Genomic DNA, 72,089 nt, shown 5'->3' with positions numbered 1-72,089 from the left:
AGGTGCTATATTTAGACAGATCAGTATGGTGATCCCAGTGTTGGTGTCAGTGGGCCACACTAGAAATAGCACTGAAATAACACACTAAATAAAGCAGCACTTACGGGAACAAAAATAGAGAATTTTGTTCAGTTACTTACAATAAAGAGATTAAAACCTCTTTGCATTTCATGTTTTAATACAGAATTAAATTTATTCTATACCACCCTCACCCCATTTTTCAGTCTCTCTCTTTTTTGTCTCCCCATAGATATTAAAATGGAAAATGCTGTAGGTAGAATGGTAAGAGGGAAGCTCCAGTATTTGAAACTGAAACAATAGAGATAATTTTGTATTTGAAAAAGATAAAAATAGCTCTCTGGAAAGGTGTGTCAACCACAGGATTCAGATATTCCTATTAAATGATGAAAAGTGGAAAAACTTTTAGAAGAAATGAAAACATATTCTTTGCAGATTCTCAACCCTACCAAAGTCCAATTTTCTTTTATTATTTTTTTTTCTCTAGAAAACAAGTAGAATGCGGTGTTTTAGTTGATATTTCATTTATATTTCTGACATTTATATACAGCCAGGAATGGTAAAGCAATTAATTAAAAATCATGAGTATCTGTATGACTGGAATCTGTGGCAAACTGCATCCAAAAAAACCCCACAAATCACAAAATATGTAGTCTTTACTGAGTTAGGAAGAAAAAACCCAAAAGCCTATGAAAGATGTTTAAAGTGTCAGTATTTTGGAAAAAAAAAATCTGTCTGGAATGACCTCTTAAAAATATTTTCAGCAAATTTGCAATATGAAAAATGTCTCATCTTTCACATGGGATTGTAAAAATATCAAAGGCTTTTTTTTCCAGTGCAGTTTTCCTCATTTTTAAAAGAGAAATTGCATTTCAAAGCTGAAAGCTATTCCAGACTCAAGACTGAAATGTTTTATGAAAAATGTCATCGCTTTTAAACATTTTTAATGAAAATTTTGCAAAGTTCATGGCTTCACAGAATGTTTTCCTGTATTCAGTTCTTCATTTTCTAGTAAGGCAAGTTAATCGTGAAAAGCTTTTGGAGGAAGGTGCAACAGAGCAGCTTCCCACTCAAAATCTTCCATAACCCAAGATGACAGTCAGTAGTTTTGTGATAATTTTCAACAACAGTTCCTCATATTTGCACACTTAATGAGTTTCCAGCTTAACTTCAGAGATTTCTTTCAACTGTGGATTCGTGGGTAAACTGCAGAATAACCCCGGATCCCAGTTTTGTGCTTGGATAGGACAGAGACAGACTTTTGGGTTCCGAGGGTATGTGTTATTGTGTTTCTCTTTCATTCTCTTGGCAAGGATAGTGAGCATCTCTTGCTCCCCAGGTGGAAAGGGCAGTCACCTTCCTCTGCTGTTGGATCTGCAAGAAACTGGGTAGGTGTTTTTCTGACACTGCTAATATTCCTAGTTCATGAAGAGGGAGGGAGGGAAGGAGGGAAGGGAAGGGAAGGGAAGGGAAGGGAAGGGAAGGGAAGGGAAGGGAAGGGAAGGGAAGGGAAGGGAAGGGAAGGGAAGGGAAGGGAAGGGAAGGGAAGGGAAGGGAAGGGAAGGGAAGGGAAGGGAAGGGAAGGGAAGGGAAGGGAAGGGAAGGGAAGGGAAGGGAAGGGAAGGGAAGGGAAGGGAAGGGAAGGGAAGGGAAGGGAAGAAAGAAAGGCTCTCCCATGAGTTTCACATGGAAAATGCACTGTGTCTTCACCTGCCGAACCTCCTAACCTCTCCAGATGGAGCAGTCTCCATGTGACCACGGCTGCATGTAAAGTAAATCTCCTTTTTCTCCCTTGGCTCTAATCCCTTAATGAAGAGGCTCTTCCCAGTTTGGCTGTGTTGGTGTCTCAAGCCAAGCCCCTGCTGGAAGTTTGAGGACAGCATTTCTAGCAACTCTGACCCTGTGCTCCTTCAGGCCACCTCACACATCCTAAAGAAGGCCCCCTTTAGTCTTAATCCTGGTACCTCCAGGCCCTGGGAGATGAGGACAGAAGCTTCCAGCTTCTGCCAGAGAGACAAGGTCTTGGGTAATGGAGGGTCTGTGAGGCTAATGTGACCTCAGAGCACTTTAAAGGGCTGTATTCTTTCCTTCCAGGCCAAAGGAAGAGCTATTGCAGGCAATTTGGCAGGAACTTGCCAGCAATTAATTGAACAACATTTTCCACCATTGCAAGGCCCTATTGTGAGGGTATTGATGGCAAAGTGACTGATGCTTCCCAGGCTGCAGGTAAATGTGATTCCTGGTGCTGGAGTCAAGCTGACCTAGGGGAGTCAGCAATGACAGACTCCTGCTAAAGAAACAGGCTTTTGTAAGAGTGAGTAACAGCAATATACTATATTCTATGTAATGTTACACATACCTGTATGTTTCTTGATTTTTAATATGAAAGAGTCTTGTTCAAGCCTAGACAGACAGAAACTTGCTGGCTGTGGATTTTGGCTGCTAATGTTGTTAAGGCATTAATGTTGTTAAGGCATTAATGTTGTTAAGGTTGAAAAGGTTTAACTCTTCCCCCTTTTGTGCCTTGAATGATATATCTGGAAGTGGCTATTCATGTGGGTGGTGTGAGAAACAGTGCTTCTAAGGAGAATCAAGGAGAGGAGAATCCCCTTTTTTGCTGTGCTGGGCATCTCTGTGCCTCAGGGGTCCTTTATAATCCTGCTTCTCAAGTGAGGCTGGTTCCTCCATGGCCAGTTTCAGGGATAAAACCCCCCAAACATGGAAAAACAGGCTGCAGTGTTTGAGAAGGCTGCCAGGGTACTCTGCTGAGCCTGTCTTCCGTGATGGTATGGGATTTGTTCAGCTGTCAGTGCTTGTGCCTCTCTAGTCATGCTGCAAGCATGGGCAGTGGAAACAGTTACACTGAAGCAAACGATGAACATTATTCATTATCTTGATTTTGTTGGGAGGGCTCAGCAGTGCAACAGCTCTGAGGGAGTAATTGAAGCACTAAAAACAAAGAGCTGACTTGTTGCGGCACTTGAGAAAGGAATGAAAAAATAAATGGGAGAAGGGAGTTCAGATGTGTGGGAGAATGCTGGTGGCTGAAATTTCAGCCTGCTTGAGAAATCGTCTCTCTTCTTGTATTACTGTCTCAGCTAGAGTTTTTGTGGGGCTGCTGCAGTTATGTTTCAAGCTGGATGTAGTTGACAGAAGAACAAAAGAGAGTGTTCCTTGCTTCTGCCCCAACATAAGAGGGGAGGGAGTGTGGGAGGTGTTGCTCTCACAGGACTTGGTTTCCTGCTGCTTCCAGATACATCTTTAATCCTCAGTGGTCTTTCTCTCAGATTGTAAGGGTGGAATCTGTGCTCAGTGTAGCCTCCTAAACTCTGGGATTCACCTCAGTTCTCTATTCACCAAATCTAGATACAAAGATTTTGAGGTCGTGGTAAAACCCACTTGTTCTACAGACTTTTCTGTGGTGATGGGAGTTCACAAGGCACTCTAGGGCATGGTGCTTTGCTTAACTTATGCACTGGTGGAAGACATGAGGTGGTAAGCTATTAATCTTTCAAATGAGATATAAATCCTAAATCCTTGCTAATCCTTATGTCCATAGCACAAAACCATACAAATGACAAGACGTGCAGAGCCTTGGCTCTTAAGGAAGAGGCAGTTGTGGAGCCAACTGCACAATTGGGCAGTGGTGGGGAAAATTCAGATGTTTAATTTGGTGTGGTTAAAGTGAGGTTCAAAACTTGTGTTGTGTATCTCCCAAATTTATAAGCTGGCCAAATATATCAGGGTACTGATAGAATGAATAACTTCTGGTTTTAGCCAGAATAAATTGTCTCTTTGTTAGGATAGCCCTCTCATTTCCTGTCCTGGTGGGTTTCAAGAGAGACAAAGGAGAATTTTAAGATAAATTGGCAAAATCATATCAGCAAGGTGAGGAAATTTATGATCATTCTGGCTTCATCAAACAACCAGCTCCAGGTACATCTGAGCTATGGTTATATTCTGATTTCTATAGTCTTGTTTCCTCACATGTAATTTTTCCATACCACAAAATACTTCTGTAAGGTGAATGGGTGGGGAAGATTAGGCAGAGTCAAAAAACAAAGAAAAGATTGATACATTCAAACCGTCTTTTATGATTTTAGAAGCCTTTCCCTCTCCCTTCCCTTGGTATTACTGATGGATGCAGCCTATCTGGAAAATGGACATGCATACGCTGCTGTATAGAAGTGAGTTTTGACTGAGACCTAAAAGATTTTAACTCATCCATCAATCGATTATATTGTCATTGCTACATAAGGCTGTTCAGCATAGAGCATCTATTACTGAGGCTCTGATTGAAACATTACCCTTGTTGTGCAGAACTATTTAACTTTGTCTCTTTGAAATGAAATGTGAAATGTTTCTTATCTCGCAAAAAGACAGATTTATTCTCAGCCCTTTGAAAAACAGGTACATGAACCTGAAAACATTTCTTTCAGTGGGAACATGTACAGGTGCAAGTTTTCACCAACGAGGCTTAACTTTCAGCCCTAGTGAAAATAACGCATTGTGAGTAAGTCTGGTCTAACACAAAAATTGAAATGCCCGTGTCCTTCCCCCAGAAACTTCCCATTTTGTGGCTTGCACAAGCACGCTTGAGAGACAGATGGAATATGCTTTGGAATTAGTTGGTTGGCTTGTTGGATTTTTACTTGAAAGAAGGGGTGGCGAAGACGACGACGTAGAGGGGGTGGAGGTGTTTCGGGTTTTTTTCTTCTTAAAAGATAAAATAAATTCACGTCTGCCGTGGTTTTCCGGGGCGGCTGTCCTGCTGCGGGAGCCCAGCCCGGGCTGGCCCCACTGCCGCCGCTGGGTGCCAGTGCAGCCCCGGCGTAGGAGCGGCTCGCTCTTCCCTGCCCGCTGCAGCTTCGCCCTGCTCGCTCTTCCCCCCGTTCCCGCTGCTGCTCCTTCCCCTTCCCCTTTCCCACGACAGGAAAGTCCCCGTGCGGGCCCTGCCCAGCCCTGGTGCCGAGCCGCCCTGGGTGGCAGCGGAGCCGAGGCAGCGCCAACACCGTGGGGGCTGAGCCCCAGCTTCCCCTGCTGAAAGGCTTGGCAGCCTCCGAAGGAGCCTGGCCCTTTGCTTTGGCAGTCTCCAAGCCTGGCTCTTCGCTGTGTCTTTGACCTGAATACCGTGGGGAGGGGAGCGGGGCTGGCAGCACGGAGAGAAGGCTGTGCTCCCGCGGGACTCAGCGGAGCGGCTCCTCTTGTTCACAACGGGGTGTATTTTCCCACCCTTGCAAAGCCGGGTCGGTGCTGACAGGCTGTGATGAGTACTGGATGAACAAGGGAAGGACGGTCTTCCTGCCCAGCTGCTCCTTGCCTTTCTGTGCAGTTCACCTCAGTTGTCCCTCACTGTAAGACTCCTGGGGCTGGAAACATCAGGGGCTGGGGATGTGGTTGATCTAGTCATCACCCGGTTGACTAAAAAAAGATTTAAGCTTTCCAAGTAACCTGGAGCTGTGGGAGCCTGCTACTACCCTTTGGTAATGCTAAGAATTTGTGACTGATTTAGTGCAACACCTTTGGTTTCAGCAGAGGGAGGAATGAGCATCACTTCTTTCTGAAAACCAGCTCTCTTTGTTGTTTCAAGTTGAAGCCTTAAGAAATCAATTATACAATTGATTTCCAAAAGGCAAAATTAGGCTGGGAAGCTGTAGACAAGGATTCTTAGAGAGTGTGCAAATCCAGCTGTGGTAATTTATTACATTTACGGCCCTTTTCAATCAGCAACTTCACAGCTACTGCACCAGTGTTCTACAGGCAGAAAAGTATTGTCTTCACCTCCAAAATAAATGAGCTACATGCAAATAAACTGACCTTCTTAAGTAGATAGGCACAGGGAATCCATAGCAGAATAGGAAAAAGAAGGTAGAACTCCAAAATTCTGCATGGAACTGGCTACATAGAGAATTGCATACATATAACTATCAGCAGGGCTATGTCAAGATATTTAGCCAAAACCCTAATGCTAAGTGATCTTTTGAAAGTTATTGCTTCTAGTTAGTGCTCTGATATCCCTGAAGGTAAAGGGATCATGAAGCTGCTGTTCAAAAGCACTTCTGCAGTCATGGAAAGTTTTCCTCCACCAGCAGGTTTATTTTTTTTCAGTCAAATCACACAGCTTGAAGAGAGAGAGGGTAGTGCCCAATGCCAAGTAGTGTTTCTTTTGCAGATTGAAAACCTGGAGCCTGCCCATCTTTGAAATGGCAGTAAACATCTCCTAATAATATTAAGGATCACAGATGGGCATCAGGAGGAGCCTAGGCTTTAAAAAGAAGCTTGTCACTGGGGCATCATTTCTCTGGGAGCTGTCAGGAGCACTGTCCCTTTTGAATGGCTGCTGTTCACAAAAGTAACAAACATGTCATCATTTTGTATTCCCGGAGAGCCAATAAGGAGGCAGTCCACCCCAAGCTGCCTTAAAAGCAAAGATCCTGCAATCAGAAATGGCAGCTCTGTGAGAACTGAAGGAAGATGGGAGGGAGGAAGCAGAAAGCTGTGAATGATGGATGAAAGTCAGGTGTGGCTTTAAAAAATGCCAGCAGGACTGCCTCTTGGCTGTGCCTGTATGACAGAAGCTTCTGAGACTGGGCACATGTCTGGCAATGTGAGGTTATCACCTCTGTCTCATGGACATCCTGCACTCAAGGATGAAGGTAAGAGGTGGAAAGGGAAAGGGTATATGGCCAAAAATGAAGTTGAAGTACAGCTCCCCACATGGATGTCCTTTCCATGAGGCCACAGTGCTGACTGGGTCTGTTCAGCCTTGAGTTTCATCCCTCTCTGGAATAAACAGACAAAATTCAATCACCTTGGTCTGTAACATATTTTCTGTTTTTTCTTGTTTCTCCTCAAAGTAAAAGCCTTCATGCAGAAAACAATGCTCTTTCTGCGTGTGTTTTCACCTTTCAGCTCTCCCTTTTATTGCTTTGCCCACCCTGCCTCCAGCGTGTCAGCAAGATTATCCTTTTCCAGGAAAAAACACATGTACTCAGTGTTTAAAGCATCACATTTCTTCCAGTTAGTATTGAAATAATGCTAACTCTATTTTCTTGCCTAATTCTATTTCCTCTCCTGGCCCTGCTGATTATGAAGACATTTGTGCTAAATTCAGGTGTTCTTCTCCCTTTATCATCCGGATCCATTTAGCAATGCTGCAATCCAGCGCCTGTGACGTCACGATTCATCACCAGTCACTGCATTACAGATGCAGCCAGCACCAGGCAGCCTTTCAATTGGGTGGTAGTAGTGCCAGGTAAGTGCCTGGTAAGGGAGCAGAAAGTGGAGGCTGGCTTGTAAACAATGTGGTGGCTGTTAATCTGTGACACTGGGAACTTAAAAACTGTGGGGTGCCTGAAATGTAACGCCAGGCCAAGTTTGCCTAAGCAAGATCAAGAGTGTGGTGGAAGGTGAACTTGGTTTCCCCACTTCCTGAAAAGGGAGTTGTGTGCCACCAATCAATTTCCTGCCCTCACAGGCCATCTCTCCTGTCAGGTTTATGGGATTAGGATGAAAGTCCCTGGGAATTCAAGTAGCTTGGGGGATGGGGGAGCTTGGCTCTGCAGCACCCAGATGCTTGTGGTGAATAGCATGGGGCTGCTTGGCTTTGGCAGCTCAGCTGAGAAGCAAGAAGGAAGGATGGGAGAGACCTCTTTGAAGCTGAACTGCATTTCCATCTTCAACTGTCAAATGTGAATGTAAATTGGAAATATCAAACACTATTTCCCAGTAATGAATATGCTTTTCACTTCTGCATCACAGCCTACAAACACCTGAATATTTCCATCCCCTCTTCCACTCTGGTTTTTTGGTTTATTTGGATTGCCTATTTTTAAGTTCCAAACCCCATATCATAGATGTGCCTAAGTAGCTGCAATGAAGGAAAATTCTGCTGCCAAGTAAAAAGGGGAAGAAGGGAATACCCTACACGGTGTACATCAGGGTAGCCTAACAGTGGCTGCCTTGGTTTATACTTGCAGGTCATCATGATCTGAGATGGCAGTGGCCACTTCACACAGAAATGTCCCCAAGTGCTTGTCAGTTTGGAGGGAACTGGAAGCATGGTGCTGACCCAGTGTAATGAGCTGGTGGTTTGCAGTAGCACCAGGTTGCTTGCTAAAGTGTGTGCAAATGCATGTGCATGCTGTGACTGTGATCTGAATGTGCTGGCTGCATAGTAGACTGCCAGGATGCCTCGACCAGATGCCTGTGAGGTGGCCTCAGGGTGGCAATGGCAACAGAGGAGCACCAGCCCCTGTATCTCTCTGAAAGAAAGGGACCCAGATGCCCTTTCTCAATCCTCAGCTTCTCTCATCCTTTTTGCCCCTGGCAGAGGTCAGCTAATTGCAGCCTCAGTGGCTGTTTCAGTGGCTGACTTCCCCATACACTTTTGAGCACAAAGCCCTTGGATGAGGTGAGCCCATGCAGGTACCTCTCTAGAGATGAGCTGAGTTTGCTGCCCACCTTTGGGGAAGCAGCTTTCCCCCCAGCAGTGTGACTGCCCCTTGCTTTGCAGAGGAGAAGGTGGCAGCTCTGGGTGTAACTGCATGGGCCAGGTGCTCTTGCTGGAGGACAGGGACTCTGAAAGCTGTGGGAGACAGGGCTGTTGCTCTCACAGGGGCTCCTGCCCTGATGGGAAGTCTCCCTAGTAGCCAGGGATTGCCTTACCCTTTTATTTTGGTCAAAGTAAACAAGGAGCAAAAGGACAAGAGGTCTTCATGAACACATCTGATGCTACAAGGTCTTTCAGGTGGTACATTTTTACGAGTTTTTCTTTCTGTGTCTTAGGAGTACTCCAGTGACAGAAAATGAACTGCGCATTCCTGTGTATTCTTCTGTTCCTTCACTGTATCCTTCAGAAAAAAAAAATAGTGGTTGAAACGTTTTTTTTTTTTTTTTAAATATGGATCATGTTCTCCAGATTTGTCAGTAGCTAGAGATTTATTTGTCTCTATTGTTAACTGAGTGTGCACCTACAGCTTGTAACTGTGTGGTCCAGGCTACTGGGAATAATGTCGTGACTTGCTGTTGATGAGAATGGCAGAATAAGAGTGGCTGTGGAGTCACTGAGCAAAATTTGAGGCTTTTCCTCAAAACATAAGTGATCTCAACTAGTGAGAGAATTGAAATTTCCCGGGTATGTCAGATACACATGAATTTGGTAGTTTCTCATAAAGCCAGACTTACTCATCATCAGTATTTTACACATGGTGTGGACCCATGTTGTATTTTTTCAGTCTGGGTGGAAGAAGCAGAGCTGGGAATGAGACACCAGTTTGTCTCTGCTGTGGCACTGTGCTGGAAGGGTACATGGGGCACCCTGTGTTGGTGCCTGCTTGCAGTCACACATTTTGGCTTGAGGAATAGACATATCTGCAAAAAGATACGGATTTTTCTCTCCTGTTTGTAGTGGAGTAAACATCAGCACCTACTAAAGTCAATGTTTTTGCATCAGTGTAAAAGTGAAAAAAATACTACCCCCCCAAAAAAAACCAAACCCAAAACCAAACCAAAAACAACCTCCCCCAGCAAAAAACCTGCCAAAAATTGCAAAGAAAAAGGAAGGCAATGGGTTCAGAATTACTTTTTCTGAAAGATAAAATTCTATTATTTTTAATTTTTGAAAATTGCAGTAGTTCTCTTCATAAGCACTCAGTGGCTTTTAGCAAAGCTTAGAGTTAAAATAATTTTTTTAATGGAATTTTGTAGTTAAAAATCCTGCAGGGTGTGCAGAAAGGAAATAACTGAATATTTTTCTTTGCTGGTGGTTTTCCTTGGCTGGTTTTGAGTCAGGTGGTGGTTTGGTCCTTATTTACTGCACCAGAACATGCTCACTTCTTAAAATAGTGCAGGGGGACAGACAACCAGTCAGAGTAAGGGCATTGGTGCTGAGTCAGTTTTCCAATAGAGACGGGAAGGTATTAGCTGTATCTATGGATATGAAAAAAATACATTATCACCTAGTGCCTCTTAAAACTAGCCAATTTATTTATATTCTTCACGGGTTAGGTGTCTATTGCCAGAATTTATGGCAAATATTTGAGATAAAGGCAGTTGTAGGTTTGACAACAAAAGTGATAAAGAAGCTGTGGAGGGCAATGAAAATTGATGGGGAGAGAGAGTGATGAACAGCAAAAGTGCCATTACGGTCAAGTGATGGGGTAGAAGGTGAAAGAGAAAGAGAAATGGGCTGTTTGCAGTAATTTGGATATTTTCAAACCTCCTTGTTCAGCTGCCTGTGAACATCAGCTTACTTTATTTACTGTTGCACTTGTTGGTAATGTCACTGCAGTGGAGTGAGATACCTGAACTGTCTATGCTCATGCCTTTTTGTTTGTGAGCTGCATTTTGTGTATTATTTCTCATTTTTCCTAAGACTAAGAGAAAAATACCCCCAATACAAACAAACCAGAGGTGTAACTTCTAGGACAAAGACCTAAAAATTGCTATCTTTTAACAAAAAAGTAATCTTTCTTTAATGCACTTTCATATGTTCACAAAATGGTCTTGTTTTCATGGACAGAAGAGGGAAAGGGTGGTTTTGAAGGTTTGTTGTCGGACGGATGTGGATTTTTCCTGGGAGCCAGGCTCACAGGGAGGACTTGCAAGTCTATTATTTTAACACTAGAAAGGTGCATGTGAATTGGTTTCTCATGCAGTTTCATAAAAAAACAGTATATGTTATGACCCCTTTACCTACATCATGCTTACACTTTTGGCCACCTCCGATGATAATGCAGTTACTTCTGGAGGCAGCTGGTCCTTGTCAGGCATAATGTAATCAAAATCCAACCGCTAATAAAAATGAAAGAAAAGGGCAAGAGAGGAAAATTTAGCAGCCTGTCATATCACTAGTGAAGTTTTGATGACTTAAAATGTCAAAAAGAGTGGATGCAGCATTTAGGGAGAGTTTTTTTAAAGGTTTTTTCCACCTCTGTAGCTTCTGTGACCCTACTACTTCTGCCTAATGCTGGTAGTTGGAACTTTTCTTTACCAGATTTAAGTATGGAGAGAAAGGGAAAATACATGATTCTGGAAAGCAAACTAGAGAAACTTCAGAACAGGGAAAACTTCCAACTGAAGGAATGCTATTAAGTTTGAGAAATTCTGCTAGCTGAAATTCTGTTCAGCCCAAAGCTCTGGGTAGTGCCATTAGTGAAAATCTTCCTTCAGCTCATTTCACATTTTATTTGTTTTGATTTAAAAATTGCCAGGGAGGTAGAAGGTGGACAGATGTGCTCTGTCAGACGTAGCAGGAGTGGGTTATGAAACTTCCGTGAGTGCTCCTTGTCTGCTTCAGCATAAAGTCAGCCAGCAAATTGAAATCTTCTCCAACAAGGATTTAAATTAAATTGACTGCCTTTGCATTGGGTCAAAGCAGGAGCATTCATATAATCAATTAATGTGGCTCAGCTTTTGGGATGGCAATCTCCAGTTGAGACAATAATGAACAGATGGGGCTTGTAGCTTATTAAATTGCTACCTCCATGGCATCTGTGCCATGGACTAAAAGGCAGGTAGGGTCATGTTTTGCATAAATGTATTGCATGACCTTGGGGGAGTCTTTCAATTGCTTTCTGCCTCGGTTTCTCTTCTTCCAGGAAGCCTTTAAAGCACGAACTCAGTGCCTACTTAGGAAGATGATTCTCTCCCTCTGGCTAAGACCTACATTTGGAGTTGCTGACCGTAAAATAATATTGGTTGAGCTATTTTAATAATGCTGATGTAGACCCTTAGTTTAGATGCAGCTACGTGGGCAAAAATAAAGCATGGCTTTCTGCTGGATATCTACATTCTCTTTGGGAAGTGGTTTGTTGTTATTTTTTTTTCCCACTCTGGAAATGAGGGAGTGGCATTGACTGAATGATGTGCCAAAAGTGGATGTCAGCACACTCTGCCTCAAGCTCAGAAATGGCAAGAAGTGACATGGATAAAGGAGTCCTCACTAAACCTGAGGCAGTAGATATTTCTGAGAGGAAGGGTGCATTAGCTGAAGTTTGGCTCTGTGGCCCCTCAGCTCATAGATGGGCTGGCAGAATGAGCCCCTGTCTTTGCCATGTGCTGTGGGAAGATGTATCACGGATCTCAGTGAGAAGGGTTTGCCCATATAATCACATTTGAAAACCTCTTCTAGCACAAAGCAGGCCTGAGCAGTTCTCTAACCTCGGCTGCAGTATGTTCCCAATCCCACTTGTCTCTTCTAGCTGCAATAATGTAATTGCTGCTATTAATAATAAACTGACAGGCTGTCTTTAAATAACTGTAAGGCTGATAGACTAGTGTCGGTTGGATGCTCCAAAGTTTGACTAACAGCAGGGAGAAATAGAACAGCTCCATTCTCAACTCTTCATGCAGAGAAAGAAGGGCTGGCAGTGGGAAGAGGCAATGGAAGGCTGACACACATGGCACTGCGATGCCTCAGGGACTTTCTGCAGAGCAGTTGCTCTGTGACTTGCCTGGTTTCTCCTGGAAAAGACTAGTTTTCATGCTGACAAGTGAAATTTCTGAGCTTTGGTAGAAGTTCTCTTGTCTCAAAGAAGGATTTTAGCAGGTGTGAGTTTATGTTCTTATGTAAATCTGTGTGCAGCCGGTGGCCAGCAGAATGAGAGTGGAAGAAGAAGCCAAATTCCAAGTTGCCTGTCCATTCACCCTCCTTGGGTGAGCTGGGCTCCAGTGATGAGGCTGACTGCCTGCAGAGACATGCAGTCAGGTCAAACGGATGCTGTAATCTAGCAGGGTGTCTCTGGGAAACTGGAGTTTAGCCCAGGCCCCTCAGCATCTGCTACCAGCATGGTCTGTGTTGGTTTTACCTGTCTTATCTGTAAAGGGAGCATCTTGAAAGGGGTCTTAGGCAGAAGGATGGGACCATAGGATCACTGAAGGCAGTATCAGGGCAAAGACACCAGCAGAGGCAGAGTGGAGGGGTGCCTGGGGGAAGATGATGACCTGTGTTTTGACACTCCACAGGTCTCTGACAGGCAAAATCCACCCACTCAAGAGGGTTACTATGAGGGGAGGGTATCCAAATCTGACACATTTCCAAAGATGGGACCTAATATCTTGCTTTCAAAGGTTCAGTGGGGGATGGTGTACTTCTGCAAACTGGGTTTTGTAATAGAAGGTCTGGCAGCATCAGCATGCTATGCACTGCTCTGCTATTCAGTGGGCTCCCTGTCAAATGAGAGGGGACGAACAAGATAATGAGCCAAGGAGAGAGAAGCCTGGCATGGGTAAAAGCTGTAAAAGGGCTTGAGTGTTATCTGTGTATTTTAACCCTAGTAGCTGAATTATTTTTTGGATGATCTAGCATGCTTATATGAGGACAAAATGGGTTTCTAGCTAGTGTGGACATTTAAAGTCATTTTTGAATCCCTTTCAAAGCTTCATTAATATCTGCAATTATGGGCAGCTACAGTGCACTTGACCCAGCATGCTAGTGTCACCAGGCTCAGCTGAATGAATCAAAAAAAATTATCACACTCTCTGACCCTGCTTTGGCTAAAGACACAGGGGGTGAGTAGAAAAATCTTTTACCTGCACCAGGCAACCAAGTCCATGCATCTATGTAATATGTGTTCCTCTTAAAACCATTTTTGTTTGTTTATAAACGTCTTTAATACTTAAATGAGGTTATAGAATTTCTGTTGTATTTAAACTGTTAAATAAAATGATGGTTTCCAGTGATGAGAACAATTAAGCATGCAGGATATAATGAAACTTGATAGAGACTCAGCTGCTGTCCCCCCTATTAGTGTGCACAGCTGTGCATGTGTGTCAGCATTTGCAGGTTAAAGAAGCAATTAATCTGAGCAGGGTGAACGTGAAACTCTTACTTAAGCACACAGACAGATTGTGAACCTCAGTCCCTGACTTTTTTGTTCAGGTCGCAACTCAAATTGCAACCAGCTAAGTCTGTTCTCAAATCCCACAATTCTGATCAAATATGAGGGGTGATACTGGTGAGTGATGTCCTAGTGGCATAAATCCACATTGCCAGCAATTCATGTACATAGTGATTCTGACACAGTGATTCATATCTGCTATGATTAAGAGCTGTATGGCTTTGTAGCTCTTGGTATAATTTCTGTGGGGTTAGATTACAAAAACAACAAAATGTCAAGGACTAACATTTGATATTTTTGCTCAGGCCTTGTGTGCTTGGGCAAGTTCATAAGGGCTCTCAGGCATTTGGCACAAACAGCACTAATACCTACAGCAGTTGGTGCCCGCTGCACTTTGTCAGGCTGTGAGATTTGCAGGGTGTGCTTGCAGGCACCGTACCTCCTGCTAGGCAAACAGGGCCTTTGAACATCCTTGTGCTCTGCGTGAGGTGAGGAGGAAGAGACACAGGGAGTTGTCTGTTTAATTTCATTTTGAAAATCATACATTAAAGATGCTGCTATTGATAATCTGCTGAATGCACTGACACTCAGAAAGAATGGAGAAAGTAGGTTAATAAATCACCCTATATCCACTTTAGTCTGCATTTCAATTTTCATTTCTCAGAAACACAAATTGCAGCTGTTCTTTAAGTTGTCTGATCTATCCTCTCAAGAAGCCAATTTTGTTTTTAATTTCCTCTGATGAGACTCAGAAGATGCTGGATAAAATATGAGGTGAGTTCTTTTATTTCTTTATTTTTAAGGCAGCCTTCTGTGTGTAACACATCATGGTTTCCTTCTTTGCTGCCAAGGAAAATGCTCATCTCTTAAAGCATTCTTGATGGAAGAGTTGTCAATGAGAAGTGTAAAGCTCCAGCCTCCTCTCTAGCAGGGGTAAAGAAAATATAATCAGTAAAATGGGTGATCAAAGCAGGTGCAAAGCTTGAAATTAGTCAAAACATTTTGAAAGAAAAAGAAATAGTAAAAAGACCTGAGCTGCAAAGGTTTTAGTGGTGTATTTCTTTCTCCCAGCTAAGCTGCAGTTAGAGAAGTTCCAGGTTTAATTCCCAGTGCACTCCATAATAATAAAGGTATTTTATTAAAATATTAGCAGCTGGGAAGGAACTTTGCAAAATGCTGTAAGAAAAACCCTTCTGCATAAATAGGATTATATGGAAGTTTTCAATATGGTAATTTAGTTGGGGATTTTTATTATTTTTTTCAGTTGCTATGGGACTTTAAAGCCAGGGATGTAAACAGGGAAATCAAATTTTTGAAACCAGCTGCTGTATTACACATCACCAGCCATTGCTTTCATACAAAACTGTCCTGTCTGCAGTAATGACAAAGAACTAGAAAAGCAAAATTAAAGTCTCTTTACATGACAAATAAAGACATTAATTATGTATTTATTAATTAATAGCATACTACAGAAACTAAGGAGGAATCAAAGGAATCTGATAGCAGCATATATTATTTCCCCCTTTTCGTGCAGAACCTAATGTATGGTGCAGAGCATAAATGTTTTTTATATAGGTTGGTTATAGAACTGAATTCACAGAAAGCTTGCATTTGACTTTATTTTTAGTTTGTTAATTATCTATGCCAGTAGTTCTTTCTACAAATGTGTTTACTTGAAACTATCTGAGCAAGATTTGAGGATGCATTTCTGTCAATGGGTTGTGCAGGTGCTATTTGTCTAGTCTTTTTCCTGTCCAGGCACCTTCCTGCTTTGCACTGGTGCTTGCCAGTAAAGAGACCTGCTGCTGTTTTCCCTCTCGTATGGAAGGTTTGGCATTTCTGTTAACAAGTGTTGTCTAAAATGGCCACTTAGGCTTCTTTCTGGACAAACCTCCCACAAGATTTTTGGATAAGTCTCTTTTTTGCATTGAAAGAATGTTTAAAGGGCTAAGTCTGACAGTGTAGAAAGCCTGGGGGTTTTGTTTGGTCAAATAGTACTGCAGAGCCTAAATTCTGTCGGTGCCATGTGTCTTGTCCTCTCTGAACACTGGATGGTGGGAAGGTCTGTGCCAGAGCCCAGAAGCAACCTGTTGCTCTATTATGTGCTCTTTGCCTGTTCTTGCCACATTTCCCTTTTACGCTTGTTTTCATATGCAGGGCAGTGAGACCAAAATTTTCAAACTCATTTTCAGAGATGAGAGTGACCAATCTTCTTGTGCTCAGGTTGAAACATAAAATTTGCTGCTTTGACTTAGTTTCCCTGCAGACTGGCACAAATTATAGAGCAGAAGGAGGAGAAAAATGTAAAGGAGGTGAGGAAATGGAAACAAGCAGAGAGGACAGAGAAAGTGTGAAGAGAAAAGGGGAATGAGGAAATAAACTCAACTGTGCAGAGCAGATGAATGCCTTAGGAAGAGAATTAGTGAGGGAAATGAGTCTGTTGTAATTTTTCTGTTACTACTACGGGGAAGGCTCCAGAAACCACCTAACAATGGATGTTGTAAAATTAGCTATTTCTTGAAGGGAAATATGCACTACTTGTTTTAGCATACATTCATGGAGAGCTGCAGATAACCACTGGAAATAAGGTAATGCTTTTCTAGCTGCTGGTGGTACCTAATCGTCCTCTCTCATCAGTCTTGTATCTTTTTTAAACAAATTTGCCCTCTGAAGTGCCTGAAGTGGGGTAATTTAAATTTCCAGGCAAAGTGGTAATTAAATTTCCAGGTAATTAAATTTCCAGGCAAAGTGAAGGCTGCAAGGAAAGGGAGAAAAGTGAGATGCTTACCTCCTTGCAATCAATGGGACTTGCCTGTTTTCCCAGAGGAAAACAGTGCCCTGCTGTGGCACTTACCCTAAACCAGGTTTGCTAGCCTGGCAACTTGACTGCTGGACTACCCACAGCAATATTTACCTGTGCCTACTTTGCCATGAAGTCTTCAGTGTTATGTGTGACAGAAATTTGCACAAAGCTCTTGAGAAAGCCTGGTTAGCTCAAATAATCTGATTTTATTGTCAGGTTATCCAGCCAATCTTCCAGAGCTTAGGGTTTGATTCTGAGATTGTTTCACTGTAATAGGGAGTGATCTGGGAGCAAGTTGTGGGGAGGTAAGGCTTCAGCTGCAGAATTGATGATGTTTGACCCTATAACTCTGTGCTCAATTGAATCATAATCTGTTGATAGCAAAAAGGATAAATATATTTAAATGCAACCATGGCAGTTTCGAGGCCAGGCTGGCCGTGGGCCGTGCATAGGGTCAAGCATTTTACATTGCGTTTAATCAGTCAAGAATATGGATCCAGGGTGTGACTTTTCATGCAGCAACAGCTGTTCACTGGCAGCAAAAGCCAGGAGGGATAAAGAGGCAGAATATGTCAGTGAGGTGTCTGGTTAACCATAATAGAGCATGGGGGGTTTGATGTGGGTGGGAATAAAAAAATGAAACTCAGTGCCCCAAAAGTTGGAACAACTGCTGCAGAAAGTTTTGTAACAAGTACCACAGGAGGTAGGGCATTGTGTCTCACCATTTCTTTCCTTACTTCCCTACTGGGAGTGCCAATTAGATCCAGCTCTGATGGTGGCTTTTTGACACTTTTGCTCACTGGGAAATGGACTCACACTAGTATTTCATTGCATTTAGGCTTTTAAAGGACATCAGAGAGAAATGACTTTCAGCTACTCTGTCTGAACTGGATGTTAGCCAAGACTCCACACAGAAATGGAGAGAAGGTCTTTGTTTGACATGACTATTCCCTAGTGTGTCACAGGCTTTCTGCAAATGTACTGGGTACCCTCAGTTATCTGTATCTAGTAGGAGTGTGTGCACCTCAGATTATTTTAGGTGCCGTCTCTGCACTATTAGCATTCACAGAAAAAAACCTATTAGGGGGAAAAGGAAAATCAGAGGGGGAAATGATTTGAGATTTTATGTGAAAAGAGTTTTGCATCCAAATCCCCCTGAAAATTAACTCAGTTCATCTGAATGCCCTTTGAAGCTTGTAAATTTGACCTCTGGTCCTCCTAAAAACAATGCTGCAAGTGAGACTTCAGGCCAATTGTCTTTTCCGAACATAAGCTGTGGCTTTTCATAACTATCATTAACCTATTTGTATTTGCTGTGTCTGTGTATTTGTGTTTTACATTTTCTGTGCTTGCTGAATGTTGTAATTGCTGAGATATACTACAGATAACCTCAGGATGCAATGTTCTTCATAGAAGCATAGAATGGTTTGGGAAAGGGACTTTAAAGATTGCCTGGTTCCCTCCCCCTGCCCTGGGCAGGGACACCTTTCTCAAGACCAGGTTGCTCAAAGCCTCATCCAATCTGGCCTTGAACTCGGGCTGTTTGTCTTAAAGACATCCCCAAAGATTTTTCTGGTTGCTTATTTAGCTATTTTTCTTGCATAATTTAAATCTGTTTCCTCTTGTTTGATCTCCTGCAGACATGGAGAACCACCTGTTCACTTTATTTTTCACATTCATGAACTCGAGGCTGCTGTTACTTCTCCTTCCTCTACCAGTAAGTGTTTTCTTTCTCAGGGGAAACAGCCTGTGACCTGCAGTTGGAGGATGTTTTTGAGGCCACTTGTGGTGCTCCTGTGTTGTGCCCAGTTGGTCTCTGTTTACCTTCAAACCAATGCTTTCCAGCAGTACATAACAGCAGTCTGACAGGAGCTGAAGAAGGAAAAAATTGTGTGATTGTGCTTATGTACCTTTCTATAATGTTCACCTTTGTTGTGCCAGCCAGTCATCATGGGCTCGTGCTGTCCTTGTGAGTGGCACATGCCCCAGCCCACCCTGTGCCAAAATGCCACCCAGCAGCTCCTCCCCAGCTGACGTGCTCCTGCCTGCATCTCACGCTTCCTGTGTTTGACCCCACTTTATCCTTCACCCCTTTGGAGCATTTTTCCCATTCGCCAGGACAAGACTGGACTTTCTTCTGCCACACTGCTGCCCTGCTTGAGGGATGGTGTGTGGTGGCCCCTTGTGGTGGCCATGCACTAAGGGCCAACTCTGCTTTGGGGCAGCAGGGAGGCACAGCTGAATTCTTTCAGCTGATATACACGTGTGTATACACACACTGGGCTGGTCTCAGAAATCCTGCATTTATATGCAGACTCACTTCTGCCAAACTAAGAGCCTCTTCTATTTACAGTTTTAGGATATGTGTGGGGGAATTTCCCTCATTGCTTGGCTTTCCTCTATTGACTGAGGAAAGTATATTAGTGATTTTTTTTTTTTTTTAATTCTAGTCTTTTTCAAGCTTTCCTTTTGAAAAATTTCCAACAGATATAATGGACCAGGCATAACAAGTGATGCCAAGAGCAGAAGAGAAAAGAGTTGATGGTATGTGTGTGAAGAGAAAGGACTTAGATACAGCTGTCTGTGTGCCGATTACCAAGGGTTTGGGGACACAATAAATAACACTGCTATTTGTTTGGCTTATAAACACACAGAGCTTAAATTTAAATTTCTCACCCTGTTACATCATTTTTAAGTTATGCAGCTGTAGCAAATGAGTTTAAATGTTTCCCATTGCAAAAGGGATATAGATCCAGCCTTGGCTGAAGGAAGGAGAGCTGTCCTTGGCAGTGGTTGTTTACACCAGTGCCTCCACACACAGAGTGGGGCAATATGCACCAAATTAAAAAAAAAAAAAATCTGTTCATGGGTTTAGATGACATCCTTCTGACTAGCTTTTGAGGCCTCCAGCAGCCATGGTACCCAAGCACCCAGTGGAGCATATCTGTATCAGCTCAAGCAAGAACAGATTTGGGGTGCAAGCAGGAGTAGATGTTCAGCCCCCACTCCCTTTTATCATCCTCTAGTGGGAAAGACACAGGCTTTGTCCATGGGTTTGCCAATGGCTGTGGGAACATTACACTCCATGCCTGTCAAATAAATCCTCTCTATCCTCTCTGGAACTGCTCATTTGGGTGTCTGTGTAGGAGGTGGGGTGTTCTTGATGACCAGGACTCCATGCACAGTTATGTGCCATCCAAACCTTCCCACAGCTCTATGGTTCTGGATCTGGGTTGGATTTCAGGTCTGGTCTGAGAAATAACATGAAATCACTAAGGATGATTCATCCATAGGAAAAATTGTTCAAATTCTTTGGGCTCTTTGATGTCTTTAGAGCAGCCAAGTCTGAAAATTAGACATGAACTTTCCTAAAGCTTATTTTGGCACTCATGAGGGCTGCAATAGAATGACAAGCAGCATGCTGCTTTCTTTATTGTTTCAGTTCAAGGACTATCTACAAAGAGTCACAGTCTTGTGCTTAGCATTACACAAAATTATTCATTTCCTAGCTACACAGAAAAGTGATTGAATTGCAGATGATTAACATATGTTATGTTTTCTCTTCTAATGCCTTCCTGCCTTTTTGTGGTGCACCTTCATAAATGGCATCAGAGCACTTGGCTTCCAAGGAGCTGTCTCCCTCAGAAACCTATTATCAAGGCTATTACAGAAAAGTTGCTTTTCCTTGGTACATCTGGTAGACTGGCTCCAGAATCCTAAGACATAATTGCTGCAGCAACCCGACCTACACCAGTCAATGTGCTCCAACTCCTTGCTATGTTCAAGGACTGTTTTTTAAAGGACTCCTCTCCAGGGCAAATGCAGGCTTTTCTACTCTGACCTGTTTTGCTAGGAGAATGAACCCCTTAACAGCTTTCTTTTAGAGATGCTTCAGTCTTTTATAAACAAATCTGGCTGCCATGCTTGATCACGAGCAGTATGGAGATTTTATCAGCCTGTGTCTGGCATGCAGGTGCTACTGCTGATTAGCACACAGCTGAGATAGGCTGGGTACACCAAACTGGCATTTAACCTACCAAATTCTTCTCTGTCTTGTTTCTGGCTTGTTTTAGAGACAAGTACAGCCATGTTTTGTGTTCAGAGTTTTGTTCTGAGACTGAGGCAAATAATAACTCAAGGCACTCAGCCTTGCTGAATTTTAGGAATTTTCTGTGGTTCTGCAATGTTAATTGCCTAATCATCAGAACAGCAAATGTCAGCTCATATAAAAGAGTAGATGATAGAGCCAGAAGGGACTGTTGTGATCATTTTTTGTCTGACTTATTGCATCACACAGGCCAGAGGAATTTTTATATGAACTGGGACAAGACTTCAAAGGAGACAAAAAATCTGATCTTGATTTAATCACCAGATACAGAGAATCAGCCAGAATACTTGGTAAATTTTCCAGCAGCTAATTGCTGCCATTGTTAAACAACTAATTACTCTGCACTTCATTTCTCTTCAGTCCCCTTTCAAATTGGGTCATTTGGCCTTGTTACACTCTTGTCTGATGAACTGACAATTACTTAAATTACGTTGTGTTCCATGTCTTGGTCCCTAAAAACTGTGATCAAGCTTCTCCCTTAACTTTCTCCTTGGTAAACTAACCAGTAGACTCCTGAAGTCTCTAACTCTAAGGTAAGTTATTTTGCTTTTTGCAATTATTATATCTTTTTTTTCTCAGCTACTCATAGATGTTCATCCAGTTCTGGGGTGCCCAGCACAAGAGAGAGATGGAGCTACTGGAACAAGTGCTGCCTGGAGCTGCAAAAATGAGTAAGATGCTGGACCACCTTCCCTATGAAGAAAGGCTGAGAGAGCTCGGCTTAGAGAAATGAAGGCTTAGAGAAATGAAGGCTCAGGGGTAACTTAACAATGCATACAAATACATGAAGGGAGGGTGCAAAAGGCTAGAACCGGGATCCTCTCCATGGTGCCCAGTGACAAGACAGGAGGTGATGGGCACAACTGGAAACACAGCAGGTTCCTTCTAAACATCAGAAAACACATTTTTGGGTGACCAGACCTTGGCACAGTTTGCCAAGAGAGGTGGTGGAGTCTCCTTCCTTGAGAATATTCAGAACCTATCTGAACATGGTCCTGAGCAACTGCTGTAGGTGGCCCTACTTGGGTGGGGCAGGGGGGGACCGGATGAGTTCCAGAGGTCTCTTTGAGTCTCAACCCTTCTATTATTCAGTGATTCGGAGTCTTTCTTACATGGCAAACAGCAAGATTTAGCACAGGATTCTGGAGGAGGTGCATGGGAATGAATACCACACCAGATATAAAAAATGAAGACAAGGTGAAGTGAGTTGAGCCACAGAGGAAGGCAGTGTTATAGCCAGGGTGTGTCCTGCTTCGCTAATCCTTGCTCTGGCCACATTGAAAATGCACAGAGTTTTGTTTCTTCTTAGAATAATAAGACCCACCTGTTTCAAGGATTTTGCTAGAGTATTTCCGTGTGTTTTATCTATTTATTTCCAAGTGGATGGAAATCTGAAGCAAAGAAAGATGACATGGCTTACATGATGTCATCCAGCAGCCTAGCCACACACCTGGCTACACACCTTGGCTTTTTAAAAAAGCAGAAGCAAAGATCCATCCATCCCCTCTTGGTATCATGGAGGAACAGGCTTACTGAATAGCAAACTCCATTTGCACAAGTACTTTTGAGCTGGGTTAAAACCAAGCTGGATGTGTAAAATTTCCTCCCAACTCAAAAAACATTGGTAGAAAATATGAAAAAAACAACCTTAAAGGAATTCAGGGTTCATATGTAACTGAGATACTTTTCTGTGTCTATCAATTTATGGTGCTGCAGGTTGCTTTTTAGCTAGGTCAATGGTTTGTGGGTATCTAGTCAGATGAGTGGCAAAAGTTTGCCCTGAATGCAATGCTTCAACAAAACTCCATAGATTTATGCTGATGTAAACCTCTTGGAAATTGTGCTTTCTTGGCAGACCTAACAGAGGTTATGAACAGTACTTCTGAAATCAGCATTTAAATAACATTTCTAAACCACTAGAAACCTCATTATCCTGAATATATTGTTTTAGTGGTCATGAAAGTAGTGAAAACACTGTGAAACAAATGTGCAGGGGAAAAAGCAACAGTACTGCCTAAATACTGTGTTGATAAACATCCAATTAGCCACTAGGTATCTTTACAGATCAGTACATTCCCTGAAACTTGGTAAGGTATGAGTAATCCAGAGGTAAATATCCATCCTGTTTTATGGGAATTTTTTTCTGAACTTGCCACAGGTCATGATAAATACAGCTTTAAGCAATACAAGTGATGTCATGCTGTTAGCCAGGTTTATCTAGGAAAGCATAACTAAACCTGTAATCATCGTTAAACAGAATTGCATTTTCCATTTTAAATCTGGAAGTGTAATTCTCAGTCCCTAAAGGAGTGCATGTCCTCATGTACATGTGCATATGTTGCTTTCCTAAATTCCCCCTGACCATAGCTATGCCAATCTACTGGAAAACAGTTCTCTTAGTGAGTGTTTTAAATGACTGCTGTCTGCATATTCTTCACGAAGAAGAGCAAAGTGTGAGGGGCTGTAGCCTGTCCTGGGGCAGAGAATGGACCTGTAGCCTCTCTTCCTCATGAACCCTGTCCATCCTGGTGAGTGGTCATCCTGAACTCCATGGTAGGGATGTGGCCATGTCCCTGGAGAGCCTCCAACATCTTCCTGTCTTTTCCTTGTGATGACATTATATCAGTGCAGCTGCCACCTCTGTCCTGGAAACACAGGATCACACAGGGCCTGGTGGAACTAATGATGCTACTTAATGGTGTGCACCCCCACATCTGCTAGCTACAGATGCTTGTTGGGTAGCACTGTGCTGGTGGCAACATAAGCAGGGCGGAAATCTTGCCTCCACATTGCCAATGATTAGAGCAATGTGGTCCTTTAAACAAGTGAAAATGTGGACCTAAGGTAGGAAGGGGGGTGGGAATTGCACTGAGGTTGCTGAAGCATAGGTATAATTTCTAATCTCCCAGTGTGCCTTGGGTAGATGCCAAGGGGCTGGCAGGGGTGATGGGCTTTGCAGTGCTCTTGGTCAGTGAAATACTTCACCTCTGGAGAATCCCTCCCAGTGAGGCAGGGCTCCTTTCCCTGGGAAACCATGCCTGCCCCAGGACATCGTACAGCCTGGGTTTTGGGGAGGTGTCTCCCATTTGTCCTCCTCACTTCTTTGAAAAGACATTTCCATATTTTGTAATTGACATTTTCTGTGCCATTTTCTTCTTTGTTGGGGTCAGATGGTGACCCCTAGCCTATCCCCTCTTACCTACCCCAGTGAATCTGTGGCATCAAAGAGCTCCTGTGAGAAGTTATTCTGTAAAGTCAGTGAACTCCCACAGACTTGGCAAAAATGTTTAGATCTTGTTTTTTCCCTTTTTTATTTCTTTACCCTCACTCATAGGTGTTTTATTAATTCTTTGTTTTTCCTGTCTCCTTTGCCAGCAATTTCTGTAGGCTGCATTTTTGTTGTTTTTTAGGGTTTTTTTCCCCTTCAGAGTAAAACAGCATGATTCATTGTATTTCCTTCTTAGTGATCTCTCCTGGTTCCTCACCCCATGTTCTCCACTGATCAGACCCATTGGTGATTAGATGCTCAGCAGAAGTGATTTTGCAGCCTTTGACACTTGCCATCCCCTGCTGCCTGGATTTCAAAGAGGTAATCAGTCCCAGGGACCTGCCACTGACCCTTTGCTCAAGCTTTTGTCATTCACCTTTTACTGTCTCTTTTCTTAAAGAGCTTGAAGTATCTTGATTCTTCTGTGAGGGAAAAAAAGGACACATGCACTGAAACCATAATGATTTTACCACACTTTCATAGTACTTTCACCTGAAATGGTATCAGATAGTGCCTCTGTATCACATCCCTAATACCTTTTGAAATGAAATCTTCAGCTCCTATTCAGAGATCCCCTTTTGTTCACTCAAAGCCAAGGGGACAGTCAGTGAGCTGGAGAGGTGGTTCAGTTCACACTGTCCCTTTTAACTCCTTGGGCACTGGCAGCAGCGAGAACAGGGCGCCTCTGCCAGACAACGTAACTCCTTTGGAAACCTCAGCGGGATTTCCAAAGGACTTGGGTGCAGACAGTGAGGCTGTTCCCAGTGTTAGCTGTGAACAACTGAACACTAAAGATCTGAGCTCTCAGCCAAGCCCTGACTTGGACATTAGGAGGAAACCTTTTTTTCCCCTGAGTCTTACTGTTTGGTTTCTTGAACTGAAATGTCTGACCATGACCAAGTCTGGTCCTGGAGTCAGTCTAGCAGCCTTTGTTGTCTAACTTATTAGTGTCATAAAGACTGAGAAGGTATTTCTACATATTTTGCACATTATGTTTGAATTGTTACGAACATTAATAAAGCAGCTAAGACTAAGGAAACATATTAGTGCTATTTAGATTATTTAAGTGGCCATGATTTCTCCAGAGATTTAAAATTCTGCATCAAAAATCCTAAAGGCTACATTAAATCAATTGCAAACACAGAGAAAATTGACTTTGAAAAGTATGAAACCAAGAAGTCCTACAGCTCATCCCAAAGCCCCTTGATAAGTCTTTGATGAATACATCAGAAAAAAAAGGAGCTGGAAATTTATTTACAAAAGCATAATGTGCTTATTTTAATTTTTTTCTTCTTCAGTAAATGATAAATTTGAAATATTTCCTTTGGGTTTCACTGTAAATAGATGAAGTAATAATGTTGTATTTATTTTTATTATTAAATGTCTCAGAGAGAAGCAACTTCTGGATTACCTCAAGTGCACTGGCAATATAATTAGCAACAGACTTCCAGATGAAGAAGCCTATGTGGAACATGTTAAATCGTAAGCAAAACTTGTGTGCTGAGTCTTATGAAAAGTGTAAGAAAAGGAAATCCTGCAGCTTGGGTTCCAATATGCATGTTTACTTTTTAAATCTAAATGTGGCCAGACTATTTTTAATGAATGTAGGCTCTTATTTTTTTTTCCTTCTTCTTCAAAATGCTTCATAAATTGTGGTATTTGTGCCTTCATTATTTGTAACTGTGCTGGGAACAATTTGTTTAAAAATCTACAGACGTTGGATTTGCTGTAAATCAAACACTGTCAGGTTTTTCTGCCTGGTCACCTGGGTAGTAGTGCTATTCATATTCTTTAGTTGGATGAAAAACTTTATGAACTGGTGACTAGCTAACTGTAAGCTTCAGATAAATTCTCATGTTTGAGATGTAAATAAAAAAGTTCAGAAGAATAGGTATGGGGCAGCTGTACAAGTGCAGCAGTCTTTGTCTGCTGAATAAAATGGGAGTCAAGATCTAATGCATTTATATAGATGTGATTTTATTTAAGACTCCTTTACCTTCATTGAGAGTTTCTTGCAATAGGCTTCTTGGCCTTTTCTGGTCATCTAGTGGTTTCATCAGATGTGTATGTAGAGGGTTTTTTACAGTTGGCGTTGCTAGATAACTATATACCTAGTAATTATCCATATACCTCCTTAGCCACCTGCTCTTCTTTATTTGGATTTGTTTGTTTTGTTATTATGAGTTTTTTGTTCAGTTGTTTGTTTTCTAAAATGCAGATTTTCCTTACTCTAGAAATCCTCAGAAATGCAGAAGAAAGGCAGCCCAGGTTGTGTTGCTCAGAGGTCAGCAAAGGCAAAGCTGTGCTGTTGCCCTGCCTCACAGGGAGACAAGGGATAGAGTGGCATTCCCGTGGCCTTATCTGTCCTGACTCTGACTGAGGTGATGGCTGGAATGTGGATTAGTGCACCTACTGCAATGCTGTGCCCAGCCTTGGAAGAAACACTGCCATGAAATCTCTCTCCTGCAATATCTTGGCTCCATGAGTCCGTGGTGAAAAATCAAATGGATTTTGTTCAAGTCTAATAGTAGGTAAGCAGGGCTGGTAATCTTAGCTCAGTTCAGCTATCACAGAGTTATATGCATGCACCTTCTGTAAATCAGGCAGTGGTTTGTCTGGGATTTCTTCTACCCTTTTTGTAGGGGTAGAGGGAAGCTTACTGGAGAGTGTCTCCACACAGGCACAGCTGTGCTCACAGAGCTTCTGTTAACTCAGCTGCAGTTGAGAGAAAGATGACCTCAATCAATTGGACTGTAGTCTAGTCATTTAGGTACCTAAACTCCCTACCTTTCTCCTATGAACACTGGGTACATATTTATTAGCAAGTTTTTTAATCTTTCCATCTGCAGATGAAGTGTGTTAATGTTTATGTTCCTGTCGGTGTTCACCAAAAACCAAGTGAAGTCTTTGAGTTGATGAGTATGTGGAGATGGTACAGCCTGCAGCCAAGCAGCAGCAAAGGAACATAGGAAAAAAACAAAGGATTTAATTCTGAGGTTTTTAAACATGGGAAATTTGGTCTACAAAATGAGAATGGCTTCTACTTCTTGTGACCTGGGGTTCATGCCATTCTGAAGTCATATCAGGGGTCTTGACAGAAAGGATAAAATTATGTACTTGGTTTTGGGGGAAGCGATGTAATGTTTTATTCCTTTTTGGATTCATCAGTATTTATTTACATACAACCAGTCTGCTTGCCCTTCAACATCGCACTGGTGCAGTGGCATGGTGGTCTCAAGATGCACCAGGCTTTTATAACTAGTGGTGCAGCAAGCAGTGAAATTGTGAGCCACAAAGTATTTCCCGAGAAGCTCAGGAGGGTCCAGGCTCTTGTCCTGCAATTTTAACGTGATACACACAGAGCTGGACCCACAGGACCCTCTGGGAACTTCACAGTCTCATCCATCACCCTATGACACAACCTGGGCAACATGGATGTCTGGTTTGACAGCTGTCCTCGGAGGAGGAAAAGCCATGTGCTTCCCCTAGGGAGCAGGAGCAAATTTTGACCCAAGAGCAGAGCAAAGACTCATACCCACACCTCTAAAGCCAAGGGTGGTTTAATTGCCGTGTCTCATGTTATTACACAACATCTGGTTTGTGCTTGTTAAAGATGTGGCAGAGAAATGAAGAGGCAGGAGAACAGAAAGGAAATATGTGGAGATATTTCTCAGAGTGTTTGAAGACCTGTGAAGGGACTTGAAATACACAGCTTCTGTGCTTACACACAGGCACAAATCCTGATGTTGCCTCAGGCTGAGCAGGAGGTGAGAACCGAGCTGTGTAAGCCTGGTGGAGGGCAGAGCCCACACACAGCTGAAAGTCCCTAAGCACTGGGTGGTTCTGGGACAGGCACACAGTAATATGTTGAAATATAAGCTGGATAATACAATCATTTGAGTTTGACAGAGTTCAGATGGAAATAGAGAGAGAATTAGAAAAATCATATAATCCCTTCCCCATACACAGCTTGACTCAAGGTAGATTTGGTGGAGCCCTCTAGCCAACTTCAATTAGTTGTTCCTGTGCCGTCCCTTACTTCCAAATCATGTAATACTGTAATAACTGTCTGCTATTTAAAGTCAGAGAAAGAATATTAAACTGCTGCTGTCTTTGAAGTTCACAGGCAGGGAATCATGCTTACTAAAGACTATTAATTATCTCAGCAGTGAAACTACGCCGGGCAAAATTCCAGTATAAATGCCAGACAGAGAATCTGATGTTATATTGCAAGATTTCCTCAGATTAATGTCTACAAACCAAGAACAAAAGCCATGTGCAAACTCTAATCTCATTGAAACAGCCTGCAGAGGTACATATATAAATCATAGGTTAAGCAGGAATGTTTTTTTTCTGAGGAAATAAAGGCACTTTCTATGTTTAATTAACAGAATGCTAATTGGCCAAATTAGGGAGAATTAAAAGTGACTCCCTGAGTGTCTGTAAGATATTGGTGGTGAAGCTGCTAGAGCTGACTACTTGACCTGTGCATGGAAATTGTGAGTCAAGAGCAAATCCTAAATCTGAGAGTTACAACGAACACTAAGGTGTTCAGAAAAATCTAAATTCCTGAGAGTGACCATGTTCAGAGAAAAAAAATCACACAGCTATTTTAGCCAGGAATGTGTGAATGCTTTGTATGGGCTGACCTCCTTGCACTGACGGCAGTTTTATACCTCATGACCCTGTGAGCAATATTGGAGGTTTTTCCAATGTGGAAAAATTTTGATGCATCTTTTGTATTCATCAGAGCTGAGAGCAGGGAGGAAAGGATGTCAGAGAATAAGTTTTTGCTCATGGGCAGTCACATTAGAAGATATTTGGGAAAGCTTTTATTCATAAGAAATGAGACTATGCATTTCACCATGGTTACCAAAAGTGTAATTTAAAGCACATGGTCCTTGAGCAGCACAGGCAGGGATGTGATAAGTCTCAGAGTCCAGCCTATGGTGAGGGAAAAAGCAAAAATCTCTGAGCCTATGTTCATATTTGGCAGACTGCTCAGGAGGAGCTGCTCTTTTGTGGCTAAGCCCACTGTTAAGGCAGCAATGAAAGCTTCCACTCCTTTCTGTGGCTCTCTGGGCACTGTGTGTGAGCTGCTTGGAGCAAGCTCCACTGGGAATTGACGGTGCTGGGCTGATGGAGGGAGATTTTCAGGCTGAAAAGTCTGTCCTGCAGTTTTCTTTTGACAAACCTTACTCAATGGCCATAAAGTCCAGAAGACCACATTGCTTTTTGTGACTGTACCGAGGGAAAATGCCTGAGGCAGTGAAAGCAGCAGCCCAGCAGAGAAAAACAGTCAGTGTTACAACAGGTCTTCCAAAACACTTGCACAATTAAATAAACAGCAAATGATTCCAATCATGTGCAAAAATAATTTAAGTTGTTGCTGGGAACAAGGGCTGTGTGAAGCACTTCATTCAGTCTCCTCTTATATGCATGCTATTTTAAGGACTGGAAAGAGGCAAAGTGATGAACATGGAACATAAGGTCCTCTGGCTGTTAGAAGAGGAAAACAAACCACGCATTTTAGTTGTCCTTCATCCTAAGATATTGACAGCAGGCTTGAGATGTATTTGTAGCAGTGGCCTGTGTCTGATATATACATATATATAAAAGAACATATGTATCATCTTTAAAAAGGCATTTTTCAAAATTAATCTCTCAGCCTATAATTTAGTTCTGGACTGCAGATATTTTATTTCTTGGTGTATGCCAGACACTTCTCTGGCATGTTCTGATTCAGTGCCCCTCCCACATCAGCTCTGGGAAACGTAGTGGCTGAGCCAATGCCTCTGAAATTAATGGGCATCATTCCATCAGCCCAGGGTGGCCCTGGCAGCAGTATGTGCATCGTGAGGGCCAGCAGGCTGAGAAGTGCTGGGCTGTAGCCCACATTTATCCATCTGAGCTTCATTGCTTCAGCCAGTCCCGTGACAAAATCAGGATCTATTGGATTTGTGTAATAACATATTTTTTCTTCTCCTACTACTAGTGACAGCATTTATTTTTTCTTCTTGTGTCAAAGTCATGATTTGGACTAAAATTGAGTATGTTCCTAAAGCTACAATGAATGGTCAGAGCTGAGTAATTGCATTGGCACCTAGTACGTTTGATGAGTGTCAGGATCTTGGACTCATGCATTGTTTTCTCAAAGACTGAAAATGATGTTTAGCATATTATGGACCAAATTTTCTCTGACACTTGGGACACTTAGAAGATTTGAGGAGAGAAATGCATACCAAGTTTTGCACGTGGAAATTAAACAGAGTGTGAAATCTCATTAGTGCTTCTGAGAGACTAATTGTATGTTAGATTTGGGTATGACTTAGGTGGGTAGATTTGGGTAGATTGTGCATTTGTACATGCCTTGAAAATTCACTTAGATTTTATTCCAGAGCATGGGATTTTTCTTCAGTAAAATGAAGGAATATAATTTTTGAGGTGAATTAGGGTATGAGTTGATTGAGCTGAAATATCACTATTTTCATTCCAGAGATTACTATGATTATCTTCAGTTGCAGGGGAAAAAAAAAACCCCAAACCAACCGAAGCCAGCTAGAGTTTCATATTTTTAGATGCTGCATGATGCTATTTTAAGAAGGTATACAACCAGTAAGTTGTAATTGGTAAAATAATGTTTAACTGAATCAGATGCCATGCTTGGTTACTCTGTCCTGCCTCCCGCAGCAGGCAGATGTTGGTGGGGTGTTTGCACCTGCAGAGAGCTGTGTTTTTGAGGGCTGTGTGCCAGCGGAGCATCTAAATTCTTCTTCAATGGGCCTGTCTACCCTTAGGATGAAAGACATCTAAGCTGGCCACAGCTGCACCCAGCTGGCTCTGTTCATGTTTTACTGAGGCACAGCAGAGATTTCCCAAAGTCCTCTGAAGCATTGCAGAGGGCTGGAACCAGAAGTAATAAGCCTAGCTGGGCAGGAGCTGGCTCCAAAGGAAGCTAGAGGTGATACCACTGCACTTTGCTCCCAAATAATTTCCTGTTCTAAGTTCAGCACTTAGCCAATAGACACTTGGGTGAGCTTTCAGCTTTCCCTAGAGCAGCTCCAATCAGGCAAGGTTTTTCGGAGATCCCTTCCATGCCTTTGGAGAGTGGGCATGCAGTTTCCAGGGCTGGATCTGGTCCTCATAAGCATGGCAATAAGGCACTGGCTAATAAGCCCCACTGGGCTTGCACAAGTCAGTCTCTGCATGAGTGGCATGGTCTACTTCAGAGAGAGGGGAAAGGGAGGGCTGTGTTGGCACAGGTTCCCTTTACAGGAGGGAGGTGGAGGTACAATGTGTCACTGAGTACGGGTACAGACCACAGACCATTTAAGGGGCTTTCTCCAGAGAGTTCACCAGTGAGAGGAAATTTTTTGTGTCTGTGATGCCACCTGGGTTTGAGTGGAAAGCTCAGACCTCTTAATTTTCAAACAGGCCCCTTCCTGCCTGGTAAGTGTCCTTGGACTCAGAGCACCAGAGGAAGAGCTCCATGACCCAGCTCCAGAATTCTTGGTCCAGCACTGCTGGCAGCAAAGCCCAGCAGTGTGGCCCAACTGTGCACAGCCCAGCTGAGACTGTGGCTTCATTGGTGCCTATTTCCATGCAGCTTCACTGGATTAAAACTGATTCCAGCTTGCCTATGTGTACTGAAATGATGTCTCTGACTGCAGCACAAGAGCACCCTGTGTGCTGTTAAGATCCACACAGGAAACCTGTCCTAGGATACTCGAGCTCATTTGTGTTCAAAGCACATGACTCACCCTTTTAAGTCTGTGATAAACTTTATACACAAACATATATATTCATATACATATATATACTTACCAAAAACGTGCATATAGAAATAGTATTGAAGGAAAACTCATGTAATTCCATAAATAACAACATAGGAGATAAAATACTTGCTTTTTGAAATCTCATTCTGGTGCAGGAAAGGAACCTGTGGACGATTATTCTTTTCTGCTAAGCACCCTGGCTACTTCAATATAAACATTAGCTATTCAGGTTACTAATATGGTTTTAACTGACACAATTACTGATAGCTTGGTTTTATAGTTTTTTATTCAAATAATATGGTGGACTTGCAGACATGGACTTCTCAAGTCCTCAGAAGCTGCTATTATGGGTTCACTTCTCAACGGCAGGAGCATTGCACAGTGCTGATTGCAGCCTTTTTAATTAAAAAACCCCAAACTATAAACCCAAACAAACAGTGGGGAATGGTTTTAAATGCAGCTATAAAAACCTTGCTGGCAAGAATTTTGGCATGCCTTTATTCATTGGCTTCAGTTTTTGGTTTCTTGCCATTTTCCCTAAGGTCCAGGTTTTCTCTGCAAGTTTCTGACACAGGACAAACAAGTCCCTGCAGCCAAAGCCATTTCAAAACCTGAAAAATTTCCCGTGCAATCAGTCAGGTCATCCAGTTTCAAAATCTACTCTTGTTTATCAGATGTGGTGGGTCTGAGGTGAAGTACCAGTCATTGATTTTGGCACAGTTAAGATCCAACCTGAGTGGAAGGCATGTTCAAAATTGTGATGTGAGATGCACTGGCACTGCTCTGAGATTTAAAAAAAAAAAAAAAAAACAACTTTCCTAAAATCTAGATGTAATTAAGAAACTCATATGGCTCTAATCTGAAATAAACTAAAATCTTAAACAGCAGCACAAGCGATCCTGGAATGTAGCCTAGGATACACCCAGGATACTACGGGGCTCTGCAATTCCCTGCCCTCTTTCCTTCGGGACTGGCATGTTTTACAGCTGACAGCCCTCGAACTTGTTTAGTGTGAAATGTTCCAGGGAAATCATTAGAAATTAGATCAAAACAGAATTTAAAGAAACCTGAGGGGTTAGAGAAAAGTGCTGAATTTCTTGCAATTATTACCTTGAATTCATCAAACCTGTGGAGGCAGGTCATCTAGGATAAAAAAGCCATGTCAGGTCACAACAATATGCATTTTGACAACATGCTTGTTTATCAAAATCACCAAAAATCCTCCAGTGTTTTCCTTGATGGTGATGAGGAGGATTTGGAGATTCAGTGACTTCATTAATAGTGCTCTATCCCTTCTCTTCACTCAGTGAAGTTTCTCTGGCATACAGGCTCACTTGGTTAATGAGATATGACACTTGGCATGCTACTAATAAGAAGGAGAAATGGGAAGAAATGTATGCATCACTTCTGAAATGTTGCTGCAGGCCCCTTTTCTGTACATCTGGTGCATATTTCTAATCTTTTGTTTTGCAGAATAAGGTGCCAGAAATGTCGGAGTCATTGGCAGTTAGTTATTTTCATAAAGAAGATGCTGAAAATCTATGTAATTACAGACCCATTTCAATTTTATTCTCTGCAGTTGAATTATTTCAATGTCTTTTTTATAGTCAAAATGAACAAGTTTAGTTTACAAATATTTTATTACCATTAGGGTAACTTGATTTTGGTTATCATCATTTTACAACTGTAGTATTATTAAAAGTGACAAATGACTCTGTACTCAATTGCTCTTCTGAATAAATGTCATTTTGTGTGGTGGTTTACTTCTTCTGCCAACCTTGGATCTAATGAGAGGCAACAAATTTTATTTGGCCTTTTTTTTTTTTTTTTTACTTTGGCATATGACAGCTTTGCCTTAGTGACAAGAAACAATTCATTTTCAAGTGAGGCAGCTGGAAATTTTGCTGTAATGAAAGATTTGGCATTTGGCATGGCAACATTCAGGGATCCTACAGCAGGCTTTGGAAGTGCCCTTATCTGTGCATTTCGACATTTTCATCACTCTTTAGCAACAACAGAGAGGTGCAACAACTCTTTTTCCCCCTTTGTGTGTAGGCTTGTGAGGAGCTGGCCTGAAACCCTGGGGATTTCAGCACTTGACACTTTTGCTGACCCTGACTTCATTCAGTCTGTGCTTGAGATTTTCTGGCAGTGCCATCCAGTGAGATCTACAGTGACTTCAGTTTTAGGTACTGACCTCCCAATGTGCTCCTCAAATTCTCCCTGCCAGCACTGTACTCCTTCCTAGAGGCTTCCTGCTGGTTGCTGTCTCCATGTCCTTTCAGGCAGATGCTGATGCTGAAGGTAGCACCTGCTGCTTCTCTCCCTCAATTGACACTGAGTTGAAGTTGGAGTTGAAGAGTTGGCTGAGGTTGTTTGTTTGTGATGAGTGTTTTCCTCAATCCAACTGCTCACACATGCTGGGGACAGCTGCTGTTTTCCACCTGAAGCCGTGGAAGTGAGCGCAGTCCTGGAGTTGCTCCCCAGATGATGACATGACTTTAAAGTCCTCAGTAGGCAGGTCCCTGTGTGGGCTTCACACAGCTGAACTGGAGGGACTCATGTTATTCCAGGTTTGTAATCTTTCCTTCTTTCTCATGTAAGTGGACTAGCAAAACCCTGGAATAACTCTTGCCCTATCAGTCAATGTCAGATAGCACTTTTTAAGATCATAAAGCCAATATTGATCTGAAATGCCAAAATCTTAATGTGAGAGAAAAGTGGCAAACTTAGCTGGCATTAATTGCAAGCCCAGCTGAAGGACATATTCTGGTTTTGGACAATTTACAGTTCAGGCTCCTTGATTATTTGTTCCTACAGACAGCCAACTGCATTTACTCATCTCCCCCTCTTTAAAACATTAAGTAGAAATGCTTGGAGGCTTTTTTTACTAAAAACTGATGACATTTATTTTCTAAAAATGAGGTTACATAAACATTTGATCCTTCATTTCAAATATGCATTTCTTTAAAGGATACTGCAAAGACCAGTCAGTAGAAATTGCTTTGAGCACCCTGATCTAGTGGAAGGTGTCCCTGCCCACAGCAGTGGGGTTGGAACTACATGATTTTCAGGTCCCTTCCAACACAAATGTTTCTTTGATTTTATGAATGCTGTAAGTGACTATTATTTTCAGTGTTTTACTAATTCAAACTAAACTATTTTAAAATCAGTTTATTTAGTTTGATCTCATATGTTTCATAAAAGTTTACCTGAAAATTGTGTAACTTAAAAACAGGGAGAAAAGAAAGCAGAAGGCAATCATGAGTGGAGAGGGAAAACAGCATGGCTTGATGAAATTGTTCCAGGCATCTTGCTGCCATGGATCAGGCTGGAGGCAGTAATGGCTCTATCAAGGCAGAAAAGTCACAGTGAAGAGCTTTAGGGACATACCAAAGAGACTGCGCTTTCCCAGAGGTGCCCTCAGTGAGCATTTGTGTGAGAGCCCTGATCACCAGACCTGGAGATGTTGGAGCTTCCAGACAGATGCTTTTTATGGACAGGTGGTAAGGAGGAAGGTGGAGTTACTCCCTTCCTGCCAGGGAGCAGCAAGGGCAGTGCTGTCCAGCGAGGGTCAGTGAGACAGAGGCAGTGCATCACCAGCCAGAGCTGCATCCCATGCTACCCAAACTCAGAGAGTCATAGGTTGACCAAGAGCTTTGGTGAGTCCACAGCATTGAGGTAGATGTGAGGTCAGACCAGGAAGGGCAGTACCCAGACTGGCGTCATGAGTGCCATGGAATGGGCTCAGCTGCAACATGCCTGGGATGAAGAGCAGCATCAAGTGCCTGAGATTAAATGAAATGTGTGAGCACTGACAGGAGAAACACTTGCATGTGAGGTATTGCTCTTTGAGCCCAGCAAGGGCTACATGTGGATGTCCCTGTTTGGTTAAGGATAATGGGTCTTAGGTTTGTGTGTTCTATTGTCATTGTATTATTTTCTTAGCATTTCTTTTAATGAAGCATGATTTTTCCTCCTGCCCTCCTGGGGTCTTCTCATAAACCCTTTGTAAAAAAGGGTAATCCCTTTGCTTCCCTTGGCAAGCCAAAATCTGGTTTTCTGATTTTTGGAATGGAAATGTGGCCATTGCTGTGTTTTATGCTGACATTTTTATTCAGTTCCTGGATTTAGAGATCCTCTCTGATTTAGTCTGTGAATCCCTTTGCTATTACAGACATAACACTGATTCAGATTTACTGGAAGAGCTAAAGAGACTTCTCCCTCCTCTTTTCATCAGCAGATATACTGTGGGTTCCAACATTATATGGGATACTTATATGGTTGCAGAGCTCCCTGCTAGGTCAGGACTCCATTCAACCTTTGTGTATTGCTCTAGCAATAGATGCTTCTGCTTGAATCCAAGTGAAAATAATTCCCCACTAACTCATGTGACTTAGGGAGGGTGATTTGGGAGTCTAACTGCCTTTGCCTCATCCACTCTTGACCCTCTAAACACCACTGCTGGGTGCTCTCCTGCAGAGCTCAGCAGGTGTCATGAAAACAAACCTGCTTTTGCAAGAGCTGGGCTTTGGAGCTGGTTATTTGCATTGTGTTTAAGCATTAAAATTTTGGCTGAAGGTTTTCTTTCTGCCACCAAACAATCGTTCACAAATGTTTCCATTATTCAGCCACCTGTAATGCATGTCTATCAAAGGAAGAGCAGTCCTATTAATAATTACTGTCAGCCATTTGCAGTGATGCAGTCACTTTGCAGTATTCACTCTCGGGGTAATTCCAGTCAAATGGTGTATTTCAAATGTCAGCTTGATGTTCTTGTTGTAAAGAGGAATGTTTTATTACAAGAAAATAAAATTTACTTATAATCCTCGTCTCCAGTCCAAAGTGATAAAGGATGACCAGGATTTAAAATTCCATCTAAGTGTTTGTTAGACTTACTTTTTTCTTCTTCTTGTTTTGAACTTCCTGCACAGGCTGGGGTGGTTTCTCCATACCTGGGACTCACCCAGGCCAGCCATATAGTTTGAAAGCCACTTGAGTAAAGATAGGGCCTCTTTATCAAATTATTTATCATAGACCTAAATAGGAGTCTCTGCAGTGCTCTGCACTGCTCTGTTAGACAAAGGTGGTGAATGCATGGGGAGTAATGGGCCCTGTTCCTGCCTGTTTGTGGTCTTGGAGAGCTGGCTGTGGTGAGGGCAGCTCCTTGGGACCACACGTGCACTCACTGACCTATTTGTGCAAGTCCCTAACCTCTGGCAGTGTTCTGATCCTCTGTGGAGCAGTTTTTCCCTTGGTAGCTCTCACTGCCCTGTGTTAAAGGGCACTGGGGAGCTGGAATGTCCCCAGCAGAAGCATCCTTCATCCTGGCACCTCCCAGGATGTCCACACTGTGAAATTTTATCTTAACCCCTGGGTTTTCTTGCTTTTACTGTTTTGATTCTCTCCCCTATGCCATTTAGGGGGGGGATTGAGTGAGCAGCTGTGTGGGCCTTAGTTTCTGTCTGATGTTGGACTGTGACAGATGGGGCTGCTCTCCTGCCCTCCCAGGCAGCCCTGGGGGAGCCTGCCCCTGCACTGGGGGTGAAGGGATGGGGCAGGGGCAGAGGGTAAGAGCCCCAGGGCAGCCTCCCAGCTGGGGGATAGGGCAGGGCTGCTGCTGCTCTGCTGCTGCAGCTGCTGGGGAGATCTGGTGAGGGGTAGGGAGCTGTTCTCGAAGGCATGGAAGTACTGAACTCAGGAGAGGAGTGTATGTTAGGGGCAGTGATGTTCAAATTTTATATGCAAGGCTTTTCATTGCGTTACTGAGCCTCACAGACCCCTGAGGTTAGAAGTTAAGAGCTGAAGGATAGCATCCTTACAGGAAAAGATTAAGCACTATTCTCGGCACACCACAGGGGGCCTGCTTGTGCATTAGGATCAGGTTGTTCAAATTTCTAAGTCCCTTGCTGTGTGGTTGGGTTTCCTGGGTTGCAAAATTAATGGTGTATTTGGGGTAGCATCTGCTGACACCCACACTGTTGATACAGGCAGAGAAAAGGACCAGCGTGAGCTGGCATCATGCTATTCATGCTTGGATATTTGTATGCCGTGGAGTCTTGCTACAATGACTTTTATTTAGCTCTCCCCTGAATAATGTTGGCCATTGAGCTTCATCAGTGCTTTTGGTTCCAAGCCCAAATAGCAGTAAAACCTATTGCTGCTCAAACTTACTTATAACCAGGTCTGCAAGAACAGTTTATTAAATCTTGTGCTTTATTCAGGTTGAGCAATTCTCAATGTTTCTCACAGTGACAAGAGTGTCATTTTTGTGTTTGGCATCTTCTTTGTGTTTTTCATTTGTTGGTTTATTTGCCTAATAAATATCACAGTTTTATCCAGAAATAGCTCACATTACCAATTCACCTACCTTTGGATTTTTTTCTGTAGTATATCTTGGCAAAACTCTAGGGCAGAGGGTGTTTGGCTGCTGTGGAATGAGCCTGAATAACTTTGACAGACCTTGAAATGCATCTGTATGGATTAGATTACCTCAGAAGTAAGAGGAAATTTATATTTATTGGAAGGTACCGGCCATTTCTTACTACTTTTCTCAGTGCTAGCAAAAGTGTTTAGGGTAGCACTTTGGAAAGTATACAATTAATATTACAGGGACAGTCTCAGGGCTGAGAGATCACAAAACTGGTGTGCTGTATAACTTACACTAAAATTTCACTTTGAGAAGTCACCATTTAAAAATGCTCTTACTCAACACATCTACTACCTCTGGGCAAAGTCATATCTGCTGACTTCAGTCACAAAAATAAGTTCTTCCCTACTTTTTATTCCCATCAGTCCTGCAGAGCCGACGCCGCTGAGGACTGTGTGTCGACTCTGGAGGACTGACAACCAAACCGAACCCCCCCAGGTGCTCTGATGCAGCCACACCAAAGCCAGAGGAGTCAAACTGGCAGAGAGGAGTTGGGAAGAGACTAGGGCTGCAGAAGAGCAGAGATTAAAGCAGCCACTTCAAATCTAACATTCCATCTTTCCAGGCTAAAATAAAAAAGTCCAGATACATAGGGTGAAAAGAGAGGGGTGGTGGCGTTGCTTCCAATGTAACAGCATTTGCATCTTCCAGTCCAGTTAAAAGTAGTTTTCCCCTTGATATTTAAATGCTGTTTGGGGGTTATGTGGAGGAAGTGTTAATGCTAAGTGATGTTAATGCTGGCCTTTCCTTTTACCAAACTTTTTTAAAAGTCTTGTCTTAGCATAGGTTTTGGTGTCTGCAATACTTGTTTAAACTCCAATATTCTGTAGCTTTTCCCATTTTTGAAGACAAAACATATATATTGTTTCTTGCTTTTATTGCTCTCATGAATACTTCTGAAATATTGACATCAGCATTGTGATTTTGGGCAATATTGTCAAAGAGAGATGCCAAAATATCATGAGCCAGACCTTTCTAAACCCACTGACACTTCCTTGAAAATATAATGTATTTATGGCTGCCTGGGATGCAGCATCTCATGAGGCATGGCTTTTCTCAAAAGAAGGCGCCCTAAGAGGATGGGATGGCCAGAAAATAAGAGAGATGCTTTCAAGGAAAGAGAGCAGATATTTGAAACCATACATGTACCTTTTTTTTTTTTTTTTTTAAATTTCCCATTTCACCTTCTCATTTAAAGGGAACCTTGGTAAAGATGCTTTGAGACAACTTTTATTGAGCTATTTCAACATCAGCTGAAGTACCACTGCTAGCAGAGAGGAGGGAGGAAAAAACTCTCCCTGTACAGGACAATAGCTGCATTTCCATGAGCTCTATCTCCCCTTCTCCCCTTTTCTGTCCCTGCTGGAGGATCCTTGACTAGAGAGAGCTCCCATGAGGAAAAGGAAAATACCCTGGTCGGGGTAGTGATAACACAGGGTTCAGGGCACTGGGATGCAGATGCCTATCATGACCATCCCATGGCCCCAGGGATACCTAATTCCATAGATACAGATATATAAAAATATGTCGCTCTGATTTTTCACCCTTCTGATGTTTTGCATTTTCTACTGGAGCTTTCTCATGCATTGTGATATAAAAAAAGACTGATGTTTTGTAAATAATACATTCCTTTCCAGGGGGAAGGACAAATCGATAGACTTCTAAGTTGACCAGTGGGGTCAAAGAGGTGTTAACCTCATCCCTCAATCCTTGATCAAACTCCAAAAACTATATAAGTCTAAATCCCAAAAACAAACTTCTTATTTCTTGTTTCACAACCTGACAGGTGAGTGTAGTTTTTTTTGTGTCTGACTAGCGACAAAAATGCATATATATATATATATATGTGTGTGTGTGTGTGTATGTATTTCATCAGTGTGCTTGATTTCAAAACCTCACAGCTGAGTGTCTGAGAACTGGCTGCCAGGAGGGCAGGACTTTCTGCTCCCAGCAGCAGCAGCCAACTCTGGGTGCCCAGCTCTCCTGCCTGTTCCAGGCTGTCCTTCCTGAGGGCACACACTTTTGGAACGCACCTGATAAAAGAGCACACACGCTGAGCTCCCGTGCAAAGTAATTCCAGATATGATAAGCCTATTGTATATATGAATAGACCTTTAAGGCATCTGGGAATGAAACCTTTTTTGATCCCCTATCTCTTCAGAACACTTCATGCTGCTGCCTCTGTCTCTTTACTCAATTCTGCTGTTTTTTTATTCATCTTTCATGTGCTTGGCATATTTAAAAAAGGAAAAAAAAGTTGGAGAACCAGTCTTCCAGAACAGATTAGTGATGGGGGGAGAGGTAGAGGAAGGAGCTGTTGTGAAAGGCCCACGTGTGCATGTGAGGTAATGTTTGTCTAGAAGGTCACAAGGTACCAAATTTTGCACATACTGCTCTCGATGTTGGAGACAAGTCCAAATGTAAGAAACTGAACATTGTTGCAGAGAAAGTATGATCAAACCACACTCTGAAAACAGAAAGCAAATTCCCACAGGTATTACTAAGAAAGTGAGCCAATACCAGATTTAGGGTTGCACAGATCAACACTTGCTTATTTTTCCTTGCTTTTTGTTTTTCTTCTTTGATTCTAATTATTCCAAGAAGGTGGTGTTAAGTAAGAGGGGTAATTCCTCCCTGGCCCAGCAACAAAATGGTATTTTGATCTTGCACTTGATTCTGGGCAAAAATAGAATCCACTCAGGAGGGGGGGTGGGGATGGTGGCTTGGCATGAATGGCATCTCTGGAATAACTTTGGCTCTCATCCCCAATTTTGCTCTGGAAAAGATGATGCTGTAGCCTTAACATGTGCAAACCACAAAGCTGTAGGGCTCCCCTGTGTCTCAAAATAATTTGCAACACATTTTTCAGTAGATTTGGAAAAAGATCGTCGCATTTCAGGAGGGTCCTCTTTTGATGAGCTGGAGGGAGGGGGACTAACCCTGACTTGTGAAATTTTTAATGGAGAGCAAAAATTAGCATATGCACCAAAGAAATTGGAAGAATAAAACCATTTCTGGTTTAGCACAGTACAGTGCTGAGAGCATGGGAATTAACGAAGCCTGGCTCTCTATGGGCCTCTCGTGGCTGACAGACTTTTTAATTGAATTTTATCCTAAAGCAGCAATACAAGGTCACCCCTTTTGGACACCATGAATTCTGCTCAGGAGAATACTGTGGGGAGAGATGTTCAGATGGGGAGATGTCCATTTGAGATAAAAACTGGGGCTGTGCAGATGTGCTCAATAAGGCACAAACTGTGGCTGAAGCTGCTTGCAGAATTTGGGTGACTGCAGCATTTTTCTCTGTGGACTCTCCACCTCAGCGTGCCCATTGGGAGATGTGAGTTGTGGATCTCTTGTTTCCACAGAATTCTAAGGAACGTAGTATCTTCTAGACTTTGACCTGGCATGAATTTGGTGGGCATTAATCTCTGGGATCAAAAAATCTTTGTAACAAGATTCAGCACTGGATTCAAATGCAAAAAGTTGTGTTTGTTGATGTTTTCTGCTCTTTGTGCATCCTGTGATCCTCCCTCCCTCCCTCCCTCCCTCTCCCCCCCCTCCCTCTCCCTCCCTCTCCCTCTTTTAGGACTTGTTACTGGAAGGTGGTGGTAGGAACAAAATCTCTGCATTGAAGTACTGGGGAGCACCATGAAGAGAGTAACTCTTAAAATCACAGTTCCTGCTGTCTCCCATCACATGCCCTGGGCTGTGATCAGACAGGAGGTTTTGGATCTTGCATTGGGTAGCTCAGGGCCTCAAGGGCAGCGTGTGCCACACTTGTCATGCTGGAAAGCCAGGAGCAGGAGAAGCTACTGGGAAGGGTGCTGGGCTCAAACAGCTCTACAAGGCAGTGCAGCCCCATTTGGCCTCTGCAAAGTTTGGAGGTCTTTTCTGGTGCTTTGTGTCTCCAGTCTTGTCTTGGCCTTAGAAATAGTGTCACTGAGTGTGGCTGCAATGTGGTTCATCCACAGGAGGGTGATTTAAAGCAAGGATCAGGGACTTTAACTCAAGACTGCCTTACTCATACCAGCTTGCAAAGCTGCCTTTCTGTTATTTTAATGTCATTCTTACATACTTTATTATTCACTGTCACGTTCAGTTTAATGTAGGGTGACCAGATGCCCCAGCATGACTCAAACAGTCTTTATCCTTAATTAAATGTCCTCTTTGCATCTGTTTTTTCCTCGCTGGTTTCTGAAGCCCCAGAAATTTAATAAAGTTTTCACTTTTCTGTTGTTAGCAAACATTGTTTCATATCTGGCTTTACAGTTTTATTATACAGTCAGCTGTACAGCTTAAAATTGCATTATAAAGCTCCCTTGAATACTCTGTCTTTTAATATATGCTCCCTTCGGTAGCGCCATGTTTCTAAAGCTTGTGCTATTACACCGTGATAATGCAAAATTTTATATTTTACAATCATCAACTGTAAAAATAAAACAGTAAAAGTTTGTAATTTACAAGGCTATAGATGACATCTGCAGATCTTATGGGTTTAAAAATGTATTAGTTCAGTTTCCCATCTATATCAGTCTGAGATGGAATCTATTAGGCTCTCCATACACACAGCATACTGCTGCCATTTACACTTGATGCTGTCAGGTCTTTGAGGGTGAACATAAAAACAAAAGATGGGAAAAATAGGAGTATGGACTCTGTTAACTACAGCAGATGTTTTCTAAATATGCCAAGTCATAGGGGTTCAATAGACATGAAATGTCAGCATAAACAGGCCAAACTGTTGCAGTCACCTATGGATATGCTCTAAATTTATGCAGCTGAATTGTGGTAATTTTAATGAAAGTATTTGTGGGTGTCATGCTAAGGATGTGCATGAGAGTTTACAGCAATGTATGAAAAGTGATAGCTTATCTTAGGGCCAGAAATTAATTGCACATAAATGTGAGCAGCAATGAGTTGGTCCGTGAATTCCTTGCAAGATATTTAGTCAGTCTTAAAATCAAATGTGTGATCAGTAGAGCAGGCTACCCTCAAAAACATGCTTTTAGCCAGAGAGGAATAGGAAGCAGACAGAAAGAATAATGTGGCAGAGCCTGTGGCTGAAACACAAGTAGCTGATCTGTCCTCCAGACCAAATTGTGCCATTGGATATATTGGAATTATTATTACTCAGTGCAATTAGCTGAGATCACTTGTTTGCACGGTCTGCTTTGAGATAGCAGGTGTGGCCACAGTGGGCAGGGAAGACTGGATCTGCCCAGCTCCTGGGGTGAGCTGCTCTCCCTCCTCAGAGGCGTTTGGGATGCTGGGCCTGGGTGAGAGTGCAGCCCCAGCTGGTGATGTGTGAGGGAGCAGCACTGCTGGAGGATGAGGCATGCCCTTGTTCAGCCTGGGGCTTCACCCACCACAGAAATGGGTGAGAAAGTTTCCTCAGGCAGTGATGTTTTGAGAAAGGTAATCTCAAGGCAGCCACTCAGCAGCAGCTTGCAGGGGATGGTGTGGTCTTCATCTTACAGAAAGGGACTTTCTGAAAAGGAGGAAGAGAGGTGTGCAGCTGTGGGGTAGTTACCACAGTTCCCAGCTGCCTTCTGAGGACAATGGTATGCGTAACCGTGAGCTCCTATGCTCGAGAAAATTATTTTTGAGAAGATGAATGCGTTTAATATTTCCTTGATCATGGAAGAAAGAGCAAAGAAAAAAGCTGTTATGAGACACATCTGACTGTTGCAAGTATAAAGAGCAACCCTATCATTTGTTCAGATCAACATTAGTATAGACACATTGTAATTTTTAAGAAAAAATCCCAACAAATGAAAAAGACCTCCTATTTTAAACCTGATGTGAAGATGCTTTCAGAAAGGCAAATCTGGGTACACTACAGCAAAACATTACTGTATTGGTGGGAGAGTGTTTGGAGAAAAAGGCAGGGAAGTCTTGGGGTGTAAAATCAATGAAGATTTGAAATATCACTCAGATTGTTTTGTACTCAGTAGTAAGTGCACATTTACAGTTTGAAGAAAGGTCTGATATCTGATCGGCAAAGGTTGGGTAGTATTATCGATTTTCAAACATTCTTGTAAGAAACACTTTTTCCAAGTGCCTATTGTAGTTCAAATAAATATATTCTGGACAGAGCAAATGTGTGTTCATTTGATTAAAAAGGCATCAATTTTTCATTATTCCAGTTTTAGAAATCACCATATTTCCACTAGTACATATCTCTGTATACCAGGACAGCATGATTGATTGGGCACATGCTCATCGAAGCCAAAATAGTGCATTTCAAACCTATTTATTGCCCTGCAAAGCAATTGCATTGTGACGTATTTTGTTTTCTCTCCTGTGGTCTCCCAGGCTGTGGGACTTAGTGCTGTTGAAACAATAGACCCATTCATTTAACTGAGTAGGTGCTTGCAACTAAATGTATGGCATCATTATCATTAGCTTCAGCTCCATCAACAGGGTGTCATTATCGCATTTAACTTAATTAGTATGGAAGCTCTCTTAAAGAATGCTTCATAGAGAGGGATGTTGTAAATGTATTCTTGACTTCTAGTAAATAAACCAATAGGCTGATGCACAGTGAAGAATTTATAAAGTAGCTGCTGGAGTGGAAGGCAGGCGGAGTAACACGTGCGCTGCCGTTCAGGGCGAGGAGGTGGCAGGGGAGGAGCAGAGACAAGCTCGCCCAGCAGCTGCTTATCGTGGGTGTATTCTGGCACAGCATTAGCTTTTCAGGTGTGCTCTGGGGGAGATGCACACGTTCAGGAGGTGTGGGCAGCTACAGAATTCTGCACTGTTGCTCCTCAGCACACTCATCCCACTGCGTTTCTGGGTGTGGGAAGACAGCAGCCATTTCTGAATTGCCGAGGCACATTCGAAGGTGCATTTGCACTGTTTGCTCTTACTGTGTTTTTGTAATCTAAACAACTCATCTACAGCTATGGAAAGCATAAAAGGATCTATTTCAAGATATTTGCCTCCATGGTTGATCAATATACCCTCCTCCCTCCCCCGCTCAGCTGCTGAAATCATGTCTGAAATCATGGAGAGTTCCATGAGGAGTTACGGCTGCACAGCACGCACGTCTGCCTGTGACATACTTGGGATTGGTTTTCCCATTGCAAGTATACACAGATGAGCTGCCTAATGAACAATTAAAAATATAGACAAAGACTAGAAGTTAATTGTATCCCTTACCCAGCTGAACAGGCATGCATCCCCTTCCACCCAATACCCTCCTTTCTTACTTGCAGACCATAGGAGAGCCTGAGAGTTTTTCCTTGCTTTTTCAAGATGCTGCACCTGAGTGCCAGCCTCATTCACTCCCAGTTCACACTCAAAATGCTCAAAACAAACACAGCAGCTCCTTTTTTTCTTTTTTTTTTTTTTTTTCTTTTTTTTTTTTTTTCTTTCCCCCTAGCATTTCAAAGGGGGAAAAGGTAGTATGGTCAGGCTCTTGGTGAGTAAGAATTTTCGTGGCTGTTTGGCCTTTCTTCCATAATAATCTATTGATCAGGTTTCACAAAGAAGTTGGGGGTATTAACTTCCCGCTACTTGCCAGGCAATGAGGAGATGGAAAGTCTCAGACTAAGCTCAACCCTAATTAGACTCCAGGGAGTGAACAGACATGGGGAAGAAGCAGGAATAAAGATTAGGAGTGTCACAAACGTGGGAAAAGCTTCCACTGGAGTTTCTTTGAGAATGGAACTGCAGGAACCCTGGTTTGTTAATTCTGCAGCTCAGCTAACTCAAATGCATTCTGCTGTTCAGGTGCTTACTGTTCAAATGAACATCAGTTTCCTAGCTTTTTCTTATAATAGTTTGATTCAGAATTGTATTTTTTTGTTTCTTATTTTTCATTTTCTTTTTCTTTAGTCAGAGATTATTTGTGCTTTCTTAATCATGGAAAGCCTAAAGTAAATAAAGAGGAGAGTCACAATACAAACATGCGAATTGACATCTCTGACAAGGACAGATAAGGAAAGGACAAATTTTCCCGCAGCCTGCCTCAATGGAAATTTGCTCTTCTCATATTAGGTAGAATATCAATAATTAGACATCTTCCCAAGGAGCCCTGAAATCACTTCAAATGAATAAAAACTTTGCAATTTACCTCTCTGCCAACAGAGGCAATTTAGTAATATGTGTTTGATTGGGGGCTCAAATTAAGTCAGGCAGAACTGCTGTGGACAGCTGCTGCTTCTGGCTCCTTGAGGTAGATCCAGCCCTTAGTGCTCACCTTGTCTGCACACCTGGACACCTGCCTCAGTGGTGTGGACAAATCAGCTACAGGAGTGCCTTGAGAGGGGCAGTGACTCCAGAAATGGCATTTCAGGATATGCTGAAGTTTTCTGAAGGAGGTCAGCTCAAAGAAAACTGAAGCTGGAGAAAAAGTAATTAATCAGGATTAATTTGTTGTTTTTATTATTATTGTTGATATTATTATTCTTACATTTCACAGATTCCAGGCACTGGAAGATAACTTGTCAGATTTCTCAGCAGCAGGAGATCTATGATTCAGTGGATTTAACAACAAAGCTATAGGCAAACAGTGGACACAGTTTGTGTCTGATTGATTGTAATGGACAATATGTGAGAACACTTCTGATTGAGATTCTGAGAAGCTGGGAGAAAAATTGGGGGCACTGGGTCAAACTGTTGCTAGAAAAAAAAGTCCAGCAAGAACTGGAATGAACCTAAGAAAAACTTGAAACTAATTGTCTTAAACTTCTAAGACAGGTAGGGAAAGGCATCAGAAGATGCTGAAGTTTTTTTATTGTTTTGGTCAGGAGTAACAAGAGGGCACATTTTTACTCTGTCATACTTACAGCTGGCTAAACTCACAGCTCCTAGGGCAATACCTTTTTACTGTTCAGTTGTATTGTACAGATCACATGCTCATGAAAAGTGAACTGTCAAAGTAGGTATTGAACAAAAGCACAGCTCCCTGGATAAACTGGCCTTGAACCTTTGTCATAGATAAAATAGGTACAGCTGAAGTATTTGAGATATGAAACCCCTGGTGGGGCACAGGTGGATTACAGCGGAATGACAAATATCTGAGGATCTTAAACAATTTCTGAAAGAGTCTGTGGCTGGGCTACCTGCACTACAGGTAAATGGCAGTGCTTCTGTGAGATACCTATGGACTGACTTAATTGAGACAGATCTTGAATTTTTAATCCTAAATTATTTGCCCAAAGCTCTTACCTCCACTCAAATCAGGGAGAGATAGGAAAAACCAACTTGAAAAAGAAGATACATGCTGTTTCTGATGTGAGAATTAATGAAATTATTTTGAACACAATATGAGGAACGATTGTGGTTTGTTTTCTCTGATTAAATTTAGTGCCTTAGGAATCATAGATGAAGTCAGAATGCCAGGGGAGTAAATAGTGAGTGTGTGTTTTTAAGCTTGTATCCAAATGCACTGCTGTAACTCGATTTGCAGTAGACATTTTGTCCATTGTACAGCCCTGGACTGTAAGCCATGGAGTGTACAGGTGTTAACTGAGTCCTGGTAGGACACATCTTTGTTTCTCAGTTTTGAAAGAAGTACATTGAATGTGATGGGGAGAAAGTTTGTTGCAGAACTGTGTAAAAGCAGGCCACAGAGCTCAAAGAAATTTTTTTCCCCTATTCCTGTAGCGTCCCTGGCAGAACTCAGGTCCTCTGTTGCTTGCTTTTGCTGGTCTGAGAGCAAAAACCAGCCCATGTGTCCGCTGGCAGCCACTCCTGCAGACAGACCTCTGGCTGGATGGCAACCCTGTGTGCATGTGTGCATGGTGTAAACTGAGTTTAGACAGCAATGGGGGGTCTTGTCAGGAGGGCCTCAGGCCAGTGCTACTCTTTTACAGAAAGTGACCATTTCTTATCTTTATACATAGCTGTCTGTGAGACACCCTCCCACACTTGCAATAGTAAATAACTGCCCAGGGTTGTAATTTGGTAAGTGTTTAATGCCCATTTTTCTCCTTATTTCTGCAAAAGCTAAGGGATCCTCTGGATTTTTTTACTATTCCAAAAAGTATGTCTTGCTAGGTCAGCTGGATTAAGCTGGCATGCATCTGGACCAGACTGCATTAAAGCAATTTTTCCTCTTCTCATTACCTGAACTCATTCATTCACAGCTTGGTACTGAGAGTGATGCTCTGAATATACATTATTTGGGTCATCTTTCCCTCAGCCCTCTGAGGTGCAGAGTGAAGAGCTTTAGATTTACAATTCAACATTAGGTTTACCATTTTGCAAAGTCAGAAATAAAATTCAGGGGAGAATAAATGGCTAACTCAAGTGCCACACATATAGACAAAGAAAACAAATAAATCCCTTTATTTGGGGAAAGAATTTTTCCTTTTTCCCCTCGACAGCTCTATGAATCCTGCCTCTTTCCTTTTCTCTGTCCAAGAAGAAAATATTTTTTGCCTCCGCAGTCTAATAGGAAGGGTTCCTTAAATTTATTTACACTGAGGAGGGCAATTGTTGCAGTGGTTAGCTTTATAGGAACAGCAAGTTCTGCAATGACCAAAATTAAGCAAACTGCATCCACTGTGACATCCACAGCTTCATTGCTAGTGAACTAACAACATATCCAAGTTAAATCCACAGTGTGTCCATTTTACAAAGGCACAAAATTCAGAGCACTTAATAATAAATCAGGGCCTTTCACATGTTGGGGGGGGTGGGTCTTAAATGATAATAAATTTTGATAACCAATTCAATCAATGAAAAAGCACATGCCTTAAGGGAAAATGTATTTGCAAATTAATTCATTGCGATGAAGCAAACTTCCTTATGAGAAGGCAAATGAAAATAAGAATGATCTTATTCCTTATGCATGTGTATGCTCCCTGTGTTTATATTTGGTGTTTTAGAGTGCATGCAGATTATGGAAAAAAGGTTACATGGCAGCAGTGTGCAAAGTGGCTGTTGACCCTGCAGCTCTGAGAGGCTCATCCTCCCAGGCAAAAAGGTCTGGTAAGGCTTCTTAATATACCTTGGGACCTGAAGAACCTGCTCAACAGCTGGAAGTGATCCAAGAGAAAACTCAAAGCCGAGCTCTTTTGACCCCCACGGGAAACTTCCAGGCTCTCAAGTCTGATGACTCTCCTTGGTACAAGGGAGAGCTCACGTGCAAATGTCTGAGAGCTTTGTAGCACTGTGTCTGCATCCTGAGCTGGCTGCTGGGATGAATAGAGAGCTAATGAAGATTTTGGAGGGCTAACATAGTATGCTCTCCACAGCTCCTGCCTCCCGGGAGGGAAGGGCATGCTGCACCTGCTGGAGCCCTGGAGCTGTCTGGAACTGTTGCTGCAAATGGGCTCTCCCACAGCACCACTGCTGAAGGCATTGTGTGTAATAATAACCACCTGCCAGCATGCAAAGCTCTGCTATACACAACAAAGGTGCCACTGGCCATCCATCCTTACGCTGTACTGAAGGAATGAGGTGGCACAAATAGGCAAGGATACTGGTGGAGGCCCTTCCAGTCAGCTCAGTAGACAGCTGAAATACAATAAAAAGATGATCTTGGTATGTAGTTTGTTTTCTGCATATTCCCTTTGTTTCTTTTGTAGAAACCTTAAGAGAAACTTTAGCTGTTTCTATACAGTGAAGAAGATCTTGCTTTGGCTAAAAGGTCTTTGCAGTTAGTAGTTGTTTTTTAGGGAGAAAAAAGCATTCCCTGCTGGGAATTAATAACACTGGCTGCTGCAGGAACATATGGTCACTTCTAATGACTATATTTGCTATTAATGAAGTGACAAAGAGGTGACTTTACTGATTTGCTTTAGAAGAATCACAAAGTCCAGCAAGATTTAAGATTGGCTGGTTATGTCTGTTAGAGACTAATATGTAGTCAGTCTTCGGAGAAAATGGGTTTTAATAATACAGGAGCAGAAATCACTTATAAAACTACTGGAGATTAATTTTCTTGTCTGTAGATACAGAGTTCCATGGAGCAAGGAGTTATATTGACCACTGCAGGTCATGAATTAAATTTTTTAGATCTGGATATGAAATTTAGCAGGGTATTGTCTCATGAAATATTGTTTTAGTCCATGCTTTTGTACAGGTATCCAGGTGTGTGAAAAATACAGATACAGTAGAATAGACAGAACGTTTTTGAAAGCCTTGATTTAAATGTGAAATATTCATGTCTTTTAGTCTGTCCTTGAATTGTCTTCTGTGCAAAATTGTTTGTCATTGAATTACTCAAAGACAACAAGAAAAGAATGTTCATGGTCTGACTTGAGTTCCAGTTTGCAACCTTACTGGAGAGTGGATTAGGCAGAATTATGGTCCTGAGTGTATCCCAGTTGTTACAATGCTCTAAATCAGAAGGTATCACCACTTAATAGTTGGAGAGAGAGGCAACAGCTTTTTTTATATTTGCAGTGGGGTTGGCTAGCAGATGTTTTTGTACTGGTTGATATCTGTGGAGGTCTGGTGTACTTGCATGTGTGTGGTGGCCACATACCTGCTGTAGTGCTTTCTGTGTTAAGCGGGACTTTTCTAAGTCCACAGTGCAGCTGGCTGAGAGCTGCTTTAATGCTCATGAGCTAATAGAAAGCTGGTGAAGAGGAGCTGTTGGTGGAGTTGGAGGAGCTTTGCAAGAAGTCACTGAGCTGGGGAAGAAAAAGTGTCTGAACTTCATGCATGGTACAGTTGGATCAGAGGGGAACAACAGATTTACCACAGCTCAACCCAGTGCAGACTGGGGCAGTGCTGGACCTCAGGAATGAAAGCCCTGTGCTGTGAGGCAGGTGGAGGTTTTTCTGCTATGGTCAAAGTGATTGCTGAGGCACTAATATTGTAGGGTGGGGGGTTGGTGCCATCCTGGGAGAGGCACAGCCCTGTAAGTGGAAGGTGTGGCTCTGGAAGAGCACAGGCAATGCCTGGAGCCAGCAGCAGGCACTGCGGGTGAGGCTGGAGCTGCACCTCTTGGCTCAGCACTTTGGGACTCTCCAATGGCCAGCAGGGAAGTTGAGGCACCAATCCAGCCATTTATCTCTGCTGCAAGCTTCCTTAGCCCTGGTGCTAAAGTACCTCAGGGTGGGAAGGTTTGGGCCGTCAGCTGGGGCTTTGAGTTTTCTCTCCTGATTTTCACTTCTCCCTGTCAAATGATCTGTTTTCTAAATGCAGGCAGACTGGGGCAAATCCTTTGTCTCTTCTTGGGCCATTTATTCACCAAGAGACGAGACAAGCTCCAGCTTTTCAGATATCTCAGATGTGTTTCATCTGGAAGGGGAGAGGTGACGGTACCTTTCCCAGCACAGTGGCACTTGTTTCCTGACTCCTGAGAATCTCAACTTGACATGGGCTGTCTTGTTAGCAATCTGCTTCTTTCTACTTTGTGGCCAGAGCAAAAGAGGAGAGGATAACAATTCAGTCCTGATAGTGGTCAGGGCTCTTGCAGTGTCCTAGATCCCAAGCAGGAGAAGATAGAGACCTGGCTGTCCCTGGTAGCCTGAGATACAGGTGGTTTCTGACTCTTTTGGAGCTAGCACCAGCCTGGCATGCTGTGGATCAAGATCTTCTGTTAATTTGATAATGGGCCTCCTTTTTTTTTCCCTGTCCTTTCTGACATAGTTTCTAGGAGTAGGTAAATAGAAAAAAACCTTGTCTTTCCCTGAGATATGTCTCACTACAGGTTTCACTCCCCTTTCCTACAGGGAGTTCTTGTAGGAAGAGCAAGGGAATGGGCCCACAAAGGCTCTTGCACTGAGCGGAGCACAATTTAACAGCAAAATGCTCCTTGACATGATGACACTCTGTACTTGGAAATACTCACCAGAAGACTGGTCCAGTATAAAACATATTAATCCCAACAAGTCACTGTGATCTCTCTGATTCAAGCATTAGACTTGCTTTGCAAACAACTCTCTTCCCTAGCACTCTGGGAAACTTAAGGCAACCTGTAAAAGCAGAAGGCAATCAAAGCACCCATTCTTTACTGCAGCGTGGGCAAAAATATCCTCTCTATTGCTGCCTCTGCTCTTAGGAATTTGTCAGTAACTTTTGTGTTCTGTAAAATGTTTTCCTGTTTCCATCAGGTTACCTGCTCTCACCCCAGCCATTGTACTTTCTGTGAAGCAGAAAGCAACATGGCTACATTTTTGGCATCAGTAGCACTCTTGCTGTAAACTGAAGCAGTGTACTAACAGGGTTTCATTGACTAGTGTTGGATTTTCACAGCAGACCCCCTGGGGCATTCTACCTCTGCTCCTGATGGCAGCCTTTTTTGCCATTGATTTTAAGTGCAAGAGGGTGGCACAGCATACAGGATATTGGAATAGCATTGACAGAGTTAATTTACACTTTGGTTGGTCTTGGTATCTTGCAAGCAAAGGGTAATATCATGAGGCTATGGATGCATATATGTGTGTGTATATATGTGTGTGATCAATGATATTTGAGCCAGCAGTATCCCAGGAGAATTTTAAATAAACAGGTGGGCCTCAGATTTCAATTAGAAAGTTCTAGGCTGATAAAAACACTTGATACATTACATTTCATTAGGAAAAACTTTCCTCTCTGTGCTTGTACAAATCTGGACTATCTCCTGTGCCTGGGAAGGATTTTCCCTTGCATTACAGTTCAGACTGAAAACTGATGTGAGCACGTGTACCTTAGGAAAAGAATAAAAGACGGGGACAAAACTGCTGTTTTGGAGAACTGGGTGAAAAGTGACAGCATCAGTGCCTGTAGATAGTACCAGGGGAAATTTTATAACTTTGTTATGGGTTACTGTGAGACCTAGGACTTGCCTGTGAAAGGTTTTATGTGCCTTATGAGCAGTCTGTATATTCTTTTGGCTGTGCTGTAGCTGGCCCTGCTACAGCAATGCCTTGAGGGTTTTTGTGCACCTCTGTTTGCTCCAGAAGTCTCTGCAGTAATGTCCACCTCAACCCCTCTCATCTACCCCGTGTCAGGGTGCAGCTGAGAGGCCCTGTGAGTTTCCTGCTGGTTAATGTGCGCTGCTCCACACACCTGCACAGAGCCTTGACCTGAGACGTGGCTTCTCCCCAGGTTTTGAGCAGGTTGTATCTGCATTCCCTGGCAGCAGCACAGAGGGAGCAGAATAAACCCCCTGCAGCACAGACCTCCCAGTGCATTCTGAGAGAAAGGCAAGCAAGCAGTGAAGCAGGGAAAAGAGGATAAATGAAGAAAATAGGCACCTCGAGACAAATATGATATGAAGGGCAAGATTAACTTACCTTAAGGGATTAAGGTAAAAGAAGCAGGAGAAAAACAAGACGTTTTTAATGTGGTGCACAAATCCATTAATCAGCCTAAAATGTTTTCTGTGTAGCATTCTCTGCCCTACACAGTATGCAAGGTCCATAAATCTGTCTGATCTATATGGAAAATTTGTGGGTCAGGTCAAGCAGAGAATGCGCCATCAAATAGAAGAAAGCAACTGCCAGTAAAGTCAGTGATGAAGAAGTATTCAAACAAACACAGGTTACTGGCAATGACAGCTTTAAAATGCTTGCACAGTGGGCCTTTTCTTGAGGCAGCCAGTTATTAAATATAATGTTTCCTTATCAAAGACTTGCGTATGAGCAGCTTTGATAGTATGGATTGCAAGTTTTTGTCTTTCTTGAGCTTGCTTCTTGTTGTTAGTTACAGAAGACCCTGAGTTACAGGATAATTAAATGAAAGAACCATTTCAAGGAATTATCTGGATAATTAGTTATGATAAATATGATTTTGCTTTAGAGCACTGAAATAATAGAAACCATTGAGTTGAGACAAGAAATCATATGGCATGCCTTTCAAGTGAACATATTTATTATCTGTTTTAATTAGCAAACCAAGTCCTAAATGCTTAATGTAAAGTATTTGTCTGGAGTTTCTGTTCGTTAAATTACTTAACTTCTAAAAGTCCATTATGCTGCAATGTATATACACATCCTTCTATGGCTACATTAATGGCAGGGTTTTACAAAAGGACAGCAACAAAGTGAATTATGGAGAGAGATTAACATTTTGAACTAAGTTGAATTCTTTTTTGCCTATTGGGTCCTTGATTTGAAAGGTTTTTATGTATATATTACTTATTCCAAGTGGCTGAAACCCTCAGACAATTAAAATCCACAAAAGCTGCCACAAACAACATTAATTCTATGATTGAAACTCACCAAAGCAAGAAAAGTCTGACTGAAATTGAAATGCTTTGCTTAACTTTCTCTCTCATGCCTATCTCTGGATGTACATCTGGGTGAGAATCCAAGCTCTTCTCAAGTACCAAAATGTTTCTTGTAGTAAGAGGAGTTTCTGAAGACTTTCTGTGGTCAAGAATACCCAAGGAACCTGATCAATGCTGGCCTTTCTTACTAGAATTTAACAAGTTTTGCATTTTCTCCAGGTCTCAGTTTATAGTTTTTTGAGATCAAATGGTGCACAGAACAAATTCTTTGAGTAAAATATCCAAACTCACAGAGTTCCATTTGCACCTGGAAATCAGTCCTATGATCTTGCTGTCTTTGTCTCCATTCTGTGTATATGAAACATACATTATTTATTACTATTGGAAAGAATTTTTGAAGGCATTGGAGGAATTATTTGATTTGTAATCAAGATTACATGGGAAATCAGGATCTCGGGGAAGTTTGCTAATGGAAAAACTCTCTCTAAGCGTTGGAAGGCAGTTCATTAATGTAACATCCACCTCACTTGCTTTTACCCTGATGGCTGGAAAATCTGACCTGGATACAGAAAACCAAAGAGCCTTGTCATCCCTTCCATGGCTTTTAGAGCTGGGCCTGTCACGGTGCTAATGGAGCTGCAGTCGGTGCAGTGAAGGCCCCTCCCTTCTGAATGGTAGGGGCAGAGTAATTGATTGCACCTGATCCCCCCCTATTAGACACATACTCCTGATTCCTGCCTCAGTCTTGTAAATGGAAGGTTTCAGGTTTCTTTTCCATCTGTTCTTGCTGTTAACACTCTGAAGAATGATAGTTTGATAGCTTAATTTGCTTTTCTCTTTTTTTTATGATAGCATTTAAAGGAAACAACATGCTGTTGACAAGTGCTGTAACATTAAAGCTCCCTTAAATCCAAAGTCCTACCACTGTCCTGTCAAGATTGTTTTTGATTTTTTTTTCCCATGTGAGTGGCAATAAAGAAACTACACTAAAAAAATATTAGGACTTTCATCTGCTGTGGATTTAAGGTTAATTATAAGCCACAAATTCAAACGAGGCTTCCTGATACTTTGGAATATTGTAGTAGTCCAGGAGGAAGTCTCAAACACATCTCAGCTAATTTCAGCAGAAAGCTGCTTTCTGTCTGCTGACTCCTTTCTGGATCCAGGCAAGACTTGGTTGGATGTTCTGTAAGCTCACCCCAGTCTGCTGGGTCCCTGCAGTAGCTCAAGGGGTGCATTGTGTAAACCTTCACAGGAAGAGTCCCCTTCCCATGGCAGGCAGGCAAAGATCCCTTCCCACCTGAGTCCTGCTTAGGTTGTATTTTGAGAAATTAAGTGATTCATTGACCTTGTATCACCCTTCTGACCCACAGTAAATTTTACCTCTTAATGCAAGACTTGACTAGCATTCTTGTAATTCCTTAGCCCCTGTAGAGATCTGCTGTGCAGTCATGATTTTCATTGTGAATTTGGGGGTTTACTTAAGTTCTGTCTCAAAGTGAAATTCAGTTTCTCATCATCTATCATCATCATAACCAGGCCTGTCAGTCTTTGGAAAATGAAGCTTGTTCACGGCGATGGGACCTTTCAATACCTCTATAGTTTTGCAAATTATATTGTAAATAGCACTCATTTTCTTAGATAGAAAAAAAATTTACTGTTTTTCCTGTATTTGCATGAGTACTTTCAGTAATAAATTATTTGGTAAAAAGAGATGGGATTTGGAGTCTGGATGCTTAAGGTCTTGTACTTTATCAACATATTGTTTACCTTTTGATCAAATTATTTTCCTTTCCCTATGTTCCCATTGTAACATAATACAAGACCCAAAGTTATTCTCCTTGGAAAAGTGCCGGGTAGAAAATGTGTGTCAGGTATTTCTAAATTCTCACAAAAATATACTTTTTCTCAAAAAAATCATCTGACACCTAATAAACTATTAACTCTTAGAAAATTTATTACTTCATTAGAAGAATTTCTCAAACATTTTACTGCAAATGTAAAGTAATATTTAATCAGAATTTTTCAAAACTATTATTTAAATTTAAAAAGTTGATATAAAGAGTTTTAAAAAATAATTGAAAATTCTTACAGCATTTAATAGATACTTAGACAGAAACTTTCATAATATTTAATTTCATTTTAAGCAAATTCTTCCATGAAGTACTTTTGATGTCTTGAGAGGCTACCTAGAACAGAGGCTAGACAGAGTTAAAGGAATAAAGTAAGTATTCATTAAAAGGCCTTCAAAGGATACACCTTGGGCAGTACAAGAGCCTGGCCAGGGCTACACACAGGATGGATGATGCATCACACATTTTCACACTTTTATAAGTTTTGGTTCTTTTACATTTTGGGGTCAATTGTCTAATTATAGCTCCAGGTTATGATGTCCCAGCCTCTCAGATTGCTCTCCTCAATTCACTGTTGTTTATGCTTTTTGGGCCTGAAGCTGCAATGGTGTGCGAGGAGAACTTGCTAACATTTTATATGAAGTTCAGAGTTATAAATGAATGCAGTACAGAATCTGGAAAATATGAAAGCTAAAACGTAAGGCATCAGTTTGAGAACTGAAAAGAGGGAAAATAACATCTTAAGGGTAATACAAAACTGTAGAATCATTTTCTAATGGGTTTGACTTTTAGATTTGACCAGTTCTAATTGCTGTAAAGTATGTTTGTGTATGCTGTGACTTCCTCTGGAAGTACTTGTCAATATAAAGGCCACGTAATGCAAGAAAGAATTTTGAAGGGTTTTTTGGCAGTAGCCATGCAATAGAAATGGCAGGGTCCTATTACATGTTGTCCTGAAGAACTCATCAGGATGGTTGTTTGTGCCCCACACTGTGCATAATAGAAGAGATGCTTCTGTGATGAGCACAGCTGATTTATACCAGCACATTCAGCCTGCTCAGGAAAGACCTCTCTATTTTTTATGAGGTACAGGATTGAAAGGATTTCTTTGTCTCATTGAATTAAATCCTCCTGCAGTCCCAGGCAGTCACCTTGCCATGTTGCCTCCCCAAACCAATAAAGCTCCACTGTAAAATACCTGAATATTGTTCTCCTTAATGCTTCTCCAGAATTCCCTTCCTCTGATAGTTAGAAATCATGCTCCCAGCCTAACCTTATTTATGTCCAGCTTCTACCTTTTTGTTTTTGTGCCAATACTGGCCTTTAGCTTAAATAGCTCTTCTCCTTCCCTGGCATTTACCTCTTTGATATGTTTATAGAGAACAATTATATTCCCTCTCAGCCTTCATTTGTTAAACAGTTTCTCTTTTTAGCAAAGGTTTCTATTTCCCTGATCATTCTAGAAACTGTTCTGTGCACCTGCTCCAGTTGAAATAGCTTAAATTCATCATTTTTGGGAATGTGGATCACCAGAGTGCCCACAGGGCTCCACAGGACATTTCAGTATTTCCCAGTGCAGTGTCTTGTGCAATTACCTTTGCTCACTATCACTTGTGATAAAATAGCTCACTCATGTCTTCCTTCTCGTCAAATCGATGCCCTCCCATCTTCTACCTGAATTTCCCATTCATCCCTGACTACTGCTGTCCTCCTCTGCAGTATTTCATCCCTTTTCTCCAAACTCCTTTTAATTATCATGTTTTATTGTACGATGACTCTCACAAGCTTTGTCTTATCAGCATATTACTTAACTGCCTTCAAATTCTTTTTGCTGAGTCCACTAAAGCAAATATTGCTGAGTAAGACTGGCTATGAAATCAGTCTTTGAGAACACCCATACTTACTTCCTTTCAGTGCCCTGCTAAGCAGCTGCTCCTATGAAGTCGTATTGTCTAGGTCATTCCCCATACGGATTTGTATATAATAGGTGTTCTCAAGTCCAAATACAGTGTAGAAATAAAGTTGGATTGGGCCAGCCTATTTCAGATTAAACTGTTTTATTTTACCATGTCCCCTTATTTCTGTAACTTTTATTATTGCTTCTTTGCAAATTGATTTGGAAATGTCACTGAAATTTGTGACTGGTGTTTTTAATGTGCAGGTAGTATTTTTGCTATTGCTATCACAGTATATTTCCAAATGGTAGTTTTCCTAGAGATTTTTGGATAGATATCATTTGGACACATCAGTTGCATAAATACTTTGACTTTTTGTTCCACCTCATTTTAGCCCCTATTTTATAGTGATCCTACTTTTCTGCCTTTATTCTACATATACGAGTATTCTGTACTATCACCTTTAGTAAAACTATGCTAATGTGAATGAAGCTTTGCTAAGGTGCTTGTTTAGCTTATGGGTGTATGAAGACTATGTTTATTGATCCCATCTTCAGTGTATCATGACCTTGCTCTTTTCTTTACTATTAAAGCATCAAGGTAAGAAAAGGTTTACTGTGCATTCATTTTTCGTTTAAACACTTTCCACTTGAGTTATGACAGTTCCTGCTTTATCCATTATATAACACGCCAATAATTGTCATCATGTCATCTGTCCATCCCTTTTTGTTATTGTTCATTCACTCTTTCTGAGTATATCAGATATTTTAAGTGTCTTCCATTCCAGTTGTTTCTTCTTGGATTCTAGTCTAAAGAATTCAAAGTAGACACAATACCAAAGCAAAGACTTTACACAATGCTGAGTGGGTAATTATTAGTTCATATATTTCATAGGCTATCTTCCTGCTTTTATATTGTGGGTTTGTGCCTTTAGGTCATTTGTAATAGCCCCACATTGCTGAACTGCACTTATTTTGTAATCCCCCATAATCTTCACACCCTTTTACGCTGAATTGCTACTTAACTAGTTGTTCCCTATCTTGTATTTGTGCAAACTGATTATTCCTGCCTAAGAGTTGTGCCCCATGTTTGTCCTCCCACTTGTATTGAATCTCACTTTTGCAAGTTATTTATCCAATTTGTCAGCACAATTTGAATTTCAGTCCTGTTCTCCTTTGTTCTCACAGCTTTAGTCATTGTAAATTTCATTAGCATATGCAGCATCCCATCATCCTCATCATTAATGATAATATTGAATGGTCTTGGACTGTAAACAAAGTTGCAGGACTGCAGTAAGTAGCTTCTTTCATTTTTATACCAGCATATTGAGTGCTGTTGTCTTAGGGTAAAGTTAAGCCATTGTTTTAATTACTTGTCAATCTTCATCTTTTGCTCATAGGCATCTTCAGTGTAATTTTTAATGTGGATTTCCATCCAACATGCTCTATGAAGCTTTTCCTTTCTCCACACTTAGAATGTATATATCAGATTTGATTTTACCCATTTGACTTAGAGGGGGTTTTATGCCTTCTCATTTAGGTCTCTGAGATCTTTGGTTCAACTGACTTCAATAAGCAGGTCTTAAAGCTCACCTGCTCAAAATAAAAAGACTCTAATCATGAGCCAGGATTGTCCCCCCTTTAATAGAAGTTGATTTGAATTATAAACTCTTTTTCTATTTGTTGCTTGATAATGTCCTTATCATTTAACTGTCTACCTATTACATTGTTTTTTGTTGACTTTGTGATTGATCAATGAAGAATTTTTCTGCTGCCAAGCTAGAGGGTCTAGGTTCTTTTGTTGAAAGTAGGCTTTGCTTTTTGGTCTCTTTTGGGGATTTTCTTGGTTTGGTTTGCATAAGACTCTGCTGCCACAAAATATTTAGCTAATTGCTGTTCTGTAACACCATCTCTGACATTCCCCAGTGGAAACAGCAATATCCTTGGTTTGGTATTCAGGTTACTTTTTGCCGAGCCTGGGTGAAAGTGTGTCCTGAGGATGCTTAGGTCCAGCTTCAGAATCTGAGTTGGGTGTGCTGAGGCACTCCAGGGTTGGGGAATAATAATAAGGCAGGGATTGAGACCCTCTTTTTGGTCATGTGCATGCTCTTGAAGCCCAAATATATCTAAAAGCAATGACATTATTTTGGCTTTAGCAGTCACTTTAGACTCACCTTTAACTGCTGGAGATTTCTGTTTTGGCAGGGCTCAGGAAGAGATGCAAATCTCAAGCAAGGCAGGTATCTATCAGGTCTTCTTTGCTTTTCAAATTGGGCTATAATTTATATTAGAAATACTACATCTTTTTCAAATTAGAACATTTCTCACTCCTCTCCCATTAAGTGTCATCACTGTATAAATGGGTAATGATGATCAGCATTCTTGATGACACAGTCAACTTTTTGTGCAGCTTTGCAGATGTCATGAGGAGGCAGTAAAACTTGCCTGTGGAAAATAATCCTGAATGTGAAATAGGACTTTGTTACAAGAGAGACACTTCTCCATTGAGTTAATTTGTCTTTTTTTTTTTTTTTTTAAATCAGATATTAGTATACCCAGATATCTGAAGTCGCCTTTTACTGAGGAATTGATGTCTAACACTTTGATTTTTGCTTGGACTCTTACTGAATGAAAACTTGCTGGGTTGTATTTACATGAATTGGATAACTTTGGAAAATGAAAGCTCAGCTTTTGTCTTTTCTGTGTATAAGATCTGATTCCTTGCTTTCTTTTTTCAGCTCTTTGAGCACTAAAGATTTACATGTACCCTCTATGTATTGAAAACTAGCCAGAGATCCTGCTAGATTTTCATGTAGGCTTTGTGCTGCTCGCAAGATTTTTTTGGAAGCAGAGATATTGCATTTCTTCATTACATTTTGATATATATCCTTTCAGTATCTCCAGAGATATTCCCCTGCTTTCAGAGATATGAGGCCATTATCATTCCGTTAACAAATTTCTAAAAATGAATGGTTCCGAAGTTTTTAGAGCAAAGCGTTCACAGCTGTGACCTTTGGATTGGTGAGCCACAGTGCAGCCAAAACACTGAAATGTTGTAAAAAAAAAAAAAAAGATATTTTATTTTCTTTTTTGTGTCACTAGAAAATTTGATAACACTGTTTGTACTAAAATGTCACTTCTTCAATAGGTCAAATTATGGACTATTATGAAACATCTATGTTTAGGAGGAACATAAAGCATGTATAAAGCAAAACCAAGATGAAATGCACTTTGATTCAGGCTGTTTTCTGGAATGCTGTTTGGTGCTTGTGAATTCTGACTCTCTTTCGGGCTGTAATGTGATGCTCCTCTGTAGTGTGACAGCTTCAGCTTTCTGCCTGAATGATCTCATCACAAACATGCACTAAGAGTCAAAAATGAAAACATGAAAACTCTCATACTTCTTATCTGCCCATCTTCTTGGTGAGGAGAAACTCATAATTTCTGTGCAGAACTTCAGACATAAAAATGCTCCATAAATGCTTAGTGTCATTTCAATGAAGAGAGAGAAGGCTGAGAATGGGATATGATTACTATCTATAAATGCATTATGAGGTAAACTCTACCAAGGAGAAGAGAGATTTAAGGTAGAGGACAATGCTGGCACAAGAAGAAACAGATGTAAGAGGGCCATGAGTAAATATAGGCTGGAAATAGGAAGGTTTCTAATACAGAGACGCAGTAGCCTTTAAGACAGAGTCACAAGTCAAAATCTTTGCTGCTTTTAAGATGAAGTTCCAAGTCTTAGAGTCATATGCTGTGGTTGTTTGTGCAGAGCAAAACTGAAATTCTGGGAAATCCTTTCCATTGCTCACTGGGATGACCAAAGAAATCTTTGGCTACAATCAGATGTCCTTCAGAAGGTCTCACCCCTCACAGTATGGTCACAGCCTGAAATTTTTATTTCTCTGAAGGAAAACAGAGACATAGTGTGAACTGGTTGTGTCTCCCCAAAGAAAAAATCTTCATCCATTCTTTAACTGACTTATACCTTATATCCAAGGATAGAATTTCTTTGACTCATTTATCCATGAATATCCTGCAAGAACAAAGTGTAACTCCCTGGAAGGTACAGAAGCTTTAGTGAAGTTTAATTTGCACACCAGTACAGTTTTTTTTTTTCCTAGAGCATTCATTCCTGTGAACCTAAAACTCCTTGCTTCTGCTGTCAGGGAAATAGGAAAGGAAGGCTGTACAGAGGGTGGCAAATGTTGATGCAGTTAAGCTTAATATCAAAGTGCAAGTAGTCATCTGCCTCCAAGTGCAAAATAGTGAGGATGTTATTTGCTATTGAATCACCTCAGATAACTTGGATTTTTGCATGGGAACCTAGGCTTCTCAAGACCTACAGGAAAAGTATAATACAGTGAACAAAAGGAGCCACACAGCAGTCAGCAGGATATTTCAGTTGGTTGACTTAAGTTATCTAGTGCAAGTAGCAGAGTGGAGGGGTTTTTATTTCATGAATGGAAAGAAAAGCTACTCCAGAGGCAGTTCGCAGCAAGGACATAACTCAAACTTCCATTCCTATAAAAATAGCCCTGTGGAACTACCTAGACAACCTGGGAATATAATACGGGACAGACAAAAAGCCTAAAAATTTACCATTTGGAAATCTACTACTTTGATGGAATCCAGCTGAAAATAGTTTCAGCATGTGGAATTCTTTGTTGGCTAAAGCCTTAGGAAGGGTCTTGAACTTTAAAGCTTGGAGTCATCTGCTACTATCTTTACAGGTAAGCACCATTCTGGACATTTGGATTAGGGTTATGTGATGTGTGGAAAGGAACCAGAATTGTGTTTCTGCACAAATTGTGTATTTCTGCACAAAGGAACCAGAATTGCTATTTGTGGAAACATAAGCTAACTGATAATTGTACTCACTCCACGCTATTAATTAGAGGCTAAACAATGATATTGCTGTTGCCATTGACAACTGAGTCTATAACCTTGGGTTTTTTGGATATTAGCATTAGGAAACAAAAATCTGTTCCCCGTTTGCCATGGTATAGAAAAGGAAGGAAGACTCAGGCTTGCAGCAAAAGAAAAAGTAATTTGCAAGGAGTCATGCATTCAAGTTGGCCTCTAAATTTATATTAATTAACAAAGAAGGCCCTGGTGGATAATTTGCCTCCAAGTGGCAGCTGGCCTGTCTTCTTGGACGAGAGACAGACACTGTACTGATCCATAGTGACTGTAGGCTAGTGCTAAGTGCTTGGTTTTGAGGTGAAATTAATTCCATGATTCCAGTTCCAGGTTGATGAATTTAAGCTGTTCTTGTGAGACTTGTGCCATAATCCAAAGGAAATATTTCTGACTGAGATCTTCATTTTTTTGCCTATGAAAACTGGAGGCTATATTTGTTTCTTGGGTGATAAACCCTGTGTGATGCTTTGTCTTGCTAATGTGGTGCAAAGCAGCTGCAATGCTCTGCGGATTGGGGCTAACTCTTGATGGGAATGGGTCTACCTGAGGGGAAGCTGGGCTCTCACACATTGTTTAAAAACCAGATAGCAGATGTCTCTTATCTACAGCTTGCTTTCCTGTGTTCCAACTTTTCCCTACAGAAAGCATCTGCTAAAGTTATTTTAAAGTAAAATGCATGCGTTAGGGAAGAATAGATTTTTTGGTAATATATGAGGAACTTCATAGTGTGAGGTCAGAAAGTCATTGAATGTTGTCATCCTGTATGAGTCTGATCTCTGTCAAACTACAAACCATCCCTCACAAAACTGTTTAATGCTGCAAAAGAAATGATGCTTTATTAGTTCTTATATTCCAAGCTGATACTAGAAGCTTAACCATTTTAATTTATGGTCCTTTTATTTTTTGTGGTTTTTGTCAAATTTTAAATCACAGCTGATTTAGTGCTGCCTGCATCAATAACAGTGGTGACATCTGTGGAACAGTACTTCCCAAATCTGTTAAATCTCCCTGAAGTACATTTGCTGAAACACTTCTCTGTGTTTATATAACTGTTTGGGCCATTAAAGAAGTGAGAGAGGATTTAAAAAGAGGTGGGAAAAACCCTCACTCTTTTCTGCATCTACAGTTACAGTGATTCTTTGACTGGGAAGCACTTGAGCACTGCATCAACTGGGCAATCCCCTCTCTGTGTATTATAAACAGTATTTGGCTAATATATTGCTCCTACTGGTTTTATGTACCTGCAGACCAAGAGTGGGCTGAAAAAGACCCCAATAAACTGGACAAAAGTAATGAAATGTGTCTATATTAAGATACAGAACCCCACAGAGGCTAAATCTCACCTCCCCACTTGTTTTCATACAGCATCAAATACAAATTAAACTGCGATGTATTTCGAGATGTGGAATTCTCTGGATAGCAGAGATTATTAGCTTTGGAGGATATGTCTACATAAAAAATGGCAGTGTGGGAAGCACACTTTGCTGGTGTTGATTAAACTGGAGCACACATACCCCAGTCCCTGGCAGGATTGCAGCAGTCCCACTGGAGTCTGTGCTGCCACAGCTTCTCACTTCCTGCGAATTACACTGGATTGAATCTACCACGGGACACGTTCCTAGCCGGCACTTCAAGCGTGCTTTTGTCAGCTGCATGGAGACGCTGTGAATGTAAAACAGGAGGAAACCTCTTACCAGAGTCAAATACATGTCCAGCCCCACTGCTGCACTCAGAGACTCTCTCTTTCCTTTTTGGTTCAAGGGTTTCTGTGCCAAGGTGATTGACAGTCACAGGTAACAGACATCTGCAGGGCCACTGCTGCCTCTCTTTTGCACTGCTTGTCTGAGGGAGGACCACTGCAAAGAGAAAGCCATGATTGGCAGGTTAAATTTTTTTTTTTGCTAAAAAGTCTATAAACTTCCAGAGAAGAAGCCTCTGCTCTTCAGGAATTCGTCCTCTAACTGCTCTGTTTAAGTGGCAAAGTTGGATTACTGCTTCTGTTAAAGGTAATATACAGGAATGGAAAGGAGACTTCAGAGTTAATTGAATGCCATCCCTGGCTACTGCAAGCACTGTATTACATCTCCTTTACTGTAAGACTGTGTATTAAAACCAGATTTTTGTCCCTCTTCTTCCCTTCAAAAATCTAATCTAATTCTGGAGTCCATATTTTTCAAGCTCAAGAAATCCAATTTAAAGCTTATACTCATTTTTTCTTGGATGAATTCTGATTTTAGCCTAAATAATTTAGTGTATAACAATCATGTTCCTCTCAGTCTCTCTGTCTCAACTTTCTTCCTGACTTTTCACCAAAAATAAGTTCTTCAGTCCTATGATTATCACTATAAATCTTCTTTGTACATCTCCCTTTTCAAATTTTACTTCTCCTAATAGCAAATATCGTTCCCCACCTCTACAGAAACAGCACTTGTTTATGTGTGCTTGACTTTGCTTTTTTCATGTTTGCTTTTCCTCACATTAGTGGCCTACAACCCTCCTATAAATCAACATGCAGAAGTAAATCCTTTTTTCTCTTATCCATTTCCAATGGTGGAGCATTCAGCCTACAGGAGAAATTTTTGTTGTTAATCACAAAGATTTTATCTTTCAGTTTGCACTTTAAGATCCCTTTCTATTCTATTAACCTAGTCTTCAATGGTATCCATTTCTTTGTGTACTGTAGCCCAATTCTTCTCTTCAGTGAAAAAAAAATCCATTCGTGAATTATTTTTCTTTATTAGTGTTTCTAAATGTTTCTTCCCTGATTGTTAGTGACTTTATGAAATTATATATGGTGAGGTCAAAGCTGATACTTGAGGAACCTCATTTCCTAATTTCCTTTCAATCATAAGCCTTCCCTTTCAAAAAACACACTCTATGTCTGACTTCAGACAGCTTCTCATCCTTACAATTTCTCTGCTAATCCCCATCTCTTCCTGTTTTACTATTAATTCCAAGTTTGTTATCATAGGCTTTGCTAAAGTTAAGACAGATGGGATCAATCACGTCCTTTGTCTAGAGTGTAGGTTATCTTGTCAAAGAAATGTATGAGGTTAATCTGTTACAATCTACTTTTGTTAAGCCCATGCTGTATTTTATGTCATTTTCATTTGACCTCTATGTCTTTAATTATCTTTTTCCTTAAAAGCTGTTCTGAAGCTTTACACAACTGAAGTCAAAATTCAAGGACTATGGTTATCCACACGCCTTCTCTCCAGCTAAATACGGGCACTACATTTTCTCATAACCTGTCTTACACTATCCTACTTGGTAGATTTATTACAAAGTATTGCCAGATGAACAAAAAGTTTCAGATTACAGTAGTGCACTTTTGGTTCAAACCCTTTGTACATTTGTCTTAGCAGATGCTGATGTTTATTGGGAATTCTTGCCCAAATGAAAACAACCCACCGAAGTCGCAGGGGAACCCCGAAATAATGAAAGGAAGTTGGCAGAGCAAACGCAGGTCCGATCAATATGATTACTGCTACGTTTCTCCTTTATTCTCTGTAAGATGGCAGGTTTTATACACTCTATATAGTTTACACTTACATTCTCATTGGTACAAGGCACAGGAATGAATGCAAACACTCATTGTTTAACAAACTGTTTAAGGTAGCTACTATGTCCATACCAATTACTATACTTGTTAACTACTATGAAACTCTTTGACCCTTGCTAACACCTTAAATGGAAATTTCTAAATGCAACACACACTTGGCACTAATTTCTATCTGCGCCACAAGCCTCTACAGGCCTCAGGATGAGGCCCAGTCTGGATGATTCCATTATAGTCCATATCTGCTACAACCCACGGAATCAAGGGTTGCATACACAGAAATGTAGTGAACAGATGACCACAAGTTAGACAATTTTCATGGCAGTTTGCCTAAGAAAGATGGGGGAAAAAAATGGAATTTGTGCCTGGAAAGTGAGTTAGACTATGTACCTCAGCTAGGGCAGGTCTCTCTTTGTTGTTACCTGTCATAAGAGAAATTACCTGATTGCCCAGTAAAGGGAGAACCTAAATGAATGTAAGCTTCAATCTGTGACACTGTGGAGGAGGCTCCTCAACAAGGGGCTGCTGGACTCTGTTAATTAAAAGCACAGAAGAATATTTAAACCAGAATCTGGGAAAGATCCACAGGTATGGGAGTAATACAACCCCCAGTGCATCTCCAAAAAGGATAGGAAAGGCAAATCTGGCTGGTCAGACCTCAGCTGACTGACATGTGCATGAGAGTGACAACTCCAAACCTGCAGATAATATTAAGAATGTTTTCTGGTTAGTCAAGTACTGTGCTGATAGTAACTTCAGTAAAAATGTTGGCCACAAAACCCAGCAGATGAAAAAAGTGTAGAATTAGAGAGAAATAACTTAAATTTTGCTTATGCTATACTGAGCATTTAGATGGTAGTTACATTTCAGGGAAGAGATCTTGGAGTTGTTCTTGACAGTCTTCTAAAATCACTGCTTGGATATCACACCAGCCAAAAAGTCAGAACAATGTGAAGTATCACTATCAATGTACTGAGAGCAAACCAGAAAACATTATTTTGCTCTTACCTACAACTTTTATGAACTTTTTGAATGAATCACTTTGTGCAATTCAGAAGTTCACAATTTAAAAAGGACATAGTGGATATAGAAAAGATAATGGAAGGGGCAAATAACTAAGAGGGTAAGGAAATTTCCTTATGAAGAAAATCTAATAAGGCTGTGATTTCTCAGGATGGAGTGGAGGTTGAGGGGAGTATGATAGTTCATGACATCATGAATTGGCAGTAAGGTAGCACAAATCCAGAACCACACCTAGGGTGTCTAGTCTTAAGTCTAGGTCCCTTGATTTGCTAACCTAGAGCAGACATTTTCTAGTGCAGGAGTAGAACAAGAAATACACATTAAAACTAGCAGAAATTGGTTTGAAACAGACACAAAGAACCACTTTTTACATCACTGAGAGTTAGTATCTGAACCTTTTGAAACAGGAGGCTGTGAAGGCAGGTTGGATCTATGGGGTCAGAAGAGAAATACACAAATGAATGGACATTTATTTAGGCCCATAAAATGCAGATAATGGAATAACCAGGGACACACACCAAAAAGGCTTCAGCCCAGGAGGCGTGGAGGAGTATTAGGAGGATAAATTGTTAACTAACTGCTTCTCTCCCTGCTAATGCAGAGTCCTGGGCTAGAAGGTCTGACCCAGCAGGGCTTCCCTATGCTTTTTGTTTTGCAGGTTCCCCTGTCAGCGAGGGATTTGTTGCTGTAAGTGGATTCCTGAATGGGAAAGGCTGTCTCTCAAAAGGGTCCACAGCTGTTTTCCAGAGGACTCATTCCTATTCCAGTGGGAACTGCTGTGTATTGCCCAATCCCTTACCAATTGGTCTGTCCTGACCTCAGCTAATTCTATGTATTTGATTCTGGCTGGCAATCAGAGATGCTCTTTATCCAGCTTTTCAGCCTGCATGGGTTATCTCTCTGACTAAGAAGAAAAATAAAAATATATGCACACTGAAGTGCACACATAAAGAAGGGTAGAAGTGTGGTTGTTCAAATTCAATATTTTTGAGTAACTTTGGCTGGGGGTGTGTAGAGAGGCAGTTATTTATTTTATTGAAATCTTCATTAGCTTCTTATAAGCCCTCCCTCTTAGTCAGTTCCTCACCTTATAAATTTCATTAGCTTTGTGTGTTTTGGGTAGTGTAGAATGTTTGCTAAGATGGAGAAATCGTAGATTGTTTTCCATTTCTTTCAGTTTGTTTTTATCTGAGGGGGCAATCTACCATTATGCAGCCTAGTAAGAAAAGATGTCGCTGTACCATTCAAGCCCCTTTCAAGATAACAAGGTATTTTGTTTCTGACTTTTCTCTGACCTCACAACTGGCCTTTTCCAGTTTGTCCTTTAAAAATACCTGTGCATATGAAGGCAGAGGGATGATGCAATGCCTGTCACAATAGGGTCCTCCAGAGATTGCAACTTTGCATCCAGAAGCATTGTTCCTAAACAAGGGAAACAGAGAGATTGGGCATGCTGATCAATTTGATGGCAAGACTGTAGGGTGAGGGACCACAACTGCACTCCTGAGATTATCAAGAAAAAAAGAAATTCACAAGTTTGTGGTCTTGGGAGAAGATGGAGCCTTCAAGGAAAAACAAAACCAGACTGAACTAAACAAGGAGGGAGAACAATACCTCTGAATAAGTGAGGAAACAGAACAGAAATTCTAATAGACCTAGGTAAATAAGGTTTGGATCCAATTTAAATAACACAAACCATTAAATACCAGCTAAGACATTCACAGTGGTAAGAAGCAGAGGGTTGCAAATGTACTAAATTGAGCACAACAATGAGGGACATTATACCACTCCCACATTGTACAAGTCAACATCTGCTTTTCCAGGAGGACAGTTGCTTGCAGTGGAACATCCTGCTGGGCTGTGTGCTCTTGCCTGGATGGGAGCTTGCAGCAGCCACTGAGCCCCCTCCAGGCTTCACTGGTAGCCTAAAGTGCTGAGAGACAGCACACCACTCTCTGGAAGACAATAGTTGTGAATATTTGACTGTTTGAAATCAAATCATGAGCCTGAGTATGGAAAACTGGCAAAGAGAATAGAGAAGGAGTGATTTCAGCTCAACTGATGACTATATCCTGCCTTTGCTATCAAAAAAGCCACAACAAAGTGGCCCTGCTCTGTCTTTCAAGTGATGACATAGAACTGACTGCCTCTCTGTCCTTTATTCAATGCCCTGGCTAACACAGCCTGAAAAGTACCAAGTACTTAAGATTCAAGCAATCATAAGAGCATTCTTGGGTTGCATGCAGTATCTCTCTTCAAATTAAATACTTAGGAAGACACTTTTTTTAACCCTTTGTAGTTAAAAAAAATATCCCCGTCATCTCTGATACAAAGTAAGAAGAACACCTTGTAATTTAAGATCAAGACTTTTATATAAATGAGATGACTATTTTACAGTAACAACTCCAAACTATCCAGATGCACTATACTGTAAACTGGAGTATTTGGCACCATCAGTGCTGTGTTGAAACAATGAAAGGCTTAGAAAATTAGAATGTGGTGATTGATACAGAATTCAGTTTATCTGCCTTAGGAAGATGTGATGAAATAAAGATTTATGTGTGTATAATTTATGATTTATCTTTGAAACTGGAGGCATATGAGCCTCCTATTCTATGTATGGGCTATGCAACAGATTGGATTGAAAGCTGCATTCTGAATTGCATTGCTGTTCCAATTGACTTCTATGTCTGTGTTGAATTAGACTGCAAAAAACTCTGTGTGTGTGTGTATGTAACTCTGCCAGTAAGAGATTTACTCCATTCCCACTACTGGGAAATAGATTTCCCAGTTTCCTTTATACTCCCCTGAGAAATTAGTTAGTTGATTCCTAAGAATATTGCTAAATAATATAGACTCACAGTAGAGATCTGTGTTCCCATGGTTTCCAGTTAGTATGTCTTTGAGGAAGAGGACTGTGGAAGATCTTTAAAAAGGTTATGTTGTTCTAGGAATTTTTTCTCTTTTTCTTTTGTTCTGGGGCAAGAAAATTTTGTGGTCGGTAGTGAGGCAGACAGAAATATGAATACAGTTTTGTGCACCCAGAAAAGAGAAGGAAGAAGTGTTTTTTAGTCTCCCAGAGGTCTAAAGTCCTACAGGAAGTACAGGTGTGTGTGTGGTGGTTTTTTTAAAGCCTTTTTGCAACCTTTTCAAATTCTCTGTGTTCCACTTTTGACATGCCTTTGGAATATTAAATTCTAATTCATAATAACCATAGGATGACAGATCTGGAAAAGAGGTAAATTGCAGATTAACACTGGGTCAGAGGAAGGGAAGTAGTATGGACACAGTGGGTAGCTCCTTACTGCTGAGGCTGTAGGGATCCCTGCTATGGCATTCTCTCCATCAGGGACAGGTCAGTCAGATCTGTGGTACAAAGCCTCACTTCAGCCCATGGGACTTGAAGATGGCTTTCCAGGATTTCATGACTTTCCATTTACAGTTTAATGCATAGAATCCATTGATCTAATTTCCCTCTATATTTAAAGTGTGGATAAAGGGACACATGAAGCTGTGCCTGCCTCAGAGGACAGCACAGTGCAAAGGGATCTGTAGAGCCAGGCAACTGCTGCTGGGTGCCTAAGGTCTGCACTGCCTGCCTGTTAGTAGCTTGAACAGAAGATCAGGTCTAGGCTGCCACACAGGTAGACAGTGCCAGGTGTGCCTTGGGGAGCATCTTTTGGCTTGGTATCATCTGAAGGGCATCCAGTTGCAGTCCAGAGACTTGCCCAATATGAACTCAAATGCAGGAAACAGGAATATTACATGACTTCAGAGCTGCTTTCCTGAGCTGAACTAAAATCTATCACTGGGGCCACTTTCAGGAGAAAGCCCAGTAGCCTGGGCATTGTTTTTCTTTAGAGAGTGTGCACAGTTCTTTGCACTGTGCAGTATAGCCAGAAAATTTCAGAAGAAGTGGGGTGTGGAGCAAAGGACTGCTAATTAAATGCTTTTCATAAATAAAACATAAGAATAAGCTACTATTGTTGAATCTAGACTATTATTTTTCATCTTGTTAGGAACCTGGAATGAACTTTGCCAAAATATTAGGATTTCTGACTGACTTGTCACTCCCCCTCAGCCATCTTTCAAATGGGTCAGAATGTAAATGCAGTAGCTTGTACATAAAGTGAAGTCTTCCTCAGCAGCTGATTCACTGACAGGAAGAGTCTATTGCCTAGCTACAGCTCAAAGAATGTTATTCTGAACTTTCAAGGTGGAAATATATGCTTTTAGGCGCTGTAGATCCTAAGTTTGACACTCTGTATGACACTGCAAGAATGGAAGTTGCAAAGTCAAATTTTCTGCAGTATAACGTGGTGCCACTGTACCAGCTGACACCAGTTTGTGTTATAGGCTGCTATTCTGTTTTGGCAGAAGGAGGGGTACAGGAACAGCCTCTGAGGCAATGGTGAGGAGCAGCTGTTCTCATGGTTCATCCAGCAGTGCTGCCATTTTGTCTTGCATCTCT

The 72,089-nt window shown here is 41.5% G+C and overlaps 2 long non-coding RNA genes across 5 annotated transcripts; both read left to right on the top strand.

Annotated features, from left to right (window-relative positions):
• The first annotated feature begins 13,865 nt into the window (after positions 1 to 13,865).
• LOC136285832 (uncharacterized) lies at positions 13,866 to 30,299 on the top strand. Of its 4 annotated transcripts, none has more exons than XR_010719566.1 (8): positions 13,866 to 13,976; positions 14,524 to 14,633; positions 18,303 to 18,379; positions 21,350 to 21,441; positions 24,235 to 24,359; positions 25,428 to 25,520; positions 26,273 to 26,569; positions 26,888 to 30,299. It is a non-coding gene; the product is annotated as an uncharacterized lncRNA (long non-coding RNA). The 4 variants fall into 4 exon arrangements; XR_010719565.1 differs by adding an exon at positions 20,960 to 21,060 and having other exon boundaries at positions 26,273 to 30,299; XR_010719564.1 differs by having other exon boundaries at positions 26,273 to 30,299.
• Positions 30,300 to 49,611: 19,312 nt separating this feature from the next.
• LOC136285831 (uncharacterized) lies at positions 49,612 to 68,530 on the top strand. Its single transcript, XR_010719563.1, has 3 exons — positions 49,612 to 49,742; positions 66,402 to 66,502; positions 68,277 to 68,530. It is a non-coding gene; the product is annotated as an uncharacterized lncRNA (long non-coding RNA).
• Positions 68,531 to 72,089: the final 3,559 nt, after the last annotated feature.

Source organism: Chamaea fasciata, unplaced genomic scaffold, assembly GCF_029207755.1.
Source record: "Chamaea fasciata isolate MVZ Bird 193981 ecotype frontalis unplaced genomic scaffold, bChaFas1.0.hap1 SCAF_2, whole genome shotgun sequence".
NCBI classification, from domain to species: Eukaryota; Metazoa; Chordata; class Aves; order Passeriformes; family Sylviidae; genus Chamaea; species Chamaea fasciata.
The sequence above is the reverse complement of the archived record's forward strand: the minus strand, read 5'-3'. Positions and strand labels throughout refer to the sequence as shown.